Source organism: Chenopodium quinoa, unplaced genomic scaffold (assembly GCF_001683475.1).
Source record: "Chenopodium quinoa cultivar QQ74 unplaced genomic scaffold, ASM168347v1, whole genome shotgun sequence".
Taxonomy (NCBI): Eukaryota; Viridiplantae; Streptophyta; class Magnoliopsida; order Caryophyllales; family Amaranthaceae; genus Chenopodium; species Chenopodium quinoa.
Window position 1 is genome coordinate 2,366,451 of NW_018744988.1, and position 71,745 is coordinate 2,438,195.

General features: G+C 36.9%; 5 protein-coding genes and 2 pseudogenes across 5 annotated transcripts; 5 read left to right on the forward strand and 2 right to left on the reverse strand.

The window, feature by feature from the left end:
- The first annotated feature begins 2,136 nt into the window (after positions 1–2,136).
- LOC110706661 (caffeine synthase 1-like) lies at positions 2,137–7,808 on the forward strand. Its single transcript, XM_021884614.1, has 4 exons — positions 2,137–2,311; positions 4,842–5,267; positions 5,912–6,184; positions 7,197–7,808. Exons 1-4 carry the CDS (start codon positions 2,237–2,239, stop codon positions 7,548–7,550), a joined length of 1,128 nt encoding a protein of 375 aa, XP_021740306.1. The 5' UTR covers positions 2,137–2,236; the 3' UTR covers positions 7,551–7,808.
- A 214-nt stretch (positions 7,809–8,022) lies between these two features.
- On the forward strand, positions 8,023–23,937 carry LOC110706494 (annotated as a pseudogene).
- Positions 23,938–25,801: 1,864 nt separating this feature from the next.
- Positions 25,802–33,574, forward strand: LOC110706527 (annotated as a pseudogene).
- Positions 33,575–33,863: 289 nt separating this feature from the next.
- On the reverse strand, positions 33,864–36,297 carry LOC110706662 (bet1-like protein At4g14600). The gene is made up of 4 exons (XM_021884615.1): positions 35,984–36,297; positions 35,751–35,874; positions 34,956–35,012; positions 33,864–34,240 (listed from the first exon to the last, which is right to left on the reverse strand). Exons 1-4 carry the CDS (start codon positions 36,019–36,021, stop codon positions 34,079–34,081), a joined length of 381 nt encoding a protein of 126 aa, XP_021740307.1. The 5' UTR covers positions 36,022–36,297; the 3' UTR covers positions 33,864–34,078.
- A 9,096-nt stretch (positions 36,298–45,393) lies between these two features.
- LOC110706663 (esterase AGAP003155-like) lies at positions 45,394–48,393 on the forward strand. The gene is made up of 6 exons (XM_021884616.1): positions 45,394–45,823; positions 45,915–46,013; positions 46,232–46,273; positions 46,395–46,524; positions 47,702–47,803; positions 47,913–48,393. The coding sequence occupies exons 1-6, from the start codon at positions 45,596–45,598 to the stop codon at positions 48,005–48,007; spliced, it is 696 nt and encodes a 231-aa protein (XP_021740308.1). The 5' UTR covers positions 45,394–45,595; the 3' UTR covers positions 48,008–48,393.
- Positions 48,394–49,570: 1,177 nt separating this feature from the next.
- LOC110706664 (pyridoxine/pyridoxamine 5'-phosphate oxidase 1, chloroplastic-like) lies at positions 49,571–59,004 on the forward strand. Its single transcript, XM_021884617.1, has 14 exons — positions 49,571–49,765; positions 49,878–50,048; positions 50,128–50,166; positions 51,056–51,223; positions 51,314–51,419; positions 51,877–52,043; positions 52,149–52,391; positions 52,839–52,927; positions 53,020–53,070; positions 53,164–53,254; positions 53,943–54,047; positions 54,135–54,205; positions 54,555–54,650; positions 58,620–59,004. The coding sequence occupies exons 1-14, from the start codon at positions 49,604–49,606 to the stop codon at positions 58,684–58,686; spliced, it is 1,626 nt and encodes a 541-aa protein (XP_021740309.1). The 5' UTR covers positions 49,571–49,603; the 3' UTR covers positions 58,687–59,004.
- Positions 59,005–66,010: 7,006 nt separating this feature from the next.
- Positions 66,011–69,193, reverse strand: LOC110706665 (transport inhibitor response 1-like protein). Its single transcript, XM_021884618.1, has 3 exons — positions 68,450–69,193; positions 67,635–68,136; positions 66,011–67,544 (listed from the first exon to the last, which is right to left on the reverse strand). The coding sequence occupies exons 1-3, from the start codon at positions 69,013–69,015 to the stop codon at positions 66,780–66,782; spliced, it is 1,833 nt and encodes a 610-aa protein (XP_021740310.1). The 5' UTR covers positions 69,016–69,193; the 3' UTR covers positions 66,011–66,779.
- Between the last annotated feature and the right edge of the window lie 2,552 nt (positions 69,194–71,745).

Sequence of the window (71,745 nt, forward strand, 5' to 3'; positions counted from 1 at the left end):
GAAGGAAATTAGGAGCTAAACTGAACTGAACCAAACTGAACTTATTAGAGCTAAACTGAAGTGAAAATAATCGTATGAGTATAGGCCCTTCCTCCGTTCATTTTTACTTGACTCGCTTTGACTTTTACACTATTCATCACCCCTCCGTTCCTTTGACCATCTTTTTGAATAATATATAAAGAAAAATATATTCATGTTGGATCTTTTTTCAATTCATCTTTATAAATATTATCATAATACATAACCTTTATAATTTTTATTTATGGATAATTAAAGTTATTAATCACTAAAGTTTTACATTGACAAACATGATAAAAGAAACAGGTCAGATAAAAAAAAACATAGAAAGTATAGGATAACGAAGTAATAATATATGTAAGCAAGTCTATGCAATAAGACGGAGTAAGACACTAGGAGATTAGGACATGGATGGTAATAATCAAACTTCTATCTATTTTGACTGGATCTTAAGAATACAAAACAATTGATCGTTAAGAATCTGTTTCACATTGATCTATAAAACTAATGATTAATAATAATTTTTCTAATTTCATACATAATAATTAATAACATTATTACCAAATGAAGAAAATCAAAAAGCACATGTATATTTCAAATTATATGGTAGGCGGAAAACAAAAAATGTACGGTACATATATGTCTGGGGAGATATTTACATTAGACCGATATTATATGGTAGGCCGGTATCTTAATCTGATTCGGTTCATTAGCTGTACTTGTTCATAACGGTAGTTATGGAATAAGTATACATATCGGCTTGTCGGCGACTGACACGTGTCGTCTGCAACTTGACACTTGGCGAAAACTACTTTGCATACTGTGCAGCCAACTGTCACTTAATCAAGCTATAAATAATCGAGCTTTACCTCATAATTAAGGTAGCATTTATTACACACTCTCTCTCTCTTTCTCTATATTCTCTCTCCTCTTCTTATCTTCTTTAAACACTTTATGACTTTGTCATCGGAGTGGTTATTCCCAAATTCACCCCGGAGTTAGCTAATCTCTGCTTTGTGTGTAGGTTCTCGTCTGACAGATAGGAGCAAAGCGGGTTATATACTCGAGCTTTGGATCTCAGAGTCGGGTCATCGGATCCTTGCAGGAACAATATAGTCAATACTCAATACGCAGTACATTATTTGGATCATTTACATCCTCATCGATCCTTTGTATGATTCTAGTTTGGTACGGTGGCCTTCTAAATTGATCGAATGTATGTACAAGTTTAAGTCTTCATTGGCGAGCTTTCAAGAATTTGAAAATCGAATATGTCACGTGGTACAATATCTACGTCCAGCTGCCAAAGTATAAAATAACACTTTTCCTACAAATACTAATTAATATTCTCCGCTTATTTAGCGTGCTTGTTTGGTTTGAATTAAATAACGTGTTATTATTATTTGGTCAGCAAAATCATAAAAAGTCCTATTTTTTACGAAGTTACAGTATTTGTTACAAAAGAAAGTTGTTAAAATAGGTCATTACTCTCATTAGGCCCACCCACATAAAAGTATACAACTACCTAATTAAGTAAGTAGAATTTGAATTTCTCATAGGAGACTCTAATTCCCATGCTCAACAAAATAACAATTTCTGTTATATAGAGAAAATATATGTACTCCTGTACATACATTGAAAATAATTTATCCTAGGAAATTTTGCTTGTTTTTTTTTTTTTTTTTTTTTAATACACTTCGTATGTTACTTGTTAGCTTTATTTACTCTTTAAAGTATAATGTATTCTGTATATGTTTATTTTTCTATATATTGACTAAATTAAATATTATTAAGGATTAAGTCTAATCAGAATCCTTTTCATTATCTTATTAAATAAATAAAAATAGTGTAAACCACATGAGTTTCCATGAGCTGGAAATCTGGAATATACACAAAGAACCAAAAATAGCCGACAATTAAGATCCTCATTTGGTGTCCTTTAATTTGCAACGTTGTCAATACAAACAAATAAAAAATCAATAATTTTTCTAACAATAAAAGTAAGACAACACGTTGTGAATAGGTCGTTTAAAGTGGCTGTTTTCTTTTTTTCTTTTTTTTTTTTTTTTTTTTTACAAGTAAAATGGCTGTCAACTTCTATTTATAGAAGACTAGAAGAGGGTTTTGGCCAATATTTATACTGTTATACATTAATTTAAAGAGAGATTTAAGGGGAAAAAAAAAGAGCACCCAATTAAACGAAAGAAATTAAAAAGAAATGAGAATGGAGGAGTTTTTCCACATGACTAAAGGTGATGGGGAGCTCAGTTATGCTCAAAATTCTTCTGTTCAGGTAACTCATTACAATTTAATCTTGATTTATCTCCAATTAATGAATGTTTACTAATCTTAATTTGATTATTGTTTAACTTGAAATAAAAGTTTTGGACTTTAGGTCGTTTAGTAAGCTAGCACATTTTTATATGGTACCCATAATTCGTTATACAATCTTGTTGTTACGTTGTTTATAATTTCATATTGTTGTTTGTTTTTAATGAACAAATTAAATTTAAGCATAAACATCAGTAAATTTCTATTGAAACTATTTAGAAAAAAAAAAAGAGTTATTAGCTAGTACATTGAACCAAAAAGAGATTAGCGATGATATTGATTCAAATTAGATATCAAGACAAATTCGTATTTTTATGTTTTTTTTTATGTATTATTCAAGTACATATGTATTATATATACTTGGTACTTGTACGTACATCATTATTTAATTTTGATTCATATTTAAATCCATGGAATAATATTAGGCCAATTATTTTGGTTTGTAGTTTGTTATCAATTAAAGCTTGACTCACTTGCTAAAGATCGATTTTATCTTAATTCTTAGAGGTTTTGGATTTGAATGATTTCATATTGTATATTCGATTTTTCTTTTTTTTAAAAATAATCCTTTTATTGAGTTAATATTTAGTGAGAAAATATAAAGGTTGTTATTTATTCAAAGATTACGGAGTTTCATTGAATCATAACATTTAGTTTTTCAAACCGCATCAAAGAGAAAGGGGAAGAGAGAAGCATTAGTGATAATAACTTAATAAGATAAAAAATCATGTAGGATTCCGTCATTAGAACTTAGAAGTGATTAATATAAGAAAAAACAAATTAAAATTTTTTAAACATGTATAGTGAATTGTTAAGGAAGTCATAACAAAGTAGGACATAGTTTGTGTCCCAAATAAAATTAAAAAGTGAAAAGTCGAATATAAAAAAATACTCCGTACAAACTTTGTGTGTACTGTTCAACAAATATTTAGGTGTGTACTTGTATCAGACACGTATACTTAGTGTTTTTGCTTAATTGTAGTAGTCAATAGGTTTGTTGAATCATCTAGTGATCTACATTCTACGAAGTATATTGGATTGGATTTATTAGTTTGCGCTGGATGTAAATTAATGTGGATGGACAAAGACAGCTAAGTGAATAAGTCTTTGATTATCAAAATTATTGGGAACACATTTTAATAGATTATTATAAATATATTTTATATAGCTCGGAATTTGAATCATAATGAATTTTTTTTAGAAATTTTGTGAGAAATCACCTAAATTAAACCCCCCTTTTTTTGTGTGTGTGAAAAGGTACCTTTTAAATAAATTGTTGTTAGAATCACTTAATTTTAAATTTTTGTTGTAATGTGTCGATCACCAAAAACAAAACAGAAGACAATTGAATTGTTAATGGTTGAAGCTCATTTTCCTACCTACAACAGGTGGTGATCCATGAATTACAACATAAATTTTAAATTGGTGTTTTTTTACAACATTTTGTTTGATGTGGATATAATTTTAATAAAAACTAGGTTTTGAAATAAGAATTGAATTATAAATTTTTAACACGTACTTAACTTCTTCAATTTTCCTAACTAATTTCTAATTAAATATGAATATACAATTTCTGAAAGTGCATAATTTTCATATTTAATTAAGAAATTTCAATTAAATTAAATTATTAACTATTGTTAACAACTCCTAAATAAGTAAATAGCGTAACATATGTAGAAGACCCAAAATTTAAAATTTAAAAATTCGATAGAATATATTTTCAAAGCTATGTTAAATAGGGTAGCTTAAAAAGAAAAAAATACATGACATTATCATTGCATTTTGGAGGGAAAAAATAAAATAAAAAAGCGACACGTAGGCAATGATGATATCAGCGGTTGTTATACACACACACACACACACACACATATATATTTTTTGAATAGCAAAAATATTTCATTAATTAAAAGTCATACGACATCTACAATAAAGATTCGACGTTAACAAATACATAAGATATTGAATCAAATAGAATTTTCCTTCATAAAAATTACGATCGTCGAGTAGATCTTGCACTGCGGAGCATCTCCCGCTTATATCGCTGAAAATTACAGCCTTGTTGGAGAGACAATCTAACGATCCTTTGTATATATATATATATATTTTCTCAAGGATTCTCAAGGATTTAAAAGTTTTTTTTATTTTTTTTTTTATATTTTTAATTTTTTTTATAATAATTTTCTTATTTGTATATGAGTAAGATTTGAACATGGCTGATAAAACTTGTAAGGTTTGAATCCACAATCTCACGCTTGATTATCAAAGACTCACATCCACTAATCTATGTAATATTACATGAATCTACTTGGAAACAGAATCTAATAATCATTAAGAGTGTTAAATAAAGAGCATATAATAACGAATAACACGTACGGGGCATGACTGAAGCTCTTATATAATTGCTTGTTCAATTCGTTTAAAATCATATACTTGAATTGTTTCGATTCAATATTATTCAAATGATAATCGATGATATTCAATTATTGCAACAGAGGGAAGCGTTGTCAATGAACCAAGATATATTAGAGAGCACAATTCAATCTCTAATTTCAGAGCAAAATGGGTTATCTAAAGGTCTTAATGTAGCGGATTTAGGATGTGGTGTAGGCCCAGCTCCATTGACTCTAGTATCATTGGTCGTGGAAGTTGTGCAAAGGAAGTGCAAGGATTTGAAGCTCAATAATAATGAAACCTTTCATCAAGCGCCTAAGCTTCAAATGTACATGAATGACCTTCCTTCAAATGATTTCAACTTATTGTTCAAAGATTTGCTCAATTTGGAGGTATTAAAACGAAAAGATGATGGCGTGCCCTTGTGCATCTTGATGGGTGTGCCCGGTTCCTATTATGACGTACTTTTTCCTTACAATTCTTTGCATTTTGTTCATGCAAATTACACTCTCCACTGGTTATCTAAGGTTGGTTATCTAATTACTTTGTTTGATTAATTTCTTTTCTTAGATTATACTTTCTCTATTTATTTTATTTTATTTTATTTTTTATACTTGTAATAGTTTTACTTTTACACTATTTATTTTTTTCACTTTGACTAACTTTACTTTGATGATCTATATTTAAGTAAAATTATACTCATGTGGTATGTTGTTAGATCCGTCTCAATTTATCCTAAATAATATCAAATAGTTTATAACTTTTACATATTAGTAATTTAAGATATTAACATTGAAATTATACATTGATAAGCATGGAAAGAGAAGTGTTGAAAATACTAAAAAACAGATGAAGTACCTAAATTGTGATAAGCCTATCATTTACTTATTTATAATTTATTTATTTATTTATTTATTTATTTATTTTAACATATATATCAATTAATTATGAGTTGTGTGTATTTCACATGAAAATTTTACATATTTTTTAAGCAGGGTTTAACTAACACCGTCTTCTAACATCGTAAACCATCTCATCAATAAATATCCATCAAAATTTTCTTTTTATTTCTTTGATGGAAAAATAACTAAATTTTTTTTTAACTTATTAACTATTATGAATTTTGGTAATTAACAAGCATTTTCATAACTTTGTGCTATGAATTTTACAGCCACCACCAGGACTTTATGATGAGCAGGGCATGTCAATAAACAAAAGGAAAATTTATATATCCGAAACAAGTTCTAGACCAGTTGCTATAGCTTATATGGATCAATTTGAACAAGACTTCATTCGTTTCCTCAAATGCCGCTCGAAAGAAGTGGTAACCAACGGGTCTATGCTCTTGACCCTTCGAGGTCGACCATGTTCTTCAGATTCATTCACTTGGACAACATTTGAGTTCAAAATCTTTATTAAGGCTCTTACTTGCCTTGTTTCCGAGGTCTTACACTCCTTCTGCTACTATCATTTTTCTTTTTTGTTTTTAATGTCAGTATGTCACACCTTTAGGATTATATATAAGCATTTAATATATATATATTTTTTAAAAATAATACTTTTATTACTTTAGAATTTTATAACAAAATCATATTTCAAAATTTTGCAAAAATTTTCATATTCATAAAAGCAATTTTTTTTTTGTTTTTTTTTATAAAACCTCCTTATAATTTTTTTTTCGAAGTCATACCTTAATCATTTTTTTTTGCGAAGTCATACCTTGACCCCATTTTCCGGCGTTGACTACCTCAACCTCACCCACGAAATAGTCCCTCCACAACCCCATTTACGAAATCACCCCCTCCTTAACTCTACCCATGAAACCGCCACCTCTCTTCATCCCCATCAATAACGAAATCAAACCCCCTAGCTCCTTTCCACCACCCAAGAAATCTAGATTTAGGGTAGTTTGAGTGTAAATTTAGGATTTGGGGGAGGGGAGGGGAGGGGTACAGTGTGGCTAGGGGTGCTGGCGCCAATAATGGAGGGGAGAGGTGGTCAGGGCTAATATAGAGGAGGGTTTAGGGTACGTGGTCAACGTCGTGAAAGGGGTGGGTTTAAGGTGGTCAACGCCGTGAAAGGGTGGTTTTGTGCGTTGGGCTAGGGAAAGAGGTGGTTTCGTGGGTGGATTAGGGTAGTCAACTAACGCCGGAAAAAGGACCAAACCCCATTTTCTGGCATAAAGGTATGATTTCGCTAAAAAAAGATTAAGGTACGATTTTGTTGAAAAAAAATAAAATTACAAGGAGTTTTTTTTTTTTTTTTTTTTTTTTTTTTTTTTTTTTTTTTTTTTGCAAAGTTTCCTTAGTATTTTTAATGCATCAATAACTATAAGATCTTCAACTACTTAACCCTTAGACCTACCAAAAACCTAAAGTCCTAAACAAAATTTCTCTTAAAATTCAATTTGCTATATTAGGGTTACAATTGATAGCTTACATTAAATGTTTTTTCAGGGATTGATTAATGAAGAAAAGCTCGATAGTTTCGATTTCCCTTGCTATTTTGCAAACACAGAAGATCTTGAAAGCATAGTGAAAAAGGAAGGGTCATTTGAAGTTGAAATTTCAAGGACAATAGTACTTGATGTAGCACCTGAAATTGAAGACAAATGGGAAAGAGCTCAAATCATCTCGAACTTCATTAGAGCATTTTCTGAATCATTAGTTTCACGTCATTTTGGAGAAGATATAGTCACCCCTTTATATGATAAACTCATATATTATGCATTCCAATATTTGGATAATGATGAGCCTGCTCAGAACCACGCTGTTACAGTTTTGCTTAGAAAAATTAAGCGTTGTAAATAGTAGGATAGCATTGCTTATTACCACAACACCACTTCTTTGTTGTATTTCTTGTAACCTTGCTTCTTGTTAATTACTATGTTATTCTCTCTTTGTTAATAAGCTCAGAACTTCTACTCTGTTTAATTAAGTGTTACAGTTTGATCGGTAAACCATTTTTGACTTTAATATTACACTTCGTAAAAAGTAAGTGACTGTAGGAGATTCAAAAATGTAATCGTACAAAAATATATATATACCGAAGTTAATAGTTTATTATTGAACAAATTAAAATCTCCTATATATCAGCAGCATTAAGCTGATATTCACAGCACATTACTCCATAATACTGCATGCAATAATAATTTGGTGGAAAAAGAAAACCAAAAAAGGAAACATGAGAAAAATAGATAGATAGAGAGCCAATGATTTAGATACAAGTCATACAAGTACGAGAAGAGATAAGGTCGGTGATTTCAATTTACTGTACGTAAAGTTGAGTAGGAAGTTTTTGACTTTTAATTATGTTCATCATATTCATATTTGAAAAGTCGATCAATTTGTTCACGTACTCTAATGTAAAACGTACTTTTTTATAATTATAAGAGAGGAAGAAATTGGAAATGAATTTGGGAAAGGCATTGAATCATTTGAAATTAAAGAGAGATATAAGAAGAAAATAAAGAAATTAAAATTAAGTGTTTTAGGATGAAGGAATTTTTGCATATGAATAAAGGTGATGGAGAGCTTGGTTATGCTCAAAATTCTTATGTGCAGGTAACTCGTTGTTTGAGTTTTGTATTTTCAATTTAGGCCCTGTTCTCTTTACCTTAAAAAAATAATATTAAGTAAAAATAATTTCAGTTCAGTAAAAATATGTTCAGTTCAGTAAAAATAAGTTCAGTTCAGTAAAATTCAGTTTTCTTAAAGAAGAATTATAAAAGAAAATCAGCAAAAATAATTTCAGTTCAGTAAAAATAATTTCAGTTCAGTAAAATTAAGTTCAGTTCAGTAAAAATAACTTCAGTTCAGTAAAAATAATTTCAGTTCAGCAAAATTAAGGTGAATCAAACAGGGCCTTACTTGTGATATCTAAATACGGAGTATATATCTTCATAATCTAATTTGGTAGTATATATATAAAAAATTGTACTGCGTACTCCATATTTAATCATTTAATTTTGATATGATTTTAACAATGATTTTATTGTTAAAAAAATAAAAGTCTTCAACAATTTAAGGTGAGAAAATTGGGATAAAAATAAACCGTTAATCTGGTCATAAGCCTCATAAATTATTTAAGATTATTCATTTAGTGTTAGAGAATATTATAGAAAATTGAGTTATTTGGATCATAATAATTTCTTTTAAGCTGAACTTATTAGTTTGGTTTTAATTTAAAATATTTTCTTTTGAGCCGAAATTATTAGTTTGTTTAATATTTTCCACTTCACTTAATTTCAATATTCACCTTACTTCACATCTAATGATTGGGTCATTAATTAAGGTTGTTTATCTTAAGTACATCTCAATTAATACTTTATAATATACGGAGTAGTATTTTTTTTGATTTCATATTCTCTAAAATTAAAATCAACATATTTGATCGATTTAATTGAAATCAAGTTTATGCTTTGATTCATGGTTTCACATTATTAGTAGTTTTTTTTTTTCTTTTCTCTTGTTTGCTCCACTAATTAATACTCCGTAACCAATTAATAATGTTAATTGTATTCAATAATTGTAACAGAAGGATGTGTGGTTAATGAACCAAGACATAATAGAGAGCGTAATTCACTCTCTAATCTTGGAGAAAAAGGCATATCTAAAGTCCTGGCTGTAGCTGATTTAGGATGTGGAGTGGGTCCAGTTCCATTGGCTCTAGTATCTTTGGTGATGGAAGTTATGCAAAACAAGTGCAAGGAATTGAAGCTTGATAATGATGTCGATCAAGTGCCTAAACTTCAAATGTTCATGAATGACCTTCCTTCAAATGATTTTAACCTATTGTTTGGAGATTTGCTCAATTTTGAGGCATCAAAAAGAAAAGATGATGGTGTGCCTTCTTGCTTCTTGATGGGTGTGCCTGGTTCTTATTATGACATGCTTTTTCCAGATAATACTTTGCATTTGGTTCATACAACCTACGCCCTTCACTGGTTATCCAAGGTTCGTAACCCTACATATATATGCAAGAACGATCATATATTACCTCCAATTTTTATTATTTGCAACTTTAGAATATTTTATATATTACAAATTGTTTGGGTCCAATTTAGTCAAAATTGGGCCTAAGCACTAAATGATCCAATTAAAAGCCCAAGGTCAAGGTTCAACTCTCCAATTGTGCAAAAGTCAAAGGTCAGCCCACAAAGCAAGCCAATTGGGCTAAAGCCCAACCTCTCCATGTATGATGAGGTATAAAAGCCATCATATTGACACATTCACAGATTCATGTTCATATTCACGTTCATATTCATATTCTGATTCATATACTCATTGAGATATTCAGATATATTCCAAAAAAGCCTCAAGCTACAAACTCTCTTGCATAGTGTCTTCTTTTTACACATTGTACTGACTTTAGCATCGGAGGGGCCTTCCTCGGCAACACCCCCGAGGCTAGTTTACGTGTGTTTACTGTGCAGGAAACCTTCGGCCCAACATAACTTGGGCCGAATCCAGTCTTCTCCATTTCAGCGGACCTTCGGCAAGGTCCCATTGTTTTCACCCGAAACAATTTGGCGCCGTCTGTGGGGAAGACTTTCAAAAATCTTTAAGCCAAATTCCTAACCAAGATCATCTTGCAATTATCTTAGCAGCCATGGCTAAGAACCGCAAGAGCAAAAGCCTCCGTCAAGGAGCGGGCGAAAAGCCTAAAACCCCTACACCATCGCCCTCGCCGGACCGGAACTCTCCCAAGGGTGCCGGCTCGGGGGGAGGATCATACAAGGAGGATTCCCTATCTCCCGTAATGCATGACTCTCAATATAGGCCGGACCACTCTCGGTCTAGCAGGGGTCAGTCTGATCATAGGACATATTCAGTGTCCCAAAGCCAACCATCGGCTGCGCGGCCTCATTCCCACACTCGGCCGAGGACCCCTTTGACGGGGCCCAGTTCGGAAGAGGTGGCAAGAGCGCTGGCAGTACTCATGGAGGCAATGAGGGCACAGAATATGCCACCGCCTCGTGATCGAACTCCTCCGCATACCCGGCATCAGCGGAGGAAGTTAGACCATGACGGTGGGAAGCTTCCTTCCTTCCGGGAACTGGAAGAGTGGGAGGAGGATTCTTGGAAAAATGAAAAACAGAGGAAAAAGAACCCTCAATTATTTAAAGGATCCTCATCCTCAAGACCAGAAGCGCATAAGAGCAGCAGCTCAGCTTCTCGGCCAGAATCTACTCGCCGAGAACCTGAGACTGTTCGCAGAAGCGTCCTTGACCGACTCGGCGGCCAGGAACCGAGCGTGCGTAGTCGCCTCTCGTTCCCTGCAGCCGAGGCCCAGACTTCCCAGCCAGGGACGAAAACCACTCCTACCTCTCTAAGAGGGCGGAGCGCGGTCCCTTCGGCCAGGAACAAGGGCAAGGCCGTTATGCTACCCGCTAGTTCACTATTCGAGCAATGGATACTGGAAGAGCGCGTACCCACGGTTAAAATACCGTCGCATATCACATATGACGGGACCACGGATCCGAAGGACCACGTGGCCTCGTATGAGACTCATATGCATCTTTGCCCCAGATCCGAGGCGACTTGGTGCAAATATTTCCCAACCACTCTCAAGGGGGTCGCGCAAGCGTGGATCTCCAAGGGAGTAAGGCAAGGCTCCATAACAGGTTGGGATGATATGTCCTCCAAGTTCAGGAGCAAGTTTTCCACGGCAAACCGCCGAGAGAAGACTACCGCAGAGCTCATGAGTCTGCAACAGGGGGAAACCGAAAGCCTCCGAGACTACCTGACCCGTTTCAGTAACGAGTCATCAAGCGTCTCCCAGCTGGACCAGGGGTTAGCTGTTTTTGCAATGCAGAATGGCCTTCAGCCAGGAAAGTTCCTAGACTTCATGGTCATGCATACCCCGCAGACCTTGGAGGAAGCTCTTAGTGCTTCGGATAAGTTCATCCGAGCCGAAGAATGGAATAAAGCAAAAACCCAACCTCAATCCGGGGGAGGGAAACAGAGGCAAATACCCTTGTCTGAAGGCCAAGGCCATAAGGCAAAGGGAAAATCAAAGGCTCCGGAGCCATCTTTGGCAAACGACCTAAAGAAGGACAGATTAGCCTCATACACAGGCAGATACGAGTCCTACACTCCGCTCTCTCTTCCACGCGCCAAAATTTACAGTGTGACGAAGGAAGAGCAGAGTTACCGAAAGCCGCGACCACTCCCAGAGTGGTATCAGCGAAAAAATAAAAATAAGTGGTGTGAGTTCCACGAGTCTTCGGGCCACAACACTGAGGAGTGTATCCAACTGAAGGACCAGATAGAGGACATGGTCCGGAAGGGATACTTGAAAAAATACATCGCGGATCACCGCGAGAAAAAAGAATCCGAGAGGTCAGCAAAGGACCCTCGGCAGGACCTTGATTTCCCCCGGAAAAACAGTAAAAAGCCGGAGGGGAAATTCCCTCCGATCAATGTTATCTCGGGAGGAATATACTCGCGGAGGGAGCACAAGCGCCACCTTAGAGCTTTGACTCACCAGGTGAACAACGCTGACATTCAATCTCCCCAGTCGTCGGTGCCGAACATGACGTTCACAGCCGCCGACTGCCGGGGGATCACGTTCCCTCCTGAGGATCCGTTGGTGATCATCGCCACGGTGGCCAACCACGACGTCAGTAAGGTCCTTGTTGACGGTGGCAGTGGAGCAAACATTCTGTTCCGAAAGGCCTACAATCAAATTAAGCTGAAGCCCAAGCACCTTACGCCGGTACCCTATCCGGTATCCGGGTTCAATGGGGCTTCAACTTATCCAGATGGGAAGGTGACACTTCCTATCACCATCGGTTGCGATGAGGCAGCCCGGAACGTCATGATTGAATTTTTGGTCATCGACGCTCCTTCAGTGTACAACGTGATTTTGGGGAGACCCATAATTCACGAGATCCAAGGGGTCGTCTCAACTTATCATCAGCTGATGATTTACGTCTCAGACGCCGGCTTCCCCGAAAGGATACAGGGCAACCAAAAGGACGCCCGAAGGTGCAACTACCTCAAACCATCCAGTAGTCGCCCAGACGACGACAAGGATGAGGAGGGGAAAGGAAAAGAAAGAGAGCCAAGCACAAAAAAGCCGAAAGGCCTAAGTGCTTCGGCCCAAGGATCCGTGCCCAGAGAAAAAGGGCCCGAAAGGGAAAAGGCTGACTCTTCAGCTGAGCCGCAAGACTCAGAGAGCCAGCCGAAGAACACAAAGACTGGGACACCTGCTGACATTGGCAGCAGACCAGATTCTGAAGAGTCCAGTCCATCGGCAATGGACATGGACCAACAGACTGAAACAGTTGAGTTGGCCGAAGGAGATGCTGAGAAATGTGTAACAATCGGGATGGACCTTGATCCTAACACCCGTTGTGAACTTATTCAGCTCCTTCGGGATAACAGAGATGTGTTTGCTTTCTCGGCAGCTGATATGCCCGGGATAAGTTCAGACCTCATCTCCCATAAGCTTAATGTTGACCCAACGTGTCGACCAGTTAAGCAAAAGAAGCGGAATTACTCCGCCAATAAGAACCGAGACATCACAGCCGAAGTCAAAAAATTATTGGAGGCAGGATTCATTGAACCTTGCCAATATCCAGAATGGCTGGCAAATGTGGTGATGGTTCAGAAGCCCAATGGTACCTGGAGGATGTGCGTTGACTTCACGGACCTAAATAAGGCTTGTCAAAAGGATTTCTATCCCTTGCCGAGAATCGATCAGCTAGTCGATTCGACAAGTGGCCATGCCTTGCTTAGCTTCATGGACGCATTCTCGGGGTATCATCAGATCTTTATGCACCCCGACGATCGAGCCAAGACAGCATTCGTCACGAACGCTGGGGTATACAATTACAAAATGATGCCCTTCGGATTGAAAAATGCGGGGGCAACCTAAAAGGCTGGTGGATCAAGTTTTCGCCGATCAAAAGGGCCGAAACATGGAAGTCTATGTTGACGATTCAATCGTCAAAAGCAAAAAACTAGAGGACCATGTAAAGGACCTGGCTGAAACTTTCGCCACCTTGAGAAAGCATCAAATGAAGCTGAATCCGAAGAAGTGTGTCTTCGGCGTGAAGTCAGGGAAATTCCTGGGGTTCATGGTCAGCAAAAGGGGGATTGATGCCAATCCCTCTAAAGTCAAAGCGGCGCTCGACCTTCCTGAGCCGAAAACGAAGCGGGATGTTCAGCGGCTCACCGGAAGAATGGCAGCCCTCTCGAGGTTCATTTCCAGAGCTTCGGATAAGGGGTTACCCTTCTTCAAAGCCCTGAAACTCCCGAAAACAAAAGAGCTTGTTTGGGAGGAAGAGCAAAAAGACGCCTTTCAACAGCTTCGGGAGCATCTGGCTCGACTCCCAACGCTGGCTAGCCCAGCTGAAGGAGAAACTTTATACCTATATGTGGCCGTTAGCCCGGCCACCATCAGCGCAGTATTGCTGAGGGAAGAGAGTAAGAGTCAACAACCGATCTATTTCGTCAGTCATACACTGACGGATGCCGAGACCCGCTATCCTCTACTCGAGAAAGTTGCTTTCGCGGTAGTAGTAGCTGCTCGGAAGCTGAGGCCCTATTTTGATTGCCATCAGATAGTGGTCTTAACTGATCAGCCGTTGGAAAAAGTTCTCGGCAAGGTTGAAAAATCCGGTAGGCTAGCCAAGTGGGCTTTTGAGCTCACCGAATTCAGCATCAGCTACCGTCCGAGGGCTGCCATTAAGGCTCAAGCCCTAGCGGATTTCTTGGCCGAATGCTCATACCAAGAAGCGCTGGACAGTGAAAAGAAAGTCTGGACCGTGTTTACGGATGGGTCTTCCACCGAAAACGGTTCGGGGGCAGGAGTAGTGATAACTTCTCCCGAAGGCAAATCCTTTGAGTATGCACTAAAATTTTCTTTTAAGGCCTCGAACAATGAAGCCGAATATGAGGCAGCAATCGCCGGCCTACAATTATGCATCTCCTTGGAAGCCGATCATGTCTGCTTAAAAACAGACTCTCAGCTAGTTGCATATCAGATCAGTGGCAGCTATGAGGCCAAAGAGCCCTCCATGATAGCTTATCTTGCCAAGATCAAATCAGTCATTGCAGAGCTGAAAACTTTTGAGGTTCAGCTGATCCCAAGGGGTCAGAATACTCAAGCCGATGCACTCTCCAAACTTGCTAGTTCATCTTTTACCGAGCTGAACAAGTCTGTATATGTAGAAGTGCGTCGAGAGAGAAGTGTCGACGAAGCACCTGAAGTGTGCTGCGCTGACCCAGAGCCTAGTTGGATGGAACCCATCCTAGCTTTCAAGCTTCGGGGAGAAACTCCTGAGGATAAAGCTTTGGCCTTCAAGATGAAGAGAACCAGTTCTAGGTTCATTGTCTTCAGGGGGGAACTTCTGAAAAAGTCCTTCTCAGCCCCATTGCTGAAATGCGTGGGACCAACAGATGCAGATTATATCCTACGGGAGATTCACCTCGGCATCTGTGGGAACCACATTGGGGGAAGAACCTTAGCCCACAAGGCATTGAGGGCTGGATATTACTGGCCCACCATGATCGCAGATGCTAAGGAGCTGGTTCGGAAATGCGAAAAATGTCAAAAATATGCTCCAGTTATCCATCAGCCAGCAAGGGATCTTCAGCCGATCCTTAATCCACTCCCATTTGCCCAATGGGGACTGGATATACTGGGACCATTTCCAGAGGCTGTGTACCAGAAAAAATGGCTGATAGTTGGTGTCGACTACTTCAGTAAATGGATCGAGGCCGAAGCAGCCTCGAACATTACAGAGCAAACTGTCAGAAAATTTATCTGGCAGAATATCATCACTCGCTTTGGCATCCCGAGAGTATTTGTCTTCGATCATGGGAGGCAATTTGATAACTTACCGCTGAAGCGATATACAGATCAGTTCGGCATCAAACTGGCATATTCAGCGGTATGCCACCCGCAAAGTAACGGACAGGCCGAAGCTGCAAATAAACAGATCTTAAATGCCCTCAAGAAGAGGGTGGAAGATCAAAAGTCCAAGTGGCTGGAAGAGCTCCCTGGAACCCTTTGGTCCCTTCGGACAACTGAAAAAGAGGCAACGGGCCACTCACCTTTTGAACTGGTGTATGGTGCCGAAGCCGTCCTTCCAGTGGAAATTGGCTCTGAGAGCCTTCGAGTGCACCATTTCTCGGCTGAGAATGAGCGACTGATGAGGGAATCTCTTGATTTCCTCGACGAAGTAAGAGACTCAGCCCGAGATAAAATGGCCGCCTATAAGCAGATAGTCAGCAAATTTTATAACCGAAGAGTCCATGCAAGGCCTCTCAAAATTGGAGATCTTGTCCTTCGGAATGCTGCTGCAGTTCAGAAAGGCCGAATCCATGGGAAACTCTCAGCTACATGGGAGGGACCTTATGAAATTTATGATGAGCTTCAGCCAGGGACATACCGACTTCGGCAGTTGGATGGAACTGAGTTGAAAAATCACTGGAACGCTGATGTACTGAAAAAATACCATGTGTAAACCCTTCGGGGCAGAACAATCTTTGTAAGTACACTTTGAACTAATGAAAGGCCTTGGAGCCGCCATTTATATAAATATTTACAACTTTTTATCCTTTCAAAATTTTCTTTGTTCTATCTACTCTTTAAGGGTTTTTTATTCAGCCTCGTCCGAAACCTTCGCCTTCGGCTAACTGGGTTTCAGATTGCTGACAAAACTCGTCTTTTTAAAGAACACCGGTCTTTCAGCTGAAGTCAAACTTCAGTAAGACTTGTTCTCCAAAGACATGAGTCCATGGACAATTCTGGGATATTGCCTTAACTGAGCCTTGTATCCCAGAGAGCCATTATCCGAAACATTGCCTTAAGTTGGCCCTGTGTTTCGGGTATCCATTTTTCAAAGATAGACAGAAAATCAAGGATAACAGCAACAGTTGAAAATTTTTAAATCAGCCTCGTCTGAAACCTTCGCCTTCGGGTAACTGGGTTTCAGATGGATGACAGAACTCGTCTTTTTAAAGAACACTGGTCTTTCAGCTGAAGTCAAACTTCAGTAAGACCTGTTCTCCAAAGACATTAGTCCATGGACAATTCTGGGATATTGCCTTAACTGAGCCTTGTATCCCAGAAAGCCATTATTCGAAACATTGCCTTCAGTTGGCCCTGGGTTTCGGATATGCGTCTTCTTTAAGAACACTGGTCTTTCAGCTGAAGTCAAACTTCAGTAAGACTTGTTCTAAAGAGGTTAGTCCATGGACAATTCTGGGATATTGCCTTAACTGAGCCTTGTATCCCAGAAAGCTAATATCCCAAGCATTGCCTTCAGTTGGCCCTGTGTTTCGGATATCCAACTTTCAGACAAAGTCAATCTTCAGTAAGACTTGTATCCCAGAAGCATTACCTTCAGTTGGCCCTGTGTTTCGGATACCCATTTTGAAGAAGTAAAGAAATTGCTTATTCAGCTGAAGTCATACTTCAATTTCTGGGGGGGCAAGAAGCACTCAGTGCAAGTATGTTCAGCAGAATTGAAGAAAAGAAACAGTAAAGCATTCAAAAATAAAGCAACTGAAGAAAAGAGCATCAGATTAATATTTCATGCTCAAAAATTGAGCTACAAGTTCAATAATTCAGTATCGGCAGCCGCCCACAAGCGGAAAATAACAGCTGCCGAAATACGTACATAAGCAAAAAAAATAAAACTGCTGTACGACAAGGCAAGCTGAAGCAAAAAACAAGGCAAAAAACTCAGAAAGCGGCAAGTCTAAAGTTAAGCACATGATGAACCGCAAGATTCTGAAGACGACTGCCCGAGTTCCTATGCTTCAGCCTGAGGATCAGACTGATCAGCGTTGAGCCCCATGGTGGCCTCAGCCCCAGCAGCAGAAGAAGCGGGCTTTGCACTTTGCCGAGCCTCCCTTTCCCTCTGCTCAGCTTCCAACTCCAGTCTCTCAGCTTCCTCTTCGGCTTCCTCAGCCTTAAGAATTTCAGCTTCGGCTGGAGTTGCATACTTCATGTGAGGGTCTTCGGGATTCTGGACCCACTCAGCACATTTAGACCAGTCCAGCTTCGGCTCAGCATGAAGGCAGACTCTTCGGCATACTCGGAATCCGTTTCTGAAACCCATCTCATATTCCTCTTGGGTATAGACACGGACTTTGAGTAAAGCCTCAGCATCAGCCAGCTTCTTCTGGGTCTCCTCCAAGTCTTCCTTGGATTTCTTAAGCTCATCAGCGACCTTGGAGGAGGAACCTTTCAGCTCATTCAGCTCTTGCTGAATTTGGAAAGCCTTTGTCTGAGCTTGGGTCACTTCAACTTTCTGGATCAGCAGTTGATCCTCAACCTCTTGGAATTTAGCTCTTTGGGCTTCAGCAGCAACAGCAGCCTCTGAGAGTTGGACATCTTTGGCCAGGAGCAGCTCTTCAGCAGCCATTCGGCTGGCTTCAAGAGCCTCTAGACGTTGCTGCACTTCAGCTTGTGCAGCAGTTCCTTCCTGAATTCGGCTCTCAACAGCAGCCTTGAATTTGGAGACGTCCACTCCCATATGCTCCTGGAGGAATTTTTCCCCTTCCATCAGTGGGGGAAAAACTTCCTTCTCCATAGCATCGCAGAAGGTTTTGAGGGCTTCAGCAGCTCTTTTCTCATACTCCTCAACCTCCTGCTGCTTCTCTTCAGCTGCTGCTTGCTTCAGCTTAGCAAGCTTTACTTCCTCTTCAGCCACCTTCTTGTCGTGCACAGCAGCGTCTACCCTATCTTGTAGGGTATCTATCAGCTCTACAGTGAGAGTCTGATTGTGCACGAACTGAAAACAGGAAGACAAAAATAAGAATAAAAAAAAAATATATAAATATATATATATAAAGACAAGGAAAATTACCTGCATCATCAGCAGTTGGTTAGACCTGGCTGGGTCAGGAACTGATCTGCTGGATTCGCCCATCCCAGCAGTGGCCTTCAGCGACCAGATCCTTGCCCTGTCTACTTCGGACATGCCAGCAAAATTGCCGAAGTAGGCTGCAGCTCCTTCTCGGTTTTGACCCCATATGAGGTCCCAGATGTGGTCTGGGATTGGAATTCGGGGGGCCGAGAAACCCATTTCTCCAGAATGCAGAGTCTGGAAAGAAGGGAAGGATGACGATGGAGCTTGATTAGCTTTGGTTGTCTCAGCATCATCCTTCTCAGAGGAGTCAATTACTATGACCTCCTCTTCTTCAGGGGTGAGGACGAAAGCCTCAACCTCTCTTGCGATGTCTGCCGTGAAGCCCTCAGCACTGGACATCACGGCATCCTTATTTTCGTGCTCAGCAGCACTCTTCTTGATTTCTTCTTGGACCCCTCCCTTAGGTTCGGGAGTTCTCTGATCCACCTCCATCTCAGGAGGTGGCGGAGGGGTCTTTTGAGGTGATTGGGGTGTTGGCTGGGGAACCCTCGGCGATCCGTTGCCTTCCTCAGGTTCCCTTATTGCGACGCCGATGGTCATCGGCCTCCGCTGAAAGTCATGAGGGCCGATGATGGCCATCCTTCGGCGCCTTTTCAGAAGGGGCTGCTCGTCCATATCTGAGTCTGAAGACTCTTGTATTTGGTCTTCGGGACGAACAGGAGCTTTGCCTTCTCTGTGTCTGTTACTCTCTTCAGACTGTAACAGACAGGGGGGAAGAAGAATGTGAGTAAAAAAAAAAAAAAAAAAAAAAAAGAAAAGAAAAAAGAAAAAGTTGTCTGAAAGCTCACCGAGGTCTTCAGCAAAGCCTCGTCTTCTTCAGCTGCTCTAGCTGCAGCTTCGGCTTCAGCAGCTCTGGAGGACCCTTCTCCTCCTTCGCAAGCTTCGAGTACCCGTGCAACCTCTTCGGCTGTGCGGGCAGCTTCAGCTTCTTCGTTCAGCAGCTGAAACCAAGGGTCTTTCTTCTTCCACCAAGGCTTCTGCCTCTGATACAGAGCAACAGCCTCAATTTGGAAGTGGGAAGAGTCTAGATGAACTTCCCTATGCCTCGGCTCAGTGATAGACGGGGCCCGTTCAGTTACAACTCGCTCTCGGTTGACACCAAGACGAGCGTAGTTAATGCCAACGTTGGTTTCGTCCCGCTCTGAAAAAAGGAAAGGGGAAAGTTTAGCTCAGATAGATCGGCACAGCATAAAAAAGCAAAGCGAGAGAAGAAAAAGAGGTAGTTAAAAAGCCTCGGCCCCAGCCGAAGAAGCTTACCATCCTTAAACTTTCGGCTGAGGCCAACAGCTGCTAGCATGTTCTCTTGGAAAACGTAATGCGTATCGGGGAGCCAAGTCTCCGGGATATGCTGCATTCGACCACTCCCCCCCCCGGTTCGGCAGCTTGCCGAAGATATGTTGCTGATCCAGGTTCGGATCCGCCCCGTTATCTGCGGGGGGACCTAGACTTCCCATTTCGGGATCAGGCTCAGCTAGGTACCGGGGAGCGCTGAAGACGCAAGGGTGGCCCGGATCTGTGGGTGCCCTAACCCAAATCCATTGACCTCTCCAGTCCTTGTCTGAAGAGTCGTTTGGCCACATGGTCAAGTATTGGGGCCGGGACTCAATCCGGTACCACCCAGAACCATGGCTTCCGTGCCCACTTTGAATATTTGGCACTAGCCGATGGAGCTTTTTGAAGCAGTGCAGGTTCGGCACGTACTTGAAGAACTTGCAGACCCATAAGTATGTCATCACCCTTCGGATGCTGGTGGGGGTTAGCTGACATAGAGAGATGTTGTAATGGATCAGCAAGTCTCGGACGAAAACGTCCAAAGGGAACCTCAGCCCGTACTGAAGCTGTCTCGTGTACACCCCCACATACCCCGGGGGTGGACGATGGATTCTATCAGATGCCGAGGGCATTCGGCACCAATACCCATCAGCTTCAAAAATGCCGTAATGCAACTCAATTTGCTCGGCAAATCGATATTGATCGACGTTCTCTACCCACCATGAGTAGGGGCGGTTCTTTATCATGGCCGAAGCGACTTCGGCATTCTCCCATTCTGAAAACCCAGGGAGGATATCCCAAAGGACAGCGGGAACTTCATCATCCCGTCCAGAAGCGCTCGGCTCACCCGTTCTTTGAGGAGGAGCCGAGGAAAGGGGAGTCGCCCTAATCCCTTCAGCAGGGTCAGACTCCGGCCTTTGACCATTCCAGGTCCCAATCCTGTTCCTAGGATCGGGAATCGGCCTTGCTCTTCTTGGAGCACGGGCTCTACCTCTAACTCCTCTTGCCATTGATTATTTCGAAGAGAAAAGTCGAAAGAAAAGGGGAAGGAGTTCGAATTCGAAGAAAAATAAACTGAAATCAAAGGAATTTACCTTAATCTGAAGCGAAAGTTGCCGATTTACGAGTTCGTAGTGGCAAGTCTCAGTTTCTAAGCTTAATGCTCGGGGAATTTGCGAAGTTTTGATGCGGGTTCTTGGTTTCTCTCTTGAGAATTCTGGGTTTGTGTTGGTGAATAAGTGAGGAGAATGACGCGCCTTTGTTTATATCTCCAGGTACGGGATACGAGGAGTCTGTGTTTTAATTTCTCTTAAATACCCACTAAGTAACCATTAAACACATGATCTTGCGATTAAACTGCCCATTATCCGTCCAACTTCCGCAATCATTAACCGTTGTTATCTCATTAATTACGGTTTAAATTCAAATTTTTGGATCAATTAAATCATTTACTTCCCTCCTTTTCTGAATTAAATCAAACCCGACCCGTCATCCTTCCAAATCGGGTCTGGGGGGGCAAGTTGTTTGGGTCCAATTTAGTCAAAATTGGGCCTAAGCACTAAATGATCCAATTAAAAGCCCAAGGTCAAGGTTCAACTCTCCAATTGTGCAAAAGTCAAAGGTCAGCCCACAAAGCAAGCCAATTGGGCTAAAGCCCAACCTCTCCATGTATGATGAGGTATAAAAGCCATCATATTGACACATTCACAGATTCATGTTCATATTCACGTTCATATTCATATTCTGATTCATATACTCATTGAGATATTCAGATATATTCCAAAAAAGCCTCAAGCTACAAACTCTCTTGCATAGTGTCTTCTTTTTACACATTGTACTGACTTTAGCATCGGAGGGGCCTTCCTCGGCAACACCCCCGAGGCTAGTTTACGTGTGTTTACTGTGCAGGAAACCTTCGGCCCAACATAACTTGGGCCGAATCCAGTCTTCTCCATTTCAGCGGACCTTCGGCAAGGTCCCATTGTTTTCACCCGAAACACAAATAATACCCCAAAGTTGCAACTAAAAAAACGAAAGTAGTATTTATACAAGTATGTAACATTTGATTGAATTGGATACAATAATGTGAATTTGTTAGTTTAATAAGCTAAGTCATATTTCTACAAATACTTTTTTTTTGGTGTTTAGAGAGCCACAAGGGCGGGGGTGAAAAATCGATCCCAAGACCTCCTAAAATCGGGAGGAAATCTCTAACCACTTGAGCTATCTCTCACTCTCATATTTCTACAAATATGAAGTACAGAGTACAATTTAATTTAAAAGGGGTACTCGCATATTCTATTTGGAGAAAGTACATAATATGTTTATCAATTGGCAGACTATACATAAACATGTTTACAAATTATCCACTTGATAAATAACATACAAAGTATTTTAATTGTTTATCAACATGATAACTGGGACAACCTCCTCAATTAGCAATCATAAAACTTTTGCTGTAGCGTTAGGAATTGAAAGTATCTAAATTTATTTGGTGTTTGGTTATAATAATTTAAGGTTGATTTAAAATCATTAACGCTTTACCAAATTACTATTATTATTAATTACATTGTAATAATTTTCATTTTTTTTACTGATTTTTGGTAATTAAGCATGCATTTCGATTTTTGATGACTTTGTGTTATGAATTATACAGGTACCTCCGGGACTTTATGATGAGCAAGGTATGTCAATAAACAAGGGGAACATTTATATATCTGAAACAAGTCCCAAATTAGTTGCTATAGCTTATTGGGAACAATTTGAACAAGACTTCAACCAATTTCTCAAGTGTCGCTCCAAAGAAGTGGTACGTAATGGCTATATGCTCTTAACACTTCGAGGTCGACCAAGTGTTGCGAATTCATCGACTTGGATGCCATTCGAGTTCAAATTTCTCATTGAGACCCTGATTCGTCTTGTTTCTGAGGTCACACACTCTCTCTGTTCCTATCATTTACCTTTTTCGATTTTCTATTTAGGGTTGTTCACCTCATTTTTATTTATTTAAAGTCTAATAAGTTTTCGTAGTTAAAGTTTAGTTTAAGGGAAAAAAAAGGTTTGATAAATTTTTAAAAATTATATATATATATATATATATATAATTTTAAATTTAAAAAATTATACATATTACAAGATCGCAAGAGTATGAATGAATCACAAAATCATTAATACGGTAATATAAAGTATTTTTATTTTAACTTTTTAAACTTAACCCTTGGAACTACTAACATGTACTCCCTTCTGTTCCTATTTTTTTTGCCCCATTTGACTATGTGCGGTCTCCAACCTAACCTTAGAACTACTAACATTTACTCCCTCTGTTCCTATTTTTTTTACCCCATTTGACTATGTGCGGTCTCCAAGACATATCTTAAAACGTCTATATCTTTATTTACATATATGTAAAAATTATAAAAACATAATATTAATAAAATATACAAAGAGACGAATCTAACCCGATAACTCATGACTATATATATTATTTTTTTATAAATTAACGGTAAATTATGGTCAAAGATTTTAAAGTTTGACTCCAAAAATTGTAATGGGGCAAAAATAAAGGGACGGACTGACAGAGGGAGTATAACACCAATATTATTTCCGGCCATTTCATAATTTGTAATTGATGTTCTTCAGGGATTGATCAAAGAAGAAAAATTAGACAGTTTTGATTTCCCTTGCTATCTGGCAAACTCAGAGCAACTCGAAAGCATAGTGAAAAATGAAGGATCATTTGCGGTTGAAAATTCAAGGACATTGGTAGTAGACGTTGCACCCGAAATTGAAGATAAATGGGAAAGAGCTCAAATCATCGCCAACTTCATTAGAGCATTCTCTGAATCATTAGTTTCGCGTCATTTTGGAGAAGACATAGTCACCCCTTGATATGATAAACTCATACATTATGCATTCCAATATTTGGATAATGATGAACCTGCTCAGAACCACGCTGTTACAGTTTTACTTAGAAAAGTACAGTTTCATTAGCATTTTTTGTACTATTTATTTGATCACCTACTTTAACTAATGTTTGTGGTTTATACATACGTATATAAGAAAAAATGCAGTGTTGTGGGTACTTGCTGGTTGGAATCGTCTCAATAAATAGATTATTAATTTTCAATTGTTATATTATATATTTTTTGATAATTAAAGATATAACTATTTAAATATTTGCATCGACATAAAATACGGAGGACGTAATACATGCTCACGAGAAATAGAATAATAAATTACGAAGGGATTAGTAATTTATTAATTTCTTACTTCGCATTAATTTTTTTAATTATTATTATTATCATCATTTCTCCTTATTCCACAATTTTATTTTATTTTAAAACAAATCAATTGATTTTATTCCACAATCTATTTGTATATGTATTTATGTCTATCAACTATTGTGAAATAAATCGAGTAGTGGATTATGTTGCTTTTTTAAGCGATCTCATACGCTCACAGGATATCGAACCATTTCTTCTTTACCTTTCTTATTAAAAATAATGCATATGCATGGGCTTGCTTTATACTTCATGATCGATTAGAAGTGTTAAATTGATTCAGCAAAGCATGTGCAAAGGAAACTTGGGCGAAAAGGATCGCTCATTACCTAATTAAGAGTATGTATCATGTATGTCAGTATGTATCTTGTATGTGGACGACAATTGCTATTTGCTACAGCTTGAATCAAGGAAGTATGTTAGGAAGTTGGCAATTCCAATTATATATGAAAATTTTAAGGTGCAGGCGGCTGTACCAAAAAATGCAAAAAGAACATGTAATTATTTTGTAAAGAGCATACTTTTATTTTGTAAAGAACATATAGTTGTTTTGTAACGAACATTCAATTTTATATATTTTTTTCATATCTAAAGAACATCTGCAATATTAATAAAGAACATGATAATATTATGTAATAAACTTTATCTATATATAACCACCCTAATTTGAAGACAAAATTTAATAAACATTTCACATTAAGCAATGATCTTTATATTGCAAATAAAGTACATTATACTGACTGATCAATGAACATAAACATATGTTCTTTTTATGTATTTTTTTGGTGCAAATATGTTCTTTTCACTCTAGGTATATGTTCATTACATTTTAATAGTATGTTATTTTTACTTTAGGTATATGCTCATTACATTTTAATAGTATGTTCTTTACACTATAATTATATGTTTATTTATATCATATTCTTTCCTACAAAACGACTGTACGTTGCACCGTACAGGCGTCTGTAGGAACCAGCTATTGATTACATATGGTAGTTTATTTTATTTATCACCCATCTCGATCATAATTATCTTTCACTCTGCCGTATCACATTATGTTCAGACTTATTTTTGACATAAACACTTTTTAAAACTTAGATTAGATAAAATTTAATTTGAAAGGGTTAAGAGTTACTACCAAACTTCAAATTGCAACTAAAATAAGTTTTTAGGATAAGACAACTTAACAAGTAGAAATTAACAAATTGACTTTTATTTTACTACTCCATACTCCTTTAAAAAAATGAAAAGATTGAACATTTAGGCACTTCTTTCTCTATATATGTATGTTTGGCAACTGTCGCAATTGCAACAATTCCTAAATATTTTCATGTGTCAAATTTTGACTATTAGCATATTCCTCTTCAATCTATATTGGTGATTTATGCGTAAGATAAAAGTACTTGTGTGAAATCTTGTTAGAATCGTTTCAATGCATAGTTTATTTATTTTTGAATTAATGCATAGTTTGTTACTGTTATATTATTATTGATGGATAATAAAATATCACATTGCCTACATGTCCAGTCAAATTGGGATACTTAAAAAAAAACCGATATGTGCTATAAATGGGAGGGTTTTATTTGGCTAGAGTCATGCAAGGAAACACAGAGAGATGGAGCTAAAGGATAATCATATGAAAAATGGTGATGGAGAGCTCAGCTATTTTCAAAATTCTTTTGTGCAGGTAATCGATCTTCTTTTAGTTGTATTATTATCACCTTATTAAATTAACAGCTACAAATTACGTTGAAAGAAGTTCTGTTCTGTATGTTCTTTTATTCAAAAACTCAAAACTAATCATCAATTAAAATATACGAAGTACTTCTAAAGAGGTGTTGATAAACACATATTTATCTCTCTCCTGATTGTTTAACCTTTGGTCATGTTCAAACTCATTGTTTATTATCAATTAAAAAAACCACTTAAAATTTGATTGAACAATGTTCAATGTTTAGTAATCTTTGTTTCTTCTTATTGCAAATTATTGAAATAGGAGGAGGCATGGTTGATGACCCAAAAATTATTGGAAAATACAATACAATCTCTAATTTCAGAAGAACAAGGCCTACCTAATTGCCTTAACCTTAATAACGTTAATGTTGTTGATTTGGGATGTGGTGTGGGCCCAGTTCCATTGGCTTTTGTAGCATTGGTGACAAGAATTGTGCAAAAGAAGTGCAACGATTTGAAAATGATAAGGAATCAACTTCAAATATACATGAATGATCTTCCCTCAAATGATTTCAATTTGTTATTTAGACATTTGATGAATTTGGAGGAACTTAAAACAAAAGATGATGGTTTATCCACGTGCTTCGTGAAGGTTCTTCCTGGTTCTTATTATGATAAGCTTTTTCCTCGGAATACTTTGCATTTGGTCCATGCACATTACACCCTCCACTGGTTAATTAAGGTTTGTTTCGAAAGCTAACTTATTCTTTTAAGTTTTACTGATTTTCACTGAATTAATACTGTTCAAACGTTATTTCTCTACATATATGATGAAAAGTTTTACAATTAATGTGAATATTTATTGATACAAGAATATATATAGATCCGTGAAATAAAATTTGTGAAACAAGTACGTCTTATAAGATCTTGTTGGAATTGTTTCACCTTGTACATTCAAATAGTACTACCATATATCTAACTTTTTTTTATCATCGGTCATTCTCATGGGTTTTAGTATATATACTTAAAATTATTAAATTTGCTAATTAATTTCTTTCTTGGCCCATACTTAAGTTTGCTAATTAATCATTTCTTGTCTCATACTTAAGTTTGCTAAATAATCTATTTCATGATAATGTAATATGTAAAGGCACCACGTGGACTCTACGATGAGCAAGGTATATCAATAAACAAGGGGAATGTTTATATAAGTGAAACAAGCCTCAAGGAAGTTGCCAAGGCGTACTTTGCTCAATTTGAACAAGACTTCACCCAATTCCTTCAACATCGCTCGGACGAAGTGGTAGGCAATGGTTGTATGCTCTTGACCCTTAGTGGTCGACCGTGTTCTACTGATTCATTAACTTGGACGTCATTCGAGCTCAAATTACTCACCAAGGCCCTTACTAGCCTTGTTTCCGAGGTCTAACATTCTCTCTACTTGTTGTGCGACAGCGGAAGCAAAGGTCGAAAACAAACAAGAAAACAATAAAGAAATTCAATGCAAACAATAAGAACAACACCAAGAATTTACGTGGTTCACTATCGATGTGATAGCTACGTCCACGGGCACCGAGATCGAATGATTTCACTATAAACTGCAAAGATTACAAAGATGATTCTTGTATTTCTCAAGAACGGCTCTCACTCTGTCTCTCTTAACCCTAATACTGATATTAGGGAGGTTTTATATTAATCCCTAATTAAAAGATACTTGGGCAAAAAAATAATAAAATAAGATAACCTAAAACCGCAAAATCCGCGTTCCGTATTTTTCCTTCTCCGCCCGGTCAGACCGGGCAAGGTCTGCCCGATCGGGCGCGAGAAGAAAACTCCATACGAATGCTTCAACGTATCCAACCCCCACCGCCCGGTCAGACCGGGCAAGGTCTGCCCGATCGGGCGAAGGCTCGCCCGGTCGGGCGAAGGCTCGCCCGGTCGGGCGCGAGAGCAGCTTCTTCAACGAATTTGCCAGGCACCTCTTCTTCTTCCGCCCGGTCAGACCGGGCAATGTCCGCCCGATCGGGCGGACAAAGCAACGAAGTACGAGTCACCTAATACTTATCAACAATCTCCACCTTGACGAGAACTCGTAGTCAGCAAACGACCCCATCAAGACATAGTGAAAAACATCTCAAGCCAAACCCGATGCAAGACTCATGCATAAGCCATACATCCCGATAAGTCTTCAACCAAGACCCATCACATACTCGTCTCCAAGTATAACAACTCATAATGCTCCACCTGCATCACAAGCCCCGGGCAAGCTCCACCTTAAGGCCAACACACCTACACCAGGAGCTCCCCAACTTCGCCCCTCAGGGCCTACTACATCACGTAGTAATCAATATTTAACAAGTCTAAGCAATGTTTAAACTTGCTAAACGGAACAGGCTTAGTGAAGAAATCAGCCGGGTTGTCAGCAGTCCCAATCTTCTTCACCTTAATCCTCTTGTCAGTACGTAAGAAATGATACCTGACATCAATGTGCTTCGTCCGATCATGGTGTACTTGATCTTTAGCTAAGCAAATCGCACTTAGACTATCACAATACACTGTAGCAAAATCCTGTGCAATACCCAGTTCACCTACTAGGCCTTTGAGCCAAATAGACTCCTTAGCTGCAGAAGTTAGAGCCATATACTCAGCTTCAGTAGTTGACAACGTAACTGATGACTGCAATGTAGACTTCCAACTAACCACAGAACCACCCAAAGTGAACACATAACCAGTCACAGACCTCCTGGTATCCACATCAGCTGCATAATCAGAATCACTGTACCCAGTGACCAAGCATTCCCTACCATTCCCGTACACAAGACCAATATCAGTTGTCCCTCTCAGGTAGCGAAAAATCCTTTTCACCCCTTGCCAGTGTTCCCTCCCAGGTCGAGCCATAAACCTGCTTACAACACTAACAGCATGCGCAATATCCGGCCTAGTACAGACCATAGCATACATCAAACAACCAACCGCATTTGCATATGGAACTCTAGACATATAAGACAACTCCTCCTCTGATTGAGGTGACATAGACAAAGACAACTTACAACTAACAGTAGTTGGCGTACTTATAGGCTTCGATTTTTCCATCCCAAAACGAGACAAAATCTTTTCAATGTAGCTTTTCTGAGTCAAGAAAAGCTTACCTCTAGCCCGATCCCTGTAGATCTCCATACCCAAAATCTTCCTAGCTGCACCCAAGTCTTTCATGTCAAACTCCGAGTTAAGCATCTCCTTTAATCTAGCAATATCAGATTTATTCTTTGTGGCAACCAACATGTCATCAACATATAACAAAAGATAAATCATGGAACCATTATCCAGCTTACTATGATACACACAGCAATCATATGAATTCCTGTCAAAACCTTGTGAAACCATAAAAGAATCAAACCTTTTGTACCACTGTCGGGGGGATTGCTTAAGTCCATACAATGACTTTAGCAATCTGCAGGCATAGTGTTCCTTTCCAGGAACTTCGAATCCTTCGGGCTGCTTCATCAGAATCTCCTCCTCCAAATCGCCATGAAGGAAAGCCGTTTTAACATCCAACTGCTCCAGCTCAAGATCAAAATGTGCTACAATTGACAATAACACACGGATAGAAGTATGTCGAACCACAGGTGAGAATATCTCAACAAAATCAACCCCTTCTACCTGACTGAACCCCTTAGCAACTAGCCTAGCCTTAAAACGTATTTGCTCAGTTTCCGACAACCCTTCTTTCTTCTTGTAAATCCATTTACAACCCACAAGCTTCCTCCCTTCCCGTACCTTTACCAGTTCCCACACTCTGTTCTTGTAAAGAGACTGCATCTCTTCACCCATTGCGGCAAGCCATTGCGCAGACTCACTACAACTAATTGCTTGTTTATATGTGGCAGGTTCAAATGACTCTACATCATCAGCTACACTCAATGCATAACCTGTCATCGCATCAACACAGCAATTTCTTCCCTCCATCTCTTCAATCAATCTAACAGGCTTCTTGATAACTCGTTTAGGCATCTCAAGAATGGTGTCAGGTTGACTAGATGACCCCTGATTAGATTGCTCCACCTCATCCCCAGAGTTAGAATGAGTAGGAGTAATCTCAGGTTCAGGAGTACCCGGCACTGGAACATCAGCATCATCATCAATATATTGTACCCGAGGTAAATCAGCAATGGTAGACTGATGTACCTCAAGTACCCCATCTGTCTGTAATAAATTGTCTCCTTCCCTTCTCAAATCTGAAATCTCTGCATTTTTAATTGAATACATGGTGTTTTCATCGAAAGTAACATCCCTACTAAGAATGACCCGACCCTCCGAAGGTGAAAAAATTCTAAACCCCTTCACACCATCCCCGTACCCAACAAAACACCCCTTCTTGGCTCGTGGATCCAGCTTACCCTCAATAACATGATAATAAGCAACACAACCAAAAATCTTCAAATTCGAAAAATTAGGCAACTTACCACTCCAGATCTCAAACGGAATTTTGGAATCAATTCCAGAATGAGGACCCCTATTAATGACATAACAAGCTGTTAACACAGCTTCACTCCAGTACCTCCTCCCAAGCCCTGCATTAGAGAGCATGCATCGAACTCTCTCTAGCAGTGTCTGATTAACCCGTTCTGCTACACCGTTCTGCTGTGGTGTCTTCCTGACAGTATGATGCCGACCTATACCCTCATCTGCACAGAACTGATTAAACTCGTCTTTGCAAAACTCTAGCCCATTGTCCGTTCGTAGCTTCTTGATCTTCCTTCCTTGTCGATTTTCCACCAAAGCTTTCCATTGCTTGAAAACTTTGAAGGCCTCATCCTTTGACTTAAGCAACCTAAGCCATGTGTATCGGGACTTGTCATCAACAAATGACACAAAATAGTGGTAACCTCCCATACCTTCAACTCTAGATGGACCCCAGCAATCTGAATGGATGTAATCGAGCACTGCATCAGTAATGTGAGCACCCTTGCTGAACTTTGACCTGTGTTTCTTACCAAACACACAATGCTCACAAAATTCAAGGTTGGCAACCTTGACCCCGGATAGAAGACCCCTCTTGGACAATAGCTGCATCCCCTTCTCCCCATATGACCAAGCCTCATGTGCCAAATCTTAGTCATCTCCTGGTGAGATACAGATGCGCAAACCGCAGAACTAGGCAGTGTAACACCCTCAAAAACATAGAGGGTGTTCCTTTTGATACCCTTAAGTACCAACTCAGAACCTCTGAAAATACACAACTCCCCATCTGAAAACACACCATTGTACCCCAATTCATCCAGGGTACCCAATGAAATCAGATTCTTTCCTAAAGCAGGAACATGCCGTACATTAGTCAAAGTTAACCTCCGCCCATCAACAGTCCTCAACCTCATGGAACCAATACCTGTGACCTTACATGGAGCATTGTTACCGACTATAACCATACCCCCATTGCGAGGTTCATATGTATCAAACCAATCTCGACGTGGACACATATGGAACGAACACCCCGAATCTAGAACCCAGTTATCAGATAAATCATCAGACCTAGCAGAACTGACTAATGCTAAATCTTCCTCTGAATTATAGCTCTCATTCGGTTTCTCTTCAACTACAGCAGCCTGGGACTTGTTTTTCCTCACCGGACAATTATTCCTAAAGTGACCCGGTTCTTTACAGTAATAACATGTTTTAGTAGTAGTTTTACTAGATCCATCCTTGCCGTTTCCAGCACCCGACCCAGCATTGTTCCCCTTGTTAAACCCCTTATTCTTTTTAGACTTTCCGGACTTAACAAATAACCCACTACCATTATCCCCATTATCACTCGTAGCTTTCATTCTGAGTTCCCTAGTATGAAGTGCTGCCTTCACTTCTTCTAAGGTTATAGAATCCTTACCAACAACAAAAGACTCTACAAAATTCTCAAAGCTAGACGGTAGAGATACAAGTAAAATCAACGCAGCATCCTCATCATCAATTTTAACATCTAAATTACGTAAATCAAGCAAAATAGAGTTAAGTTTTTCTAGATGTTCCCGTAAGGAAGTACCTGACTGCATCCGGAGGCTAAACAACCGCTGTTTCAGTAATAATTTGTTGGTCAACGACTTAGTCATATACAATGACTCCAGCTTCAGCCACAATCCAGCCGCCGTTTCCTGATCAGCAACCTCCGTGATGATTTGATCATCAAGACTAAGTAATATGGTAGAGTGTGCCTTCTCTTCCATAACTTCTAACTGCGAGTCAGTCGGTCCGTCTCCTGACTCCGAAGTAGTACTCTTTGGAGCCAACGGACGCCATATCTGCTGTTGTTTTAACAGAGCCTTCATCTTAATTTGCCATAGCCCGAAACTATTTTTCTCGGTAAACTTCTCAATTCTTATTGTTGAATCTCCTGCCATTGTTATCTTCAAGAAACTCTCCAAGGATTGAACCTGAGCTCTGATACCAATTGTTGTGCGACAGCGGAAGCAAAGGTCGAAAACAAACAAGAAAACAATAAAGAAATTCAATGCAAACAATAAGAACAACACCAAGAATTTACGTGGTTCACTATCGATGTGATAGCTACGTCCACGGGCACCGAGATCGAATGATTTCACTATAAACTGCAAAGATTACAAAGATGATTCTTGTATTTCTCAAGAACGGCTCTCACTCTGTCTCTCTTAACCCTAATACTGATATTAGGGAGGTTTTATATTAATCCCTAATTAAAAGATACTTGGGCAAAAAAATAATAAAATAAGATAACCTAAAACCGCAAAATCCGCGTTCCGTATTTTTCCTTCTCCGCCCGGTCAGACCGGGCAAGGTCTGCCCGATCGGGCGCGAGAAGAAAACTCCATACGAATGCTTCAACGTATCCAACCCCCACCGCCCGGTCAGACCGGGCAAGGTCTGCCCGATCGGGCGAAGGCTCGCCCGGTCGGGCGAAGGCTCGCCCGGTCGGGCGCGAGAGCAGCTTCTTCAACGAATTTGCCAGGCACCTCTTCTTCTTCCGCCCGGTCAGACCGGGCAATGTCCGCCCGATCGGGCGGACAAAGCAACGAAGTACGAGTCACCTAATACTTATCAACACTACTTTTATCATCAATTCATTATAGCATAATAACTCACATGTGATCTAGTCTTACCACATTAAAAAAAAAAAAAAAAAAAAAAAAAAAAAAAAAAAAGGCAAACGCTAACATATAAGATTGTGAGCTACTCCAACTATTACCAGTATGGTATTGAAGGAACCCTATAAGGCTTATATGTGGGTTTGTGCTCGGCCTAGTGCATGGATTTTTAATTTTTATCATTATTGATTCATGATTGAACAAAAAGCATTTTGCAATCTAATTTTCGTGTAAGAGTTGTCTTTAAAATTATGTGCTCTTCAGGGATTAATTAAAGAAGAGAAGTTAGACAAAATCGTTTCCCGATATATTACGCAAGCGCGGAGCAACTAGAAAGCATAGTTGAAATGGAAGGGTCATTCACAGTTGAAAATTGTAAGACAATGGCGATTGATGTGGCACGTGAAATTGAAGATAAATGGGAAAGAGCTCGTAACATAACAAACTTCATTAGAGCATTTTCAGAATCACTAGTTTCGCGTTACTTTGGAGAAGAAATACTCAGCCCTTTGTACGATAAACTCAACTATCATGCATTCCAACGTTTGATTGATGCTCAACTTATTGAGACTTATGCTGTTAATATATTATTTCGAAAAAAGTAAGCACACCATGCATAAACGAAAAGTGATATCTCTTCATAGACTCATAGTCCTCACTCCTCACTCGCGTCTATTGATGTGGTTGATGTATGTGTGTGGGAGTTGGGTTCTTTGTTAGCATCAATTCAGTAATCACCATCATTATTGAGGTCGAGAGATCCCATTTCAAGGTGCACATTAACTTCAAGAGGAATATACAGAGTACTATACAAAGAATTGCCGTAGCATTTGATGTCAATGTTATCAAGCTTTATCGTATTTGTTAATGATCAAGTGTTAAATATTGTCGAAATTTGGCTCTCAATATATTCAGTTATGCAATAAGTTTCGCATCAATGTGATAGATTCATAGAGTTTATCCGAAAATAGGCTTCGGCAAATATTGACAATTAGAAAGATCTGAAAGATAATATTTTTGAAAATAACTAGAATCAACTTCATTTTCTTTGCTCGGGAAGATGTACAGTACAATTGAAGCTTCTCTAAGGAGTAACAAGACTCAGTTGCTTAATGTCGGGAAAATTTGGACCAGAAGTAAACCAAGAAGAGACAAAAAAGAGCAAAAAGAACAACGTGCATTACATGATTTGATCCGTTTCGCACAATGCTGCTGTTTATTCTCCTCATGTTGTTCTTCAAACTAGCTTGAGCTTTGATAAGGGTCATTTGCTGTATCAGAAAAAACACACGTCATAAAAAGCATCGGAGTAGTTTGCTGTATCATAGTATTTTTATTAATGAACAAAATGATTCACAGCAACCTTCACTATCTCCTTTCTCAGGACATGAACATAAAAAACATTTCATTTTCATATCGTTCTGTTCAACTAAAAAGTCACATAAGCAAGCTCATTCATGCATGTAAATTGCGAAAATCCCCAAAGGTTGAGTTAATATCCACACACGGAAAAGTTTCAGAATATACTTTAAAAAGTGTAATCCTAAACGAAGCCAGCCAATCAAACATATAACAAGAAAGATCAGAAAACTGGTCATGTTACTGGTATCAGCAACACCGACACAGAATCTCATCAACATTAGAAAGAATATGGAACCCATTCTGATTTTGTTGGGGTTCAGAATTTCAGATAGTGGAAAGAAAGAGGGTGAATGGGAAAGAAGGCAACACAGCAATAAGTAGAGGAGCAAGAAAATTCTGAACAGAGGAATGCAGGAACCTATTCTCAAGGTATATTTGACAAAATAATACTTATAATAAGGCATGTCAATTCTCAAGCTAGTCAAGAGTTGCATTTGATGAACATAAAAGTACCCAAAAGAGAAAACAAGCAGTGATATCACAATTACAACTTGACAGATTTTCAAAATATCGAGTCAAAGGAAAAAATGCTATAAATTATAGAAGATTAAGCTGATGCCTTACCAATTGATCTACAAAGTCACTCTGAAGTTTTGCCTCTGAGTTAATCTCTTGTGCTACCTGTATAAAAATCATAGCATTAGAGACCAATTCAAAGAACCAAATAAAAGTGCAAGTGTGTAACATAAGTAAATAAAAAATTGAACCAAGACAAAGGACCTAAGAACCAAACGAAAAATTTCCTAAAAAAATTCATATTTAGTTATTCAACAAGGTTTAAACAACTCTCCAGAAATCATTAACCCAAATCAAGAACTGAAGAATCTCAAGACTTGAAATCAAGGTTGCAATATCTAAGTTTCTAATAAAACAACCATCTTGAACCTCGATTAGTCATCCTGGTGGCAAAAGCACCTAACCAAGACCACAATTCAACAATATATTCTAGCAAACATGTATGAAACTAAATACAATAATAGCTCGCCCAGTCCTCTAAAAAAAAAGAACAAAACAATCATATACAACAGGTGATGATGCTACCTTGAATTATAAGCATATAAAAACAAACCCATTAATCCAGCATGTTACTTTTCATGTCAAATTACACTTAAATTCGATTCATTAACGCTATCTATAACCAACTACCAAACAAGCCATAAAATCCCTGAAATTAGTTAATCCAAACCAGTGGCAAATCAAATACCTCCTATAGTTCTCCCTAATCAATACTACTTCAAAATACATGATTAATTCCAAATATTTACATCCAATAATGCTATAATTCCCCTAATTTCATGTAATTAAAGTAATATACTAAACTTTAATAATTAAGACAAGAAAGAATAAGAATAAAATTACATTTTTAAGCCTTCGAACTTGTGAAGTAAGACCAATTATTTCATCATCAAGGTCGGCATGCATTGGATCAATCCGCAATTGAATCTCATCTGAATTTCCCACCTGCCGAGTACTCAACCCATCGCTACACTCAAAAAAAAAAATTATTAAAATTAAAATTCACTTCAAAAATTAGAATCATGTTCAAATTGAAGAATAAAAAATTATGATTGAAATTGATTGATCGTAATTACCTTGATCTGAAAGGAGCAGCACCACCTCTGAACGCCATAACTTGAGTAATCAAAGAAAATTAAGTGAGGAAATTAGGGCTTGTGAATTGAAAAGAGGGTTTCTTGAATAATGAAAGATTAAGATGAATTGGTAACGAAATCAGGTGATTAAAGTTGAAGGACAGAGGAAGAGATGAAATTTGCAAGAATTGAGGAGAGAGAAATTGAAGAAATAGGTGTGTAAATTGTTTTCCAGGTAGGAGAAGGAAAGGAAATATTCCAGAATTATTTTTTTTATGTGTATATTCCACGTGGCTTTCTCTTATTGGATATCTTGCGTGTCTACTCTGTTTGCAGTTGGGATTTTATTTTTAAAAAAATAATAAAAAAAAAAATTAACGTTACACCTTCAAAAAATCTGTTGTACTTGTACTGCACAACATTAACTTTTACCAAATTTTATCTTTTTCTAATTTTTTTTTAAAGGTAAGAAAAAAGAAAAACAATAGGAACTCCTCCTCACGAGGGGTATTCCTAATGCTTCAGAAGAAATAATAGGGTACAAAGATGAGGAAGTACAAAGTGTAATGTCTATGTTATCATTAACAAGATGACCTACATTCGCGATTCAATTTGTTGCTTTGTTTGCTTCTTTGTAAACATGATGAATATCCCATTGTTGAAACCTTTGAACAAGATTGAGGATGTCAGCGATGATGTGATTGATTTGCCATGGAATGGACCAAACATTCTTGACTGCGTTGATTACTATGAGATTATCCCCTTCAATGACTAAATGTTGAATCCCGTGTTGAAGAGCGAGAAGGATCCCTTGTTGGAGAGATGTAGCTTCTGCAACAAAAACAGTGGTGTTGTCGAGGTTGAAAGTACGAGCTGCGATAAGGGAACCAGTATTGTCTCTAATGATGACACTTGCTGCTGTTGAGTTGTTTTTGAGTGAACCGTCGAACTTGAATTTGAAAGAGTTTGAGGGGGGTGCTTCCGAGATCAGATAACCTGCTGGCGCAGAATGGGATGGATGGGTTGGTGGTGGGTATGGGTTTGGGATCTCTATCTCTGCATAGGTGATCCCGAGCTTAAATTTTTCTAATGCCTTTTGTTTTCTTACCATTAAAAACAAATACGAGTATGAAGTCTGTATATACAGGGTTACTTCTCTAATATTATAAGAAACTTAGTCAATGTTACAAGTATGGGTTAATTTGTTCTTTTTCAAGCAGTTACATAGTGTGACCAACTGGATACATAACGCGTTGAAAAACAAAATTATGTTCTTCCTAAAAAAAGTATATATAGTGTTTTAGAATAAAAAATTCTTAAGGTAACGTGTAATCTTTTACCATTAATCCATTTTAGTTCCATGATAAAAAAAATATATATTTGGAAAATAAATAATAATATAAACTCATTTTATAATATAAATTTTTTTAGGGTGAATATTTTTCCATTAAATTTAAAGTTCTATCTCAACTACCTATCCTTGGCCTACAATTAACTTATTAGTCATTTCACATATCATACAATTTTAAGCAATCAGCTACTTCGTATTAATCAACACTTTGATTCAGCCAACTAATAAAATAAGTCAATCAAATTAGTTAATACAATAAGCTAGTCAAAATCATTTAATAGAATTAGATTCGGCTTTTAGGTTTTCACCAAACACGACGACCTACACATTTGTGTTTTCTAATAAGAGGTTGTGGTTAAAGTCTTGACACATTACTCTATAATTTTAAAACAGGAAGGCCAGATCTATCATTATATTATATTACGTTCAATATATACTTGTTAAGGAGGAGGCAACGACATAGCATTTCTATGTCTTTTCTATGAATAATACAATACTATATTTCAATTCAATTGAGTAAAACCAAAATAAAGAAAAAAAACAAATCAAGCCACAACAAACAATTACCAGTAGAACAAAAAACACTAACGGCCCTAGCTAAGGAGGAAATTAGGCGAGGCACGGCCCCTAATGTCCTCATTTACAATCAAAATTAAGTCTAAAGGAACATCTAGTTGGCTGAGAGACGCATTTACTAACTCTATTTGTCGCTCGATTTACTTCCCTTTAGGCATGAGAGATTTGAACCGACCAAGAAGGATTGTTGATCATATCGAGACAATATATTTGATGAGATGAGAGCATCCATTACTTCCAACAAGCCTTATCTAGCGGTACTCGTAGGTTTGAAATTTATCTTCATATTGATGGCTAATTCTAAGCTCCTTGCATATTAATTGCAATAAATTCAGAATCGTAAGAGTTCCTCAGCTGCCAAAATTAGCCGGAATTATACGAACTATGTGGTTGTATTTCAATACTCCTTTTTTTTCCCATGCATGACAGTACACAACTACACAAGTACATAACACCTATACCATCTACTACCTCCGATTTTAATTATTTGTAATTTTAAGGTATAATTTGTAAAATATAAAATATTTTAAAATTACAATTAAAAAAATTCGAAAGTAGTATTTTATTCCTATTCTAACGTCTTGAATCCATCGTGCTCCAAGAAGTCAATAGTCACGAGTCAAGAGCCAAGACTTTCTATATGAGAGTATGAGACTATGAGAGGGGTGATCGAGTACTAAGTATGTAGTTGGAAATTAAAGGACTCTATCTTGGACATAGTCGTATAAACTTGCCAATGACGACATAGCTTAACATTTTTATATTATTGTGAAAGTTGGAAGTATTAGCATTATGTAATGAAATATACTATCAAAACTCAAAAGTTAGTATAACATGATACTTTTCATAAAAACTAAAAAAAGTAGTATGAAATACAATAAAAGGTTATAAAATATTTATGTACATGAAGCAAACTTTATCAGCGGTACTCCCTCCATTTTTAAATACTTGTTTCATTTCTTTATACGCGAAGTTTTAGAATAAATTGGAGAAAATAATAAAATATGGAGGTAGTGACTAGTGGGGTTGGAGGAGAGATAATATGAAATTAATAAAATATGATTTATGTTGGGTCCATCGGGTGAGAGAAATGAATTTAATATTGTAAAAGTTTTCCAAATAAGGAAATGAAACAGGTATTTAAAAACAACCGAAAAAGGAAAGTAGAGCAATGCAAGTATTTCAAGATGAAGGGAGTATTTCTCTAAATTCACTTGTATATAATCAAATCCATCGACCACGACTACAACACATTTTCTCTACACTCTCACATGAACTTATGTAGGGCCTATTTTAATTGACTAAACTGAGCTGAACTGAACTTTATTAGAGCTGAATTGAACTGAATATATTGTGAGAGAAGGAAATTAAGAACTGAACTTATTGGAGCTGAACTGAGAATAATTTGAAGAGAACAGAGTCGTACTCCCTATGTTTTTAAATACTTGCTCTATTTCTCTAAACACGGAGTTTTAGGAATTATTCTTGCAATCTCTTTTATTTTTATGGAGATTGCTATCTTGTATGTATTCTTGCAATCTCCTTTATTTTTAAAAATTATGGTCGGATCTATCTTTAGTAGTTTCTTGCAAGCTCCATAATAATTGACTTTATTTCAAATTTTCCAACAATCTTCTTCTCAATATACACTAGCAAAGTAGCAAGTAATAGAAAAAAAAAAAGTCATCTTCCGATCCATCTTATTTCGAAGACTAGTTTTCACAATTTTCAATGCCAAGAAAGCTCATTCTGTAGTTGTTGTGCTAACTAGAAGGGTTAAAATAAGCCGAATCAATCTATCAACTATGGATAACCAACTGATTTCCTAGTCTCCACCAACTTCTACACAAATCAGTTTTGATACTCAAGTCCTTCATATTTGAGTGCTTAGGAACATCACTATAAAATTGTTGAAGTTGATACTTCAAATGTGATTTCTCTTACTATAAAAAGTCCTCAAGATAGTATTTCTCAGTAAGGAGACAAATATTTTCCATATTAAAATGTTCATATCCATCAATAGGACTCATAGACGCACTTAGAGTAAGTAGCTCTGTTGTTCAATTCGTACACTAAAACGACTATTCAACTCTTGCAATTGTTGATCTATGGTTGTATTAAACACATCTACCCGATAATGATGTTGCACTGTTATGGTGTCTTTGTTGCGTCGAGATCAAATTATATCAGATAAGCAACTTGCATATCCAGTATTTGAGTATCATGTTTATATTAAGACAGAATTATTGTACTTTTTGTAAAAGGGATTCCCAACCGCCATTATCTCTAAAACTTTGAATCAAGGATTTTGCACAAACAGCTAAATGCATAGCATTTAAAATGTCTTGTGACTTATGCTGTAAAACCCAACAAATACCATATGTATATCCCATAAGATCTTCCATAAGGTGTAAAATAAATACGAAATCAAATGCTACCAACTTTTATAGAACAAATTTAGCATCCCCACGTGATACCCGATGATTAATGGCTATTTTTTCAAGGACTGAGCGAGTAGCATTGTACATTTTTAATAGATTATAAATCAACATATAATGAAAGCTCCATCTAGTATCCCTAGGACGTTGCAACATGCCTATTTTGTTCAATTCTTTCCCTGTTTCAACCTCTTCTATCTTAATTTAATTCTCCAATTCAGCTATTTGGCTTGTAACTCATTATGAAGCTTAGAGGAAGAGCTAACAGTGTTAACAATAAAAATTAAATCTTTTAAAAAAAATCATCAACCTCGACTACTTCCCTTGTTGCAGCAACAAGAGCTAATTGTAATTGATGTGCTAGACAATGTACATATTAAGCATAGCGACATTCTTCCATGAACAAAGCCTTAAAGCCATTCCATTCTCCTCGCATATTTCTAGCATCATCTTAACCTTTCCCTCTGAGGTTTTGAATGCTCAACTCGATCATGGTTAGATAAAACCACAAAAAAAATTCTTTAAGAGTCTTGGAGGTTGTATTTTTGTCAAGTACTAGCTCAAAATACCGCTCTCGTATATAACCATATATGTCAACAAACCTTAAAACAATAGGCATTTGTTCTCTTTTCACTAGTAGAAAAATAGCAAAGAGCACCGGTTCAAACCCAGCTTAAGGCACCGGTTTGAACCTGTGCCTATGTGAGGGGTGCCAATTATCCCCCTTTTTGGCACCGGTTAACCGGTGCCTTAAATAGTTCCGCGAAATATTATTTTTTAGTGGAAGCTCTTTTAGGCACCGTTAACCGGTGCCTTTTTGGTATTTTTTTTTTCTTGCAATAATAATAAAAATAATATACAAACAAACATCAGAAATACGAACCAAACAAAAATAAATGGTAAAATACGAAGTCTTGATCGAAATTGTTATTTTCAACATCACATTATATTCAAGTAAATTGTTATTATACAATACAAAAAAAAAAATTAAAAAATTACAATGAATTATAATGAAATTCAACTCAAAACTTGAAATTGTAAAACAATAAAAAAAAATAATAAAATTACAACATCAAAACAATATTCCAAAAAAAAAGTTTTGAATCCTTGTTGCATGAATTAACACCTGCATCAATTAAAACCCATAAATTATTAAAACTAAAAAAAAAAATAAAAATACGAGAAACAATAACCCAGAAATTAAAACTCATGCATGAAAGAGAAAGAGAAAATCAACCCAGAAAAACCGCACAAACAATGAATTATAATGACAAAATCAATTAACCCAAAATCAAACCCAGCAATCAATTAAACCCAGCAAACCCAGAAAATCAGTTAACCCCAAACCTTTCGAAAATCAATTAAACCCAGAAATTTCGAAAAATCAATCAAGTGCAAATTTACAACAATCAAACCCAAAAAAATTAAGGCAATGAATTATAATTACACTAATCAATTTCGAACAATATTACAACAATCAAACCCAAAAAAATAAAGGCATATAACATAAATAATTAAACACAGAAACCCTTACCCCGAATAATTAAACCCAGAAACATGCACTAACCTCAAATTTGACCTGAAAATAAGTGGACTTGGTGGCGGCGGTGGTTAGTGGCGTCGGTGGTGGTGGGTAGAAGACAGAAGAGAGGTCGGAGATCGAGACAGAAGAGGACAGAGAGGACAGAGAGGGGAGAGAGGACAAAGAAGAGAGGTCGGAGAGAAAAGGAGGGGAGGAGAGGAATGCCGACGCCAATCGAGATCAGAGGAGAGAGAAGGAGAAGCGGATCGAGATCAGGGGAGAGAGAAGGAGAAGCACCGAGGAGAGAGAAGGAGGAGAAAGAAGGAGGTAGGTTAGCTTATATTAGGGTATATATAAAGGAAAGGCCGGGTTTTTTTTTTGGAGCACCGGTTCAGTGGCACCGGTTCAAACCGGTGGCCTTATTATTTTTGGCACCGGTTTGAGATGAACCAGTGCCATTGTTCTTGGTCTAAATCCCCGCCCAATTGTAGGCCGGTTTTTGGCACCGGTTTGGCCTGAATCGGTGCCAATTGAGGGTTGCCTTTTTGTATTTTTCTACTAGTGTTTATATATGTCTCGAGATTCATGAACACTAATACAAAACTTTGAATCACCAAATTTCTTTTTTGCACTTTAATTTGCTTGCAAATACCTGTTGAATCTCTATCTGAATTATAGGAAGAGATGTATATTTAGCAATTTTGTGGGACATTGTCCATCACAACATTATATTCATCTTTATTATATGATGCTAAGAGTTTTAACATCTCTAGAAAGATACTTTCATTTTTTTACTTTGTACTTTCATCATGTCCTCTAAATGCACATTTTTGAAATGTAAGTCATGGCACTATTTCAATTGAAGTTTTATTCTAAAATGATTATCTTCAATCAATTGTGGATTAGGATTTTCGAATGCCTAATTAATGTGACTTTCACTTCCCTTCAAATTCTCCTAACATATTAGATTTTTCAAACACATAAATAGTGTAAAAGTCAAATTGTTTCAACTATTAAAAAAAAAATGGAATAAGTATAAGTATAAGTTTTATTTTATTTTAATTTTTCAGTGGAATCACGTTATTGACTTTGTCCTCCATGTGAATTGGGTTGGTAAGCCTTATGGTCTGAAATGGCCGACAGAAAATTATTTGACTTGATGTATATTTGTTTCGTGTAAAACGACTGATTTTTTATTAACTTCCGCTATAAATGTTGTACATCGTGACCTCACTTCAATAGTCATCCCCTAATTGTGGTCAACCACCGTGTGCTATCTTTATTTTTATTACGTAGTATTCTTTCTTTCTAAATAATTGTACAGTACACGACTTCACCAATCACAATCTCACCGTCGCTTTCAACGTACCCTTTCAACGGCTCTAGTTTTTCCACATGCCTTTTATTTTATCGATCTCTCTTTAATTTCCTTAGTACGGAGTAACCTTTCTCTAACTAGTGAAGTAGGGTCAATTGACCAAATTGGTAAATAAAAAAGATTTATAGCGACAATTTGGTAAAAAAACTTACTCCGGCGACAGTTTGGTAAAAAAAAGCTAACAATGTACGATAATTTGGTAAAAATAATAAACTCCGGCGACATTTTGACCAAAAAATCTATTTTTTTCCCGACAAACTCTTTAAAAATCCTATTTTAATTTGTTTTTGTGTTTTTAAATTTATTTTTTCCATTTAAAATATTGAATTTACATGTCATCCCTTTTTATTTCCAACCTCCTTTTTAAAAAAATTCGTTAATAAGGGGTATGAAACTTAAGTGAAAATCGATACTTAACGTTTTTTTTCTTCAAATTGTTATTTCCGTAAAAAAAGGGGTTGGTAAAATAACAAGAAAAACGAACTATATTAAGCATTCGCAAGTAATTTATCGAATTTTTTTTGTGTTTTTTGGGTTAAGTGTCGCCTGAGATTATTTTATTTACCAAATTGTCGCTTAAGGTTAGTTTTTTTACCAATTTGTCGCCGGAGTAAGTTTTTTTACCAAATTATCGCTAAGGGTCTTTTTTATTTACCAATCTGGTCAATTGGCCAGTGAAGTAGTGATTAACAAATGTCACAAATATATCGTTCCATAATTCCAGTTCAACTATTTTTCCCCTTTTCTTTTTCTCCTCGTGTTTTAATGAGCAAAATCCCGTTTTAAACAAAAACAATGCAAGATAATAAAATGTGATTATTTTTAAATTCATATTTAATTATCTATTGTATACATATACCGAGCCATCCAAGCAAAGCGAGTAAGCGACTATGCGTCTATACGTAAAACGTGTTAAATAAAGTCCTAAAAGTATAGTATTTTCATAGTTTCATACTTTGTTCTACTTTCGTTAACTTTTAGTTGTAACTTTGAAATATTTATATCTCACAAATAATACCCTAAAGTTGCAACTAAAAGTTAACCGTGGTAGTATATGAGTGTAAGACAAGATATACTAGTAAAAATGTTAGCAAAATCCTATAAGCAAATATTATATGAGTGTTTGACAAGATGAAAATTTGTGGTAGATACATAATTTTGACATCCTTGTTACATTTGCCAACTTAAAAGTTCTATGAGTGGTAAAAATTCTATTTATGGACAGGTAAAAATTATAACAAATAATATTTAAGATCATGAAAATATAAATTAAGATATTACATATGATTGATATGAATATGTTTTATACAGTAGCAACTAGAATAATAAAAGTTAGCCAAAGTAGATAGCGGGATTGTTTTGCAATCGGCGGTTGACTTGTTTGACTAGAGTGAAGTAATAGTTGAGTTGATTGGCTTTTAAAGTTAGGGTATGTTCTCATACGTTTATTTTCAGTTAATTTCAGTCCAATTCAGCTCATAATTTCCTTCTCTTATAAAATATTCATTTCAGTTTCTAATTTTCTTCTCTTATAAAATGTTCATTTCAGTTCAGTTCAGCTGATTTCAGTCTATTAGAACAGGCCCTTAGTTGTTTAAATCAGCTGTGTACAAAAATGTTTGGTAAAATTATTTATGGTTGTTAATTGTTTATTAGTGATAAAGTGAACCAACAAGTCAAAAGCCAATAAAAAAGCCAAAAGCCACAAGTCAGCTTAAAAGCCTATTAGCTTTTGATTTTTGGCGGAAAAAACCAACTTAGAGCCTGTTCTCTTTATATTATTTTCAGTTTAATTCAACTCTAATAAGTTCAGTTCAGTTCTTAAGTTCCTTATCTCATAAAGTATTCACTTCAGTTCAATTCAGTTTCAATAAATTCAATTTAGTTTAGTCAATCAGAATAGGCACTCAAAAGCCAACAAAAAAAATAAACTACCAAATATATATTATTTTTTTTTATTATTTGACCAAACTAAAAAGCCAAAAACTTAAACTAGTAAAAAAACAATTGCCAAATACCCTGACATCTGTCGAATAAACAGAATTATCTGCATTTCACAACGAAAATCAAAGCGTGTTAAATAAAAGGAATATTTAGCACAGACTCCACAGAATATTTCGTAAAAATTATAAATAGGACAATATTACGGAATACTCCGTAACAATAACAACCTCTTTTTTTTTAAAAGAAATACTCACCTCTATTGCTCTATATAAACTCAAAATTCCCAAATAACAGGAAGTTAGGATTAGAAACAACAAACAAAACACACTTAAAAAAGAAAAAAACTACTAAGGGCGTGTTTGGATTGAAAGGTAAAAGTTATTCCATCAAAATAGTACAAAAAATGGGAAGTGAACACAGAGATGAAGAAATTAGAAAACCCAGATTTCTATGTTTACACGGTTTCAGAACAAACGGAGAAATCATGAAGAAGCAAATCCATAAATGGCCCGAATTCGTTTGTGATAAACTTGATCTTGTTTTTCCAGATGCCCCTTTTCCGGCCCTAGGAAAGTCCGATGTTGAAGGCATCTTTGATCCTCCTTATTACGAGTGGTTTCAATTCAATAAAGTCAGTCTTTTTTTTTTTTATTATTTAATTTATTGACAATTATTATTTGCATGTATGATTAAATTTTAATATGGGGTTAAATTATATTTAGGAATTTACAACGTATGATAATTTTGAGGAATGTTTGGAGTATATTGAAGAGCTTATTATAAAGCATGGTCCCATTGATGGTCTTATGGGTTTCTCTCAGGTACAGCACAATTTTGTGTGATTTATATATTTGATGGACCTATTCTATGATTAAGCACATTTTGGCTTAATCTACTTAAATTAGGTAGTGAATTGTGTTTCCGTACCCAATATCATACAGTGAATTGTCTGTTGTGTGACACCGGTATTGATTATATATACGGTAAATAAGGTAGTTTTTGACAAATTTTCCGTATCTTTTATTATTGTGTGTTGTAGGGGGCTATTTTGTCAGCTGCATTACCAGGATTGCAAGCAAAGGTTTGTGTTAATTTAATTTTTTTTTATTTTGTTTATTTATGAATTATGATGTTGGGTTGTTATTTAAAATATTGAATTTGGATTAAAATGAGTGTATATTGATTGATGAATTTTGTTACAGGGGTTGGCTTTGACCAAAGTTCCAAAAATTAAGTTTTTGATTATTATTGGAGGTGCGAAGTTAAAGTCTGAGTCATGGGCAGAGAAAGCTTATAGCTCTCCAATTGAATGTCCCTCACTCCACTTTTTAGGTATAATTTTTGGCATTTTTGCCAACCCTTTGTACTTTAATTGTGTGTGTGTTTTTTTTTTCCCTGAAATTTGTGAATTTGTGAGAGTTATTTGTCTATAATGGAATTTGGTTTACTTGGAATTTGGCTTTGTGTGCTAGTATTATAGATGATTAGATTAGGCAGGTTGGTTTCAGACTTTCAGTGAACCACCCTAAACACCATCAGATTAGGTACCTTGAAAACCTGTAGAGATGGTGGAACGGTAGCTACTGAGGCGTAAACTGCCTGTTTAATTCCAAGTTATGACAGGTCCGATTTGGTGTGGTGGTGATTCTTTGACATATAGTTGAAATTTAAGAAGAATGGAGTTTTGCTAGTGAAAAAGAGCTCTTTTGGTTGATTGTATTATCAATGTGTCATTAATAGGCTATAGCTAAGGTGCAAAAAAGACTAATTATATTCATGAATGGAGAGCTATTATGAAGGTTGATTGTGGGAATATTGATTTTCATCTCATGTGTTTTGCTTAGTGTTGAAAAAGAATTGTATTACAATGAATGCTACAAATTCCGTTCTAACAGATTGGTCAAATGAGTTGAATCTTAGTGGTTAGGTATTGCTTCTAAGGCTTCAGAGAGCTAAACATGAAGAACAAGAATGATATGCTGGCATTATCAGAGTTCTATTAGAAGAGTATTCCTAATATATATGGATTCTGTTGGTACCAGAATCTACTGATGTCTGATTGTACGCAGTCGCAGTCTGTTTTTATACTCGTTAACCTGTAAAGTGAATGTTAAAGATTATCAGTTGAGAATTTTTTTTCCAATGGAAAACTTGGAAGGGATTTAACATATGGCATCTCATAACTAGATTGACTCAAGGGATAACTAATAAATACTCTTCTTTGAATTGGTGAAGAGAAGAAGGGGAGGGGTGTTATTGAAAAAGGGGGTGATTCCAAAACTGTCAGCAAACTTAGTGCATTGTAAATTTGTAATAAGCTCTTTAACACCCTGAAGTTTGATGTTTAGTTAGAAAGTATTGGCATAGTTTGCTGTGTGAGTGCTTACAGTCTGGATGTTGGCCTGAATATCACAATTTGTCAGCAAATGGAGTGCACATCTAGTAGCTTCGTGCTAGGGATAATTTGTGGACTGGATTTATGCTTCTTGACGTGCAAAATTTCTTGCAGGGAAGGAGGACTTCTTGAGGCCACATGGAGAAGATCTCATCAAGTCTGTTGTTGACCCGTATATTATTCATCACCCCAAGGGCCATACAGTTCCTCGCTTAGGTAAGGTTATCAATTTACTTTATAACACAAACTTGTTATCACTCTACTTCCATGGATTATTCAATTGTTTCTTGAAGAATTGGTAACATATATCGTTGTCTTTTTTCAGACGAGAAGTCATTAACTACCATGCTTAGCTTCATTGACAAGATTCAGAAGATAGTATCTGAAGAGGAGAAAGATAAAGAAAGCGATGGAAAATAACTGCAGACATATAACATACATATTGTTTTGGCTGATTGATTGAAATTATGCATTTATTTAGCCATGGTAGCTAGTTGCACCTCTAGCTATTATTATGCCATTGCTGATCTTGTGATGATGTATGTCTTGTCTTATTGATCATCTGTTTATAATGGGTTTCAATTAAATTCTATTTTCTCATGTAATTCAACTGTAAAATTATCTGAATGTATTCTCTGATAATGTGATGAGTCATTACTGTCACTTTATCAATTAGAAACTACTTTGGTATAATGTATAAGCTTGTTTACTTAGCTTGGTTCAGAAATTTGCTCGAGTTTTTGTACAGACAGTATATCGTGATCTGATTGGCAATTATGCAATTTCCAGTATTCACTTGAAGTATATGATTTGTTTGTGGAGATGTAGCAATGCTGAATCGGACCCCGAGACAAAACTGATACTTTTATTTTCAGACATACTGTAAGTTTTAACAAAATAAGTTCATAGTTTCAATTAAGTGGTGGGATGAACTTGAAATCAGATTTGAAAAAGTGAACGCATACTAGTAGACTTACTTTGTAATCAACTAATCATGAATGACTTGTTGAAGCTGTTACTTTAAGTCATATTGGGGTGGCTTGAATTTGAATTGTTTTAACGTCCACTTCCATAGATATTGAACCATGAACAAATGTATAGTTTTGACTTTTACTAGTGTGTGTTTTTTTTTTTTTTTTTTTAATTTGACTGTGATTGAGATTCTTTTTAACTTATTATAATGGAGATTAAGTGATATAAAGAATTGATACATTAAGTACACTAATAGAATTTTCTAATTGAATCAAGGTTGAACAAGTTTTCAATCTTGAACATACAAATTAATTGATAGCTTTAAACTTGAGTCAAACTAAGAGTAAAAAGGGTGAACCTTGTATATGAAATCAAAGTGGCCTAAGTCAGCTTGTTTATTCATCATTTATGTTTCAGCAAAAGTTAGTTTGACCCTCCACAGATAAAAACTAGTACAGAGTAATGTTTAGTATGGAACAATTAACATGCAAATCTGAGTTTGAACTAAATGCTATATGTACATCCAAGTAAAGGAATTTGCTCCAAAGATTTCTAACTAGTGATGGTCCAGATAATATTTAACATCTTTAAAGTACGAAATGATAGCATGACTAAAATATCACACAAGAATTAAAGTTTCAATCCCTGCATTTTAAAAAGTTTAACATAACTCTTATGAATAGTGTTTGAACAATTATATTCTTTAAAATATTTATGACTTTTATGCCTTCATAAATTGAAATAACTTTGCGAATATAAGTTACCATGCATATGCGCACGTTAGCTACCCTAGTTAAAAGAAAAGCAAACCAAACAAGCCCCTCAGAGCATGTTCTCATTGACTAAACTCAGTTGAAGTGAACTGAATTGAAATGAATATTTTATAAGAGAAGGAAATAAGGATCTGAACTAAACTGAATTTCAACGTATGAGAACAGACCCTTATTATCCTAGATCTGCATTGCAATTAAGGCACAACTTTGCATCCAACTATACAAGCAATGGATTATCACTAGAATTTTCTACACAAAAATAAAACAGAAAATGAGAAGGGCGTTGCTTAGCAAAACAAAAGCAATGTCATGTCTTCTTCCAAACCAATCATCCCTGATTTTTAAACCCGCCATCTTCCCTTCCCACCATTTTCTCCTTAAACCTCCATTTTTCTCTCTCTTCACTTGTCTCTCTACTCCTTCTCATCACTTGGTAAGCTAATTTCTTCCTTCCTTTTTCCCTCTTTCTTTCTCATTTTTTCAGTATATCAATTTTGATTCATACTCATCAAATATCTGCATTTTTGTGTAATTTTTCAAATTAGGGTTTGAGAAGTTATAGTTCGAGAAATTGGGGTTCGAGAACTCAATTTCGTTGTTTAAGTATGAGCACCAGTAAAGAAATGGAATCGATTTCGTATTTATCGCAGCAAGAAGCAGCGGGGATTGATGAAGATTTAATGGGTCCCTTGGGGTTCAGTGTTGATCAGCTTATGGTACATTTGATTTTGGATTTGAAATTTTGATGATGAATGTTGATGAATTCTAACTGTTTATATGTGTTAATTGTTACAGGAATTGGCTGGTTTGAGTGTTGCTTGTGCTATTGCTGAGGTAAGATTACAGAACACGATTTTGATGTTTCATTGTTAATTTATTGTCTTGGTGAATATTTGGATCATATGACGCCTTTGTTTGGTTTTCGGTGAGACACGAGTTTAAGTCTGTTACTGGAATATAAGTGTATGTTAATGTTAAGGAACCTTATATATTTGATTGAAACCCAGCTATTAAGTAGAGAGCCTATGGTTTACATGGTGCATCTTACGTTTCTATGTCCGTAATTAAGTTGTGTTCTTTTGTATTCGGTATTCACTAATTTCTGCAATGTAGGATATGAAGTAGGCAGTGCTTTGAACCCTCACAAATGGGCTTTAATTTTCATTTAACAGGACTCATTAGAGCAAACATGATAGTGAGGATCAAGGTCCAAGGGTTACAGATTGCACATCTTGTAGAGTGTCTCATCTTGTGCTCATACTCTATTTTGTTTGATTCATCATCAAATTAAACTAGAATATTTTGAATTGTTGGTAGTTGCTCAGTTGATGTGTCGGAATATGAGATTTTTGGTTATTAGATGAAAATCATTTATTGCATAGAAGCTAGGTTTACTGACATGCCTAACAGAGTCATAGTTCTGAGTAGGTTGGATAAATTTGTTGATCTTGCAGCTATGAATATGTGTAATAGATGCTATAGATAGTGTAAGACTGTACATGCTTGTTTTTGAGATTGAGACTCGTATTAAGCCCCCCCCCCCCCCCCCCCCCCCCCCCCACAAGCCAGCAGAAGAGTTCATCCACATCTCATGCTTTTTTATATGTGATACTATCATGTCAATTCCTTTCTTCATTTTATTATTAAGCTGGATGTTGAGGGGAAATTATGGTCTGATAACAAATAAGAGTTGATGACACAATGTTACTTGTCATTATGACAGGTTTTCAAGGCCTCTGAGTATAATCGTGTCCTTGCTATCTGTGGCCCTGGTAATAATGGTGGTGATGGACTTGTGGCCGCTCGACATCTATATCACTTTGGATATAAGCCTGTCATCTGCTACCCAAAACGCACTCCTAAGCCTCTATACAGTGGCTTGGTGACTCAGGTAGAAGATGGGTGACGGTGATTGTTGGGTGCCTCTATGCAGCTAAAATTCCTTCTATGAGTGATGCTTACGTGACATTATTTTTTGTAGCTTGAATCATTGTCCGTCCCTTTCTTGTCGGCTGAAGATCTGCCTTTGGACTTGTCTGATAACTTTGACATTATCATTGATGCTATGTTTGGGTTCTCTTTTCATGGTAATTAATATATTTTTCAATACTAACTGCTGGTTTATAATTTGATTGGAATCACTGGAAGACTGGATACAAAGTTAATTACTTGTGACTCTTGCAAGACCCTCTTGTTTATGTAGTCATAAATGCTATTTTGAATCTTCAATCAATCCTAAAATATTATATCTAAGTTATTTTTGAAAATGTTTTATCACTAATTATGAATGAAGAAATTTAGAAGTTGAGCCTTAGTTTGTAAAATGTTAGTTATGACTTTTGTGTTAACAGGACATCATAGTTCTGTGTTGATTAAACAATTTCATACATATTTGGGGCTTTAATGTTCTTATCCAATGAGCGGGCTCCATTAGTAATAAATCTTTGGGTGCAGCAGTTGCTATAATGAGAAGATCAATGAAGTTAATCTATTTATTTATTTATTTATTTTTTTTTTTTATGTGAGTGTTTCTCGATTTTTTAGGCACCCCAAGACCACCTTTTGACGCTCTCATCCAGAGGCTGGTATCCTGCCAGAATCGGCATCACACTGGTCTGAAGTCAACTGTCATTGTGTCAGTGGATATCCCATCTGGGTGGCATGTTGAAGAAGGGGATGTCACTGGTGAAGGCATCAAACCTGACTTGCTGGTCCGCTCTGGTTGAACCCTCTTTGGTCTTGTGGAAAAAAAATCGATCTTTCAAAGTACGTTTTAGTGCCTAAGTGTCAAGAGTGATGTCATTTGTCTCCTGTAGGTCTCATTAACTGCACCAAAGCTATGTGCCAAGAAATTTGGTGGTCCACACCACTTTGTAGGTGGGAGATTTGTACCTCCAGCTATTCTAGAAAAATATAAGCTTCATCTTCCGCCATATCCAGGCACTTCAATGTGTGTACGTATTGGAAAACCTCTTCAAGTAGACATTTCATCTTTAAGAGAGAATTATATATCTCCAGCCCTACTAGAGGAGGAGGTCGAGGCTGACCCTTTTGATCAGGTAAAGTTCAATTATGACAAAGAAATAGTGCTTTTAGCAAGCTGTGTATTGAATATCTTGTTAGTCAGTCTTTTATTTATTGGTTATGCTCTTTTCTTGTTACAAAAGTGGCATAACTAACTAATTCTTCTTAAACAAGATATCACTAGTGGTTCCTTGTTCTCTTGCTGCAATATGTTCTTAAAGTAATTAGGATATCTTAAGTGTCATTATCCATCATGATCATGTAATGTGTTGCTTTATATCCTAGCTCTATCATAATAGTTCAAATCCTTAGTGCACATCCTTTTCCTTATTATTTGGTTTTCCAAGGCTGGCCATTATGATCCTATGCCTCAGCATTATTTTATCCTCACCCTTTTTTTTGTCAGCATTTTTTTTTTTGTCTTTTGTGTATCTCTCTAACCTATATTCTAATTTTGTTTGAGTAATAAATCCATCTTGTAGTTCAGCAAATGGTTCAATGATGCAATTGCTGCTGGGTTGAAGGAGCCAAATGCCATGGCCTTATCAACTGCTGCAAAGGATGGAAAGCCGTGAGTTATGCTGCTCTAGTAATTTTATGTGCCCTGTTTGAAAGCCCTAGTATCTTCTGAATGCGTGCAATTAATTGTCTCTTCTGCTGCAGCTCATCGCGAATGGTTCTTCTAAAAGGAGTTGATAAAAATGGCTTTCTCTGGTTAGTCTCCCTCTTCACCACCCACCCTCGAATAAATGGATCCTTATGTGGGTTATGCCTATTCACACCTATTTCTGTGATTTCCTACTACAGGTTCACGAATTATGAAAGCCGAAAAGCAAGGGAATTATCTGAGAATCCACATGCTGCACTTCTGTTTTACTGGGATGGCCTTAACCGTACGGTGCGTGTTATAGTATTTTCATTATGAGTGGCCACTGGCCAGGGTCTGTGACTCTGCATTTAATGACAGTAGAACTGAGTTGGCAATTTCTATTAATTTTGTTCAGTTTAGAAGGATTTGTTAAGGATATACCTCAGATTTGTTACTGTTAAAAAGAGGGGGGGGGGGGGGTTGCTAGTGCAATAAAGGTGTTTTATACATTTTGTTTTAGAATCTGTCTTAGGTCCTTGGTTTTGTGTTCTTGTTGCTCTGGATTTTGCTTATTTAAGTACTAGTTTGACGTACCCCAAAACTTGCATCCTTAATGAAGCAGCTTAATTGTTTGTCTGTACTTTTCAGTTTTCACAGTCAAGTGTATGTGAAATCGCTTTTCTATTCAGTTTCTTGGATTCTGCATGTTTGAACTTCTTTCTTGTACCACTGCGGCAGATTCCTATTTTTATATTAGGGTGAAGGATGGGAGGAGGGGACTAGATAGTGTGTTGGTGAGGTGTTCTAATTTCTAAATAGTGTAGGGAGTTTATGTTTACTGTTATGGTTTGATATATTATTTGGAGGCAACATGAGGCAGATTTAACAGTTTGGGCAATGTAACTTCGCCTGATATATTGAGTCTCATGTAACTGTGATACGCCTTCTTAGTAAACTCTTTGTATAATTCGAAACCTAACTTCACTTTGTATTCTAGGTAAGAGTTGAAGGACCTGTGGAAAAGGTTTCTGATGCCGAATCTGAACAATATTTTCATAGCCGCCCTCGAGGGAGTCAAATAGGAGCAATTGTTAGCAAGCAGGTTCTGTTTGTGTATTCATCATTCTCTTGTCTGATAAGGCACGATTCAATATTGATGTAATATATTAATTTGCTATCTGCTGTGCAGAGTAGCATCGTTCCAGGGCGACAATATCTCCAAGAGAATTACAATGAACTGGAGGCAATATATTCAGATGGGTTAGTAGTTGAAAGTTCATTTTAGCAGTAATTTCAGGCATTAAGCTAATTTTTTGTCCTGAGTTAGTTAGTGTCCCTTACTGTCAGGTTATGTATTCTTGAATTTGACTGCTATGAACAAGAAATCAATTATGAAATTTCAAATGCGTTTATCCTTGTCCTAACTTAGTTTGAATTGTTCCTTCTATTTTTGGGTCTGCATCTTAAAATGCGACTGGTACGCGTAGGAGCTAGTCTAATATTATGGCTTTTAAACAACCTTTTTTTTTGGTATCAAATATTCTTTCCGAGAATTCCTTTTGTGTTTACTCACGCGTTTCTTCTCCTAATTGCTTCCCTCTCTACGCAGGAAATTGATTCCTAAACCAAAATACTGGGGAGGATACCGGCTAAAACCAGAAGTTTTTGAGTTTTGGCAGGGGCAAACTTCTCGCTTGCATGACAGGTAGGACACTGTCTGTTCTGCTGTATTTTTTTAAAGGTCACATAGTGCTAACTGATGCAAAATAAAATTTATCGTTTTCTCTGAGGTAGCTAGGTTTATGGGCTTTGAATAGCTATTAACTATTTTCTTTTATAATTAGGAAATTTTGACTTTTGCTACCTATCAAACACATCAATTTTATTTTTGCTACCTATGAAAACTTTTATTTTATTTTACTACCTAACATATGCTCTTTTTTTAACTTTTGCTACCAGTTAACGGAATCCGTTTGGGTTCCGTTAAGTTTATTTTAAAAATAGATAATAATAAAATTAATATTAAAATTAAAAAAAAAATTTAAAAAAAAAAAAACCCAAATGCCCAGCCAGCCCTCCCGTCAGCCACTCAGCCACCCTCCCCCTGCCGGCGACCGGCACCCAAAGCTGCGGCCGGCACCGGCAACCCTCTTCCACACCCTTTCCCCACCAACTCAACCCAGCCCCCTCCCTTTTCCCCTTCTTGTTGCCCCGTCCCCAACCACCACACCGAAACCACAATCGCCACACACCAATCTCTCTCCTCTGTCCTCTCGGCGTTTCTCCGGCGAACCCACAATCGCCACTCCAGTTTTGAGCTCGGTTCTTCTTCAACCTCAGAAACAATCACCCTCTCCCCAACCTACCCACAATCACCCTCTCCCCCACCTACCCCCTTTCCACCACACGCACCACCAGCACCACTACCCCCCCCCCACACACAGCCACACCCACCACACGCACCACCTTCAGCACCACGCGCACCACCACCAGCACCATCACACACGCACAGCCACACCCACCACCAGCCCACCACTACCCAAAAAATTTAAAAAAAAATTATAATAAATTGATGGAAAAGGGTAAACATACCTTATGATCTTCAACTTTTGGTTTATATGGTTAAATTCGACCATGAAAACCCTAGATCTGGAGTTTTCATGGTCGAATTCGACCTAAAAAACCATTAATTGGTCGAATCCGATCTAAAACCGTGGGGGTGGGTGGTGCCGGACTTCGAAAACCGAGGAGAGAGAATGAGAAGGGAGGACCGGAGGAGGGAGGCGGAGATTAAAGAGAAAGATGAGAGAGCGGTGATGAGAGAGAAAGAGAACGGAGGAGGGAGGAGGGAGGAGGAGGTGGTTATGAAAGAGGAGGGAGGAGATAAGAGAGAAAAAGAAGGTTGGGTGTTTTTTTTTTAATTTAATTTTATTTTATTTTTTTGTTGGATGACGGGGAGGCATTTAGGGTGGCTAAGGCGGGAGGGGTGGCCGGAAGGTGGTAATGAGGGTGGCAGGATCTCAATAACGAAATTATTAACGGATTCCGTGATCAGGTAGCAAAATTTAAAAAACGGGATTTGATAGGTAGTAAAATAAAATAAAACTTTTCCCAGGTAGCAAAACTGAATTTCATGTGTTTCATAGGTAGCAAAAGTCAAAATTTCCTTATAATTATTTGCCTCAATTTTGCTTACTTCCTGGCCATGTTTCTCTTTTCCTCAATGGGCGCGTGCAGACATGCTTGCACACATAGGACTTATGCTGGCTTTATTTTAACAACTACCTGGTTCCTTTAGTCCATACAAAGGCTCCACTATATAGTCTTAATATATTTGATTACTTAAGGACATAGAACATGGAGAAAAGGGAGAAGGAAGTGATTCATTGTTCTTTGTTTGGATAACCATTCTTGGGCTAGGGAAAGGGAGGGAAAGCTTTTGCAGAATAACAATTATATGAGAAGGATGTATGTAGTAAAAGCAGAGGGATAATAGGTTTGTATTAACTTTAGAACTTAGCTCAGGTAATTGTTATGGACCGTAATGGTTTTACGACTTAACTGGTATAAATTTGCAAGAGTCTACTATTTGACTTGCCATTCACACATATACACCTACCAATTTTTTCTTACATGGAATGATATGTTTTGAAGAAGGCTGGCACGCTATTGGATTATTAAGGAGTTAGGTACAAGTCATCTGATATTGATTTATCCAGCCACATATACAGAGGAATGAGTGTGGTATACTTGTATAATATACCTGATCAGATTGAGCAGTGAGGTTGTTAGTGCTTATTACTATGGGGCTCTTTTAAGCCTTTCAAATTTGCGAAGAAGAAAAGAGATCCTTTCATTTCCTTAACCCAACTTAATTTCATCCCAACAATGGAATATGGATCCCTTCATCTCCCTTCCACAAATTCCTCTATTTCAAAACCTGCCTCCTATAATTTCTCCTTCCTGCCCTTCCCCTTGGAGTGGTACTTATTTGGATTAGGAAGGATACGGAGCATATGGATTTTCATGAGGTGAGATATTTGATCGTAAGGGAAGTAGGAGGAAGATTTTTGTGGATGACTATACGGAATAATCACTTTTGGTTCATGTAGCCGATCCCGCTTATGGGATTAAAACTTTGTTTGCTTGGTTGGTTCCTGCCTTTCCCCTTCCTTCTTAAGTTCATATCCCACAAAGCTGTTAGAGAAGACTTGGATTAGGTAATTTTTAACTAAATGTAAACTTTGTTGATTTGGTACATAAAACTTGACAGTGGCTGATGAGGAGGATTTCATTAGCCAACTGATGGAATGAGACTGTGGGGCTGTAGGGGTGTTGTGCCTCCGTCAATTGTGCAGTTACACTTAAATTACATTTAGTTTAGCCGGGATTGATGCTTGAGTTGATCGAAGTGGAATGACGATAAAGAAGGGTAGATACTAGATAGTAGAACGTTGCACTGAGAAATTTTGAAGTAAAATTTGATGGTTTGGAACTTTGGATGGTTGTGGTATTGGTTAGGCCTAACATTATATTTCTCTGAGAAGATAAATAGGGATAATTTGGAAGTCAAATTCAATTCCTTAGCAAAGTCATAGACACATTCCTATAATTGTTGGGGTAAGGCTATATACTTCTGGCCCTCTTCTGGGCCTTATCTTGCCCCTGGTCGAGAGTTTCTATAGAATTATTGGTTTAGTAGTAAAATCTAACAAAGTTGAATTCTATCTTGTGGTATTTTCTTCAAGAAACTTATGGACCTTCTAAATACGAGAGGCACGCTCTATAATATGGCACAAGGAAGTCCAATCTATACAAAAGTTCTTGCCATTTTAATGCCATTATATCTCGTTGTTTTGTCTATTGTCAATAGAATTACCTGTAAAGAAGAAAATAATGTAAACTTTAGTTTTGAAGAGTATTTTCTACGCAGAGTTTTGCTATTGATAATAATCTATGTTAGCAAAACGCCTAGGCTCGGAAAAGGAATTATGATCAACAGAGGGATGTGCTGAAGAACATTTGAAATTAATAAGTGCTACTAATTGAGCTATTAGTGTGAATTAGACTTGCTCTATGTACATATAAACATATTTATGCAAGTTTTATTCCAAAAAAATATTATGGAGCTCATTTTGCTAGGCATCTTCTCGCAACCTTGAGGGTGAAATTTTTGTCCTCTTGTATTTCAACCATAGGGGAGCATTATTGGTGTTTATACTCTTTGTCCATGTTTCCTTCTGCGTGACCTTTACTGCTGTTTAGAATGTTACTGAGGCCAGTGGGTTACTCAGTAGTCACTCTCTACCAAGTGTAATAAAAAGCTTCATACTACTCATTTCGTTGGAAGTTTCCCTCAATATATAACCAGACATTAGGAATATTCCTGGCTTGTTTCAATACTAATAACTCATCATTTGCTCTTCTATGTTCTTGTTCTGCAGCTGCAGAAGTCGTCATCTTTGTTAAATTCTTTGAATAAAGTTCTACTTTTCAAAATAGTGAAAATTCAGTTTCATACTGTTGTGGATATTGATATTATTTCCACTCTTTTCTCCTGAATCTGATACTTTTTTTTCTTTTTTTTTTTTCCTTTTCTTTTTTTAAAGAATGGAAAATATATTTCTGGTTTACGCCTTGCTTAGAGTCTGACCCGAATTTTTCTTTTGGTTAGGCTGCTATATTCTCCGGTGGAGGTTGATGGAAAGCGTGGGTGGAAAATTGATCGTTTGGCTCCATGACTAGTTCTTGCTACGTCAGCATTGTGAGAATACATAGTATGTCCAATATGTCATCCTCTATTCGTTAAGGAAATTCTATCACTTTGGCAGTTTCAGTTGAGCTTCTTGTTCTAGTTAGATGCATTGTGATATCGGGACATCTTGTATTTTCTGTTTTTCTTTAAATAATTCCTTTGAGTTAATTATAAACAAGCATAATCATGTAGAGCTTATTGGTCTTGATTACTGTTGAAATGCAATAAATATATTTGTCTTATCAATACTATCACCTTTTGATCTTTGCCTAACATTCTAACTATTATAGTACGAAATTACCACATATTAGGCATTAGCTAACTATCTTGTCAGATGTAAAAATCCAGGCTAATTATAGCAAACTATACATGAAATGAACTATAGAAAGTAAAATGATTCATTAATTGGTATTAACCACTATAATTTCAGGCTTATTGGATAATTCTCTAAAATGATTAGCTTTCATTCCCATTAATCGCTACTGTACTGGGCGTATCGGCCAGTACTGTTGATGAATGGTTTTAAGTGGATCTTTAACTGCATTTTTTCCTTATAAAGTTTTGATAGCTATTTGAATGCTTTTGTGGTTGAACTCAGCTGAAAGCGTTATATTATATCTTCTAAATTTGACTTGTTATATCAAAGAATATGATTTCTCATCTTTTCTGCTGGTGTTGTCATTTTCTTTTGCAACTTTCTCCTGTGGTAACTTCTAACTGTAAGCATTTCCTTAGATTCCTGTTTTCAAAAGTTTCCTCCCTCTTTTATGCACTATTATCATTATTAGTCTTGTAATTAATACACATCTCTACTTTCTGCATGCTTGCTAGCACTAATATAAAAAAGCTTTGTTCTCTATAGAAAGAAATAATTATTGCGGCTATGCTAATGAACCACTTTAATTGGTAGCTTGTTAACTATTTTGTTGTAAATGTTATGATTAATTTGTGGCTTTTGTTAGTTGATTACCATGATTAATATTCAATAATTGTAATTATGCTATGCATTAATTTCGTCATAATCAGGGTGCAGATTTGCTGCTAGTAATTTCTTTCTGATCTTTTGAACTACTGTAGAAGGCGATATTATTTTTTTGCTTTTGTTTATCACTCTTGTGGTACAAACTTTCTTAAGTTAATAAACTTAGATTTATTAGACCCTTTTTTTGGGGTAGGGGTTGAGGTTTGTATAGTCTTGAATCTCTTGATAACTTTTACGAGATGGGCAAAATCATCTAATCTCCGTTGTTTTTCTTCCTTACCCCTTCTTCAGTCACACACCAATACTATGTCTATACCTATTGGCCCTTAATAACATGAAGTGTGTGTGAGATTGATCTTCTTTGCCCATTTCTTAGCGGTCTTTTAGGGAAGTTACCAAGTAAACTCCGTTGACATTCACATACATTAGAACATTATTCAAGTGAGCCATAACTTTATGATTATACTTCGTATATCAGTAACTTATCGCACACCCGTGCACGCTCTATTGCCTCCTTTCAAAGGGAGCGAAAGAGAGACAGCGCGCTTACTTTTCAAAATTCCATGATACTCTGTAGAGGCACATGAATGTGGGGTGATCATTCTATGGAGATTAATGTTGTGGATGTTTGCTTATAGTTATACCGTTATAGATAGGCTTGAAACACTGAACCCAGAAAAAGGCGAGTTCGATTGATCGAACTTGACCAAACTTTAGGGCTCCACCAAAGAAGATATAAGCATGTGAATGAATGAAAGTTTTCCTTTATTTTTCAAGCCTCTCTTTTGACCAAGAATTTTGGCGAACAACCTACAACCTTACCCTTGTCTTCAGCCTTTTCAGTGAGAGGGGCCATTTCTTACTTTAATTTTTTGGCAGAGGGTTGGTTGTTTTCTTTCTACTCAATAATTAGTTGGATAACTGTAGAATAAATATGAAGATGATTGATTTGTGGTTTGTATTCAACTCTAATCTAATGTGTGTTGTGTAAGTTTTCTGTTGTGTCAATTGTCGATTTGATATGATAAGCACGTCATTTAGAGATAAACTTTTGATTCATATAGCTGATTCCTATCCGCTTTGGCATGAAGATTTCAGAACTGTTGGATTGTTTAAAAGTTGACGAGTTAATGAACATTTAGGCTTTTCATGGTGTAGGAACAAGATCGTTTAACCTAATTACGGTGTAGCTTTTTGGAAGCTTGAGAATTTAGTCAGTTACTTTTGTCTCTTCTTTTATTAATTCACCGTATTTACTACAGTGAATTGCCTACAAATTAGGGTTGGCAAGGACACAATTATGCTAGTTCTATGTTAATACAGTAATTTTCATCAAAGCTTGGACTTTTTTAGTTGGGGAATTATTCTCTCTTGTTGTAGAGGCGGCAGCTTTGTAGAAGGGGATTAGAATAGAGTTGGAAATGGACTAATATGGATTAAGGGGGCTTAACTTGATCAACGCAATTTATTCCTTTGGCCTTTTGGATTGTAGATCTAGCCTAGATACCATGATTTTAGACAAACAACATCATTCACCGTCTTTTGTTAAAATACCGCGTAACTTATAAAGTTGCACATTGGTTTGTTAATGTTGGTCTTACATTTGTCATATCTTGTTTTTGAATTCTTCCATCTATAGGTTAAGCGATTACAAAATATGTTAATATATGAGCAAATGTTGACTTTGTAGCCTTTGTTTGAATAGAACGGGTAAATTATTTACAACAATAATCATGACATTACACTAATTGCTATTAAGAAAAGAAAAAAAAAATTAAAAGACATTTTTGTACTCCTATCTCATATAAATTGCAACATTTTCTTGTTAATAAATTAACTATTAGCGGAGGAAGTATTACTTTTAACTTTTTTAGAAAATAAAAATGCATTTTGCCAATAGCTAAAAAAAAAAGGCCGAAAGAAGTGTAAGGGAATGTGTTACATTTCTTGCGTGAGTTTATCCTCATATAGTTCAATTTTGAAAAAAAATCATTTTGCAGCCTAATGATCGAATCTAGAACAAGCTTAATCATAAGACTATACAAAATCGTACGAGTAGTTTATAGGCTTTCATTATTTCAACGTTGCTTAAACCGATTTGTGTAGGGAGATGGAGGTTTTTTCAGGCTCCCTAGTTTGGAGCCACAAATTGTAAACATGGAATGATAAATCCATGTTAATTATAATGATTGACTAGAAACCCTAGTCACTTAATAGGTCTTCCTAAAGTTATTGTGATTGGTGAAACTAATTTGAAGCTGACCCACAGTTGAATAATATGCAAATAAAACATACTTGTACTAATTTGAAGTATTTCTTTTTACACTTATAAAATAAAAATAAAAAATCAATTGTCATTGTTCTATTTTATCTTTAGTTTAACCATTACTTAATTTCAACGTAATCTCGACATAAAGAGAGCGCATAGATACAAGCAATGGTAACACAACACCATAAAGCAATGTGTCTATTGTGTATTTGGATATCATCATACCACACTAATGATACGCATAGGGGCGTGAGTACGTGATACACACGCATAGAAAGTTCCTATAAACACTTAGGGCATGTTCTCGTTGACTGAAATGAGTTGAACTGAATTGAAATGAATATTTTATAAGAGAAGGAAATTAGGAGCTGAACTGAACTGAACTGAACTGAGCTGAACTGAACTGAACTGAACTTCAACGTATGAGAACAGGCCTTTATATATGGAGTAAGAAATTCGAGTAGATAATTTCTGAGTCTCGTAAAAATCAAAGTTACTATAATACCCTTTCTCTAAAAAATTTAGAATCTCACAACTTAATGAATCGTGCAACTTAAATAGTAACTTGGTCTGGATATCTACTCTACTCATAGACTCATAGTTAGTAGGGAACTCTTTTTATGTCTCAAACTTTATCTTCTTTGGTTGTAAACTTTAGACCTCCTTCCCCGGGGGAATGAATGGGAAAGATGAAATTTAAAATTTGTGCAAAATGAATAGGACAAAAAGGTACGATCGAAGCATCTTATATGTATAATGCCACTTTCTAGGAATAGGATGGTGACAATAATTTTATGTTCCTTCACCCGACAATGCTAGCAAGAACAACAAGATGCTTGCACCTCATTGTTTTTTAGCTATTCAACCTCATTTGACACCAAGATTAATTAATAAAAGATTAGGAAAAAAAATGTGATTGATTATGAATATTGAATATGATATATGATCCATGAAAAGCAAAGTTGATAGCGATTTAGCCAAAGGTAAGACTATATACGTTGTACAAAGTACAAACTATAGATTACCTTTATTGTATATTTGTGAAAACGATTTTGATGACGTTTATAAATGCAATATGCACATTTTACGGTATCAATATAGACCATAAAGAAGAATTAAAGAGTTAATGATCTCTAAACAAGATATATTCTAATACAAGTTCGTAATGATGTACTCTATATAAAAATAATAGACATTCCTTCCATTATTGACATTCTAAAGAATTAATCAAAGCAAAAGCTAACACCCTTTTTTTTGAAAAAAAAATTGTCGCATGTTAATATGAACTCAAGTTGTGCATTATATGCCAAAAGAACCTAAGGCCTAGCTCAATCTATACATGCCTACACTATGTATCTATATCCTTGCAAAACACTAATATCTTTTAGTTGTCTAATGCAATCAGTAGGGGGCATATTAAGGCTTAACTTCATGCCCTTGGTATTCGAGTTGTGAAGGCGATTAAGTGGTAAAATTAAGTGGATCAAGGAAATAGAACGAGAAACTTCAATTTAAACTGGTCAAACTCATAAGACTACTTAATTACTTAAGAGCATGAACAAAAATGAGGAAACCTTTGGTCTTTAGATTTCTTTCTCATTTCTTTGACACTACACTCTCTTTCACCAACCATACTTTTCTCTTCATTGTTATGCATCCTCACTTTGAACTCTTAAAAACTCATGATGTTTTTTCACAATGCATCCGTTGTATATACTACAAACCAAAAATTAAAAACAATACGTAGTAGTTACAATCTACCACCCACTGCACGAGGCACCCAATATCCATATTGACCATAGGATGGTCATACTTAGAAAATGATACCTATTGTTAGGTCTTTTTCAATTTGAAGGACAATTTTTTTTTTTTTTTTTCCGGAATTTGGATTTTCTTTGGTTGAGGGCAGGACGACGAAAAGATAAAACACACCCAAAAAAAAAAAAAAAAAAGGCAGAGGCCAGAAATAATTTTCCAAGGGGGGTCGTCAAACGTACTATTTCATACAGTATGGTGATATAAATCATGGCCTACAATACTATAAATCATCCGAATATGAGTTGTGATTCCCATCATTTCATAATAACAAATTAAATTGACATACTCCAAAAATATATTTCATTTCCATTTCTTTTAGCTTCGATTATTAGCACTCACATATATGTGCAAATGTGACTACTTGACATAACAAACTTTATTACATTTGGTCATTTAGAGTACAATGAAAAGCAATCATCATTATAAACATACAATGGTTATAACGCCATGTTACATATGAGTACATACCATAGCTGTAAGATAAGATAATATGGGCGTAGTACAATATAACAATAATTGTGATATTCTTACGGAATACATAAAGTGATTTATTTATGGATGACTACTATAAAATTAGTATACTGGTAGTCATTTTAAGGATGACTATCATAGAATTTTACTTTGTAGTGATACTTGAACTTTACTAATAAATTTCATACATTTGAATGGGATACAAGATGATTTGAAAAGATTCATCGAGGGAATTATTTGTGATACAACTAAATAAGATGACTAATTTCTTTCATATGAGAGACGAATTTTATGAAGCAAAAATGATCAGATTGGCGAAGTTCACTCAAATCAATTTAATCCTTGATAAATTATACGTCAATATTACACACACATTTATTACTTTTTTTTCGATAGGTAAGAAGAATAGCTCAACCAATCAAACGTGTACGCGACACCCCCTCCCAGTCCATACATAGCCAGACTAAAGTACTAATTGTTTCTTTTCAAAAAGGAGGGTGAACTATTGGAGTTAACATGCAAACCGAAACGTAGAAGCAGATAAGGAGAGCTAAAAAAGTTGAGTGAAAGAAAGCGATGGAAAATGGTCCACTTGTTTCCCCTTCAACACAAGATAATTGGATGGGCTAACTCCCCAAGTCAAGAAATAAAAGCTTAACCTTTTCCTCTTTAAGTTTCTAGTTAATTAATTAATTAATTAGTTAATTACACAATCAGAAACCACCTTGATTTATTTGTTTATATATTTTTACAATTATGCAAGTTTCGAATACCAACAAGAGTACAATCAATAAACATTGCCATATTTCTCTCCCCAATAATTCTTTCAAAGAAAAAGAAGGGAGAAGGTGAGCACATGGGAGTAACGCTTTACAAGGAACATAAACGTATGTTAAAAATCATATTTATCAACATTCCACATTTGCACATTACTGAACACAACGTAGCACACCATTAGGGAATACGACCATGAAACTAATATTATTACGAGAACAAGTTTCTTTCTAGTTTAGAAGGATTATGTGCCCTTTTCAGCTTAAAAGAGGCACAAGGACTAATAAAGGCGTGTAGTTAGACGTAAGAACTTATCGATTAGGCGATAGCGCCTTTATCTTTGCTCTCAACCCTTTTTTATTTCAAGTCTAACCACATTTTGTTGATTCAAGATGATTGAGAAATTTTATCACCATGATTGCAAATACAAATCTTTTGCACTCACGCATCGAATTTGTATCCAAAGCATATGATTAAATTAAAAAAGTTATAACAGATACCGAGATACGTAATAACCCTCCGCATCAAAGGCGTATGATCAAATCAAATCGCAAATTTTAAAAGATATGGAATGCCCCTTTGACCCTTGTCCCAAGGTAATCAATGTGTTTGACTTTTTTACTATTCAATTATTCATATATGTAAAATTATTAATTTTACACGCATCAAAAACAAATTTGATACATTTAAAAATAAATGTAATATAAGAAACTACCATATTGACATACATGCCAAGTTTTACTATCAAAAATATTTCAATAATCCATAAACAAAGGTTTCAGTGAATGAAGGACAACTCAAGTAATTAGAGCTTTCCTCCCAATTCTAGCCCCGCCCTTGTGGCTCGATAAACACTAAAAAAAAAAAAAGTTTAAAGATTTTTAGAAAACATTAATATTTGAAGGGGAGGAGGGGCCAGCAGCGTGTACTTGGACAACACTTTGTGAGCATCAATAGATGGGCCTCAGCAATCAAGAATGATCATTCAACATCTAATGAAAAAGGCAGACATTCAGCTCCCACTATATTTAATTTTATAACTGGTCCATCCTCAAGAATATGACTAACATTTATTGCCCTTCTTAACATAAACTAAATTTAACAACATAATTAATTTTCTTATAAGTCAGATGATGCTAGGCTACAATCAACACATCTAAATATCTGATAAACAAACACTGTTTCTTCAAGGAAATCTGAGAAGGGAATGGGACTTGGTAGTCTCCGGCTACGCCTTCTGCTAGACTACATTTGAACTACAAAGAAAAACCTCCGATTTTCTAAGTCTGCCTCACGAGCATCTTTCCATGTAGAGTGATCAATCCGAACCTTGTGATTTTGTATCATGGCAAAAAATGATGCATTTCATAAGTTCAATAACCTTTCTCCAATTCCAATTTCCATCTCTAGCAGCCTTGTCTTATACAAAGAAAATGAATGCACAAAAGAGTAATAAAACATTGAAAATGTGAAAAATAAAAGTAAAAAAAAAAAAAATACAGCAACCGCGAATGGATCAGTACCTCCAACCTTATTTTCCTAACTGACCAATTTCTTATGCACTGAGGGGAAAATCCGCCCTCCTTTGTGATGATTATCCCTTTGCAACTCCAACAGCTCTGAATCAATTACATGGTTTTTCGTTTATCCACAAGAGCAGCAAGCACCGAGCTGCATCGTTATAAGTCCACCAATAAGGGTGACAAATCATTCTCTGATTACGGTCAGAGCAACCGAAACATGACATCACTTGGTAATATCCAGCCTACAAAATCCTCACATATTCTGGTGCATCAGTTCTTGGCCCTTCAAGGGATCGATACATGTAACACGTATCGACAAATTCTTCCTTATCATCAACTGCTTCCATACGATTAGTAAACACCTCGACTACTAAATGGGGCATTTCTCTAGCAATCTGCCTACAAGCAGGAAGAGTCAACCTACAAGCGGACATCCAAAGAAATCTCATGTTGTAAAGGTGGGGTAAACCAGCTCGTAACACTGAATCACCAAATGGGCTATCCCGAACCTCCAGTTTCAGCAATTTTGGGCAACCCTCAAGAACATATTTGAGTGCCATATCTGTATCCCCAGCAAATGCAACTGACAAAGTGCGTACCAATTTTCCATATTGCCCAATGTACTCAAATGCCTTATCAGTTAACAGCCCAGAAACTGCAAGACGAGTGAGCTTTTTGCAATTCATGACAATAGCTCCAAAACCTTCATCCATTGGTTCATTGGTGATGTGGTCAGGGCGGTGTCGGCCCATGATACAAAGCCGAAACACCACAAGATCAGGGCAATTCTTTGACATTGCAATCACAGCAGCATTTGTCATCCTTTGGCAGAAATACAATATGGAATGCAATTTCCGACATCCTTCAGAAATAGCAAGCAGACCCACCTCAGACACGAATCCCTCACTGTCTTCCCTGGCATCGATTGGGAACACACGAAGCTCTCTAAGATCATTGCAATTTGATGCAACAGCTTGAAGCCCTTCATCCCCGACTGTATCTAGAACCTACAAGGAGCAAAAGTGACTCATTCAACTTTAAGTTTCAATTATACACTATCAGCCAAAGTAGAGAAAATGAAAGTTCAGGAAACCTACCCAAAAAATCTGGAGATTATGGCAATGGCAAATCACTGATCTCAACTCCTCGGCATTTATATTAGCATAGCTAAAGTTCAACGAAGTGAGGTTAGCACACACGGGATGGATGGCAGGCAAGAACACCGGCGCAATCTCCCTAAAACCCGATAAACAAACAAGAGATTTACAAGCAGCAAAAGCAGCTCGATAATCCAAGTCTTGCTCAGATGGTTGCCAAATCTCCGAAGGACTAAAAGCCCCAGTTCCTAGATGGGTTAGCTGAGGAGCTCGAACCATCAAGCGATACAATTGATCAATCGAAACGCAACGATTCACCCTAAGCTTCTTGAAGTTAGGGGATCTAGCTAAGAGCTTCTCCAATGCATTGAAATTAATAGGAAAATCAATGCACTCAAAGCTAAGAGATTCAAGACAAGTCCCAGATTCAGGAAAAAATGAAATCCAATCCACTTCATCATCATTCACTTCATCCTCAAACAGATCCAGCACCCTCAATTGTCTGAACAAAAACCAACAAAACAATTGGAGAAAACTATAACTATCAACATCAACATTTCTCAACTGTACTAAATACAAATACACTTCCCAAATTACATTTATTTTCCAAACTATTCGTTAATCAACTTTATAAAGCAACTAAAAATCCCCATAAAATCACTTTTAGCTTTTTTCCATTTTCAGATCTGGGTGCTTTTTACCCAAATACCAAATCACAACACAAATATAGACAAACATTTGGTAAAGAAAAAAATCTAATCACTACCCAGTTAATTATTCATCAAATGCAAAGTAAATAAATTTGATAAACTAACCTGCACTTTGAAGCAAGAACAGCAAGTCCACTAGTTCCAAAAGCCTCACAACAAACAAGAATAAGCTCCTTTAAAGAAGAAAGAGACTTAGAAATAAGCTCAAGATCAAAATCAGTTACAGTCATACGTTTCAAGTGAATCTTTTCAAGCCAAGGGTAAGCCTGAGAAAAAGCAGATAACCAACGAGTAGAGTGAGCACCCCAGTTCATAGGCATGAGCCCAAAGTCCGCGAACCGCGGCTTCCCTTTGATGAGCACCGATCTAACCCTCTTGAACCGCTCGGTGACACGGGCAGGACCCACCGCGTAGCAGTTCCCGAGGAAGAGGTCGGATCGGGTAAGCGCCTCGGCGCGGTACCACGACTTGCAGACCAGGGAAGCCGCGTTTCTGTCGCGGCGACAGGTCAGGAAGTGGAGAACGTTCTCGAGAACGTTCTCCAACACCTGATCCGGACATGGCGGGGTGTACAAAGAAGAAGACACCCCGCCATGGCCGGAAACAGACCCGAACCCGATCGTATTAGAGTCGTTATCGGGTTCGGGTCTGTTGTTGTTATTCTCTCTCATCCTCCGAGATAGATAGATCGATCTCGGGGGAAGAGAGAGAGATAGAATCAAAATAAAAAAAAAAACTTAAAAGAAAGAAAAAGAAGAGAGTGATTAGGGTTTTAGTAGAGAAGAAGAAGGAGGATTGGTGGGACGAAAATGAGTGAGAGAGAAAGAGAGGAGAGAGAAAATGGGGGGGGGGGGGGAGAGGAGTGTGGGGGAGAGAGAAGAAGGTTGGAGTTGGGTTTAATAATGGAGAAAATTAGGCGCAACAAAATAAAAACAAACAGTGGAAGTAAGATGGTCTGCTTCATTTCAATTTGTAATAACACACCAAAAATAAATCAAACACGGTTACATTTTTTTGGTGGTGTGGCATTGGGATTCTTCATTGGTTGGGTTGTGAATTTGTGATTATATCATTAGACTTTTGATTACACTCTCTCTCTCAATTACACCTCTAAAGATGAAAAATTAGGGGGGGACTCCCTCCATCTTCCTATATGAGACACTTCATTTTTATATTATCCCATTTTTGTAATTTTTTCTGTTCACTTTACTTTATAGAATTTGACATTTGTATTTTCACGCTCTTTTTCTAATTTTTTTTACTATGATTAATATAAGTAGACATATAATCATGTAATTTTTATAATATTAAAAGGTACGGAGTAAAATATTTAAAGTTGCATAAAAAAATATATGGTAAATAAAAAATTCAAGTAAAAAAATAAATAAAAATTGAACGATGCAACCTGATGGATCTCAAACGAATCTTGAAAGGACAAAAACATTCTTTGGGTAAATTCAAAAGTACTAAGACTCTAAGAGAGTAACAATTATACTTGTATGTAGGGATGTCAATGGGGCGGGACGGGGCGGATGTTGGCCTTCCTATCCCCATCCCCACCTAATATTTTCATCCCCATCCCCATCTCCATCTCCGCGGCGGGTCCAATTTTCATCCCCATCCCCGCCCCACCGGGTACCAGTGGCGGACCCAATTAAATGACATGGGGGGACAGCTGTCCCCCCATTTTTAAAAAAAAAATTAAAAAAAAAAAGTGAAAAAAAAACAAAAAAAAAAAGCAAAACGCGACACTGCTACAGAATGAAGAACAGCCAACAACACTCAGTCTTCACTCCTCCAATTCGCCATTGCATCCACTGAGATCGACCGTCGAAGCGTGCGTCGTTGCTCCACCAACCAGGCAACCACCGCCCTGCTGCATCGCTGCTCTCAGTTCCTCACCACTCACCAGTTCACCAAGTCACCACAGCACCACTTCGGTCTTCGGCAAATCGGCAGTTCGGCAACCTCTTCACTAGCTGCGTGCACCGGCACCGCCTGCGTGCAACTAGGCAACCACCGTCTGACCGTCGAGCCTCGGCCGTCTTCGCTTCATCAACATCAATGGTATGTCTTGCTATTTGCTAACCCTAATTCGAAATTCCCAATTTGAAATCTCCAATTGACAATTGTTAACCCTAATTTCCAGATTATTCTTTAATTATTGTTAATTTTAATTGCAATCTTTGTTGAATTTTAATTTTAATTGCAATTTTAATCTTAGGTTTTACCGTTTTATTAGTATGCAATGATGTGAATTGTGGAAATTGATATATATTTTTCAATTTAATTAGGAAATGTCAAATGATTCACCTAATTCAAACGAATCCAAGGCTACTAGAAAACAACCTAATCTTCGACAATTCATGTTTAAAAGAAAGAAACTCCATGAAAATGAGTCCAATAACTCCCCTTCATTAAGCTCCCCTCAAAGTCAAGAAGATGATATGGAAATGGGTGGTTCAAGTACTTGTAATGTACCATTTGAAATTTTAATACTAAGTATTAACCAATTTGTGTGTTTGAGTTTTTTTTTGTTTTTATTTTTTGTTAAGCTTTTTGTAAGTTAAGCATTTTGTCCCCCCGAATTGAAAATCCTGGATCCGCCACTGCCGGGTACAACTCCAAAACCATCCCCGCCCCACCCCCCACTTGGATATCCATCCCCACCAAAAACCCGCCTAATCCCCACCCAAGATCCACCTAATATCCGTATATCAAATACACAATCTTACATAATTAATACGAATTATAAAATAAAACATTATATACACATTTTTGTGTTATAATATAAATGTCGTACAAAGTATTATAATTAATATTGTATTTCATGTAATTATTTTATAAATAGAATAAAAGTATGTAATTTTGCTTTAAAAGATATATAGATGTGGGTATGGGGCGGGTACAAAGTGGGGCGGGGCGGGGATGAGGCGGGTACAACTTAAAATCCACCCCCGCCCCATCACCCATGGCGGGTATGATTTTTATCCCCATCCCCGCCCCACCAACCGCCAAACCGAGACCTATCCCCGCCCCATTGGGGAACAAATGGGGCGGGGATGTGGCGGGTCTCCTACTTGACCCGCCCCACTGACATCCCTACTTGTATGCTATATTTAAAAAAAATATTTATTCTAAGTTGAAATTCGTTGCTTTCATTTTCACTAGAAATGGTTGAGAGAGTTGACCAATATTTTTCTTTTTAGTTAAGAGTAAAGTAAAGGAGAGGAGAGGAGGGGGAGTTTTGTGAAATCTCCGTCTAGTGGGCTACGTAGTACGTACACCCTCCGTATAATATAAGTCAAATACGTAAAGCTAATAAATACCTCAAAAGCGCCCTTACGTTGATTTGTTTTCTTGTGTTTTATTGGAGAGTTTTTTTTGTGTTGCGTTGATTT

Coding starts and splice junctions, on each gene's coding strand:
- LOC110706661 (XM_021884614.1), top strand. CDS start 2,237: ATGAGAATGGAGGAGTTTTTCCACATGACTAAAGGTGATGGGGAGCTC. Junction 2,312..4,841: donor CTCAAAATTCTTCTGTTCAG/GTAACTCATTAC, acceptor TTATTGCAACAG/AGGGAAGCGTTGTCAATGAA. Junction 6,185..7,196: donor TTACTTGCCTTGTTTCCGAG/GTCTTACACTCC, acceptor ATGTTTTTTCAG/GGATTGATTAATGAAGAAAA.
- LOC110706662 (XM_021884615.1), bottom strand. CDS start 36,021: ATGGCGTTCAGAGGTGGTGCTGCTCCTTTCAGATCAAG. Junction 35,013..35,750: donor AAGTTCGAAGGCTTAAAAAT/GTAATTTTATTC, acceptor ATTTTTATACAG/GTAGCACAAGAGATTAACTC. Junction 34,241..34,955: donor GTGACTTTGTAGATCAATTG/GTAAGGCATCAG, acceptor TTTCTGATACAG/CAAATGACCCTTATCAAAGC.
- LOC110706663 (XM_021884616.1), top strand. CDS start 45,596: ATGGGAAGTGAACACAGAGATGAAGAAATTAGAAAACCCAGATTTCTA. Junction 45,824..45,914: donor AGTGGTTTCAATTCAATAAA/GTCAGTCTTTTT, acceptor AATTATATTTAG/GAATTTACAACGTATGATAA. Junction 47,804..47,912: donor CCATACAGTTCCTCGCTTAG/GTAAGGTTATCA, acceptor GTCTTTTTTCAG/ACGAGAAGTCATTAACTACC.
- LOC110706664 (XM_021884617.1), top strand. CDS start 49,604: ATGAGAAGGGCGTTGCTTAGCAAAACAAAAGCAATGTCATGTCTTCTT. Junction 51,420..51,876: donor GTTTGGGTTCTCTTTTCATG/GTAATTAATATA, acceptor TCGATTTTTTAG/GCACCCCAAGACCACCTTTT. Junction 53,071..53,163: donor GATAAAAATGGCTTTCTCTG/GTTAGTCTCCCT, acceptor TTCCTACTACAG/GTTCACGAATTATGAAAGCC.
- LOC110706665 (XM_021884618.1), bottom strand. CDS start 69,015: ATGAGAGAGAATAACAACAACAGACCCGAACCCGATAACGACTCTAAT. Junction 68,137..68,449: donor GTTCTTGCTTCAAAGTGCAG/GTTAGTTTATCA, acceptor GTTTTTGTTCAG/ACAATTGAGGGTGCTGGATC. Junction 67,545..67,634: donor ATAATCTCCAGATTTTTTGG/GTAGGTTTCCTG, acceptor TGCTCCTTGTAG/GTTCTAGATACAGTCGGGGA.